Source organism: Cygnus olor, chromosome 5 (assembly GCF_009769625.2).
Source record: "Cygnus olor isolate bCygOlo1 chromosome 5, bCygOlo1.pri.v2, whole genome shotgun sequence".
NCBI lineage: Eukaryota > Metazoa > Chordata > Aves > Anseriformes > Anatidae > Cygnus > Cygnus olor.
Genome location: NC_049173.1, coordinates 40,336,523 through 40,408,611, shown reverse-complemented (window position 1 = coordinate 40,408,611; position 72,089 = coordinate 40,336,523). Strand labels below are relative to the sequence as shown.

Genomic DNA, 72,089 nt, shown 5'->3' with positions numbered 1-72,089 from the left:
GCTTCAGGGCTTCCTTAACGTAAATCTAAATCACAAGATCAAGAGAGTATTTTGTTAGCAAACTATTGCAAAAGTATAAATTCCCAGTAACAGTGTCTTTCCTACTAAATCACAAGATCAAGAGAGTATTTTGTTAGCCAATTATTGCAAAAATATAAATTCCCAGTAACAATGTCTTTCCTGTGATAATGTCTCACGCACAAATGTTCTTTAATTTAGAAAAATATGTTCTCTTTACATTTCGTATACATGTGTGGCTGCCATAACCTAATGCTTCTCCAGTAATACAACTTTGCATTTTCATACAAGGCAAAAATTTGATCCCAATTCTTTTTTAAGCTGTACAAAATACAATAAAATTTCTAAAAGGAAAACTGAAAATTTACAAATAAACATAACCATATTTGGCAGTATGAATGTTTGTACTATTTTTTAGAAAAAAGTAGATACAGAGGAGGGTAGAAATTTCCTGCCAATAGGATTCATACAACATAGCACCTGAAAAGCCAATATAGCAATAAAACATTACACACTTATTGCCTGAAAGTCCAAGTTAGCTGTTACAATCAATGTTAACTACATAAATGCTGAACTAATAAACCCCAGAAAATATACTGCTAGGTATTGCATCCATTGCAAAATGCAGCAGCTAACCTTCGAAAACTTGTAAGTACTAAGAGCTTTAGCACCAGACCAAATAAAATGCCCTTCCTGATTCATTCCACTATGTCTTTGTCCCAGTTTTTCTATTCCTGGACTTTAAAACACTTTTTAACAGATATAATTTATCCTCTGAGACCACTAACACTGTGAAACATACCACAGCAGTATCTTTCTGATGGTTTCAGGAGATCAGGGAACATAAAACAGATGAATGTGCTAAATGACTGTTTTGCTTGACTCCTCCTCATTCCTGAAGATAAATGTACTCTCTTCTGCTGTTTTGAAACCTGAACTGTACTTACAGGAGTGCTGCTGAGATGGTAATCACAATTTGAATAAAGGTTAATTGCTAAGTTTATTCAAGAGGACATATCAGCAAACAAGACCTCAAGACTTCATTGACAGGAATCTAAAAAGACAAGAGTCTGAAAGACAGCCTCAAAATCTGTTTTCCATTGGATGACCTTCTGCAGCTCTCCATGTAGTGTCTGTCATGTAAACAGCATGTTTCTTTCTAGTCAGGTGACTGAAAAAACAAAGGTTATTTTCTTTTACATTAACAATGGCTCTTGCACACTGGGTTGATTGGAGACCTCTATAAAATTTATGCCAATCAGCTGCTGTTTCCATTGACTCCCAAGAAAATCTTGCTCTTTTATTCTCTCTTAGGGCTTTTAAAATTTCTTAATTTCCCCAAATGCTTTACCAATCCACTTTTAGTATTCCTACTCTTATTGTTCTAAATTGATTCATAGCCAGTCAAGACAAATAACAGTTCCCAGCAATCTCAGATATATAGCATTTTCAGGTATGCATTTTCTAGTAACAGCAGGAGAATAATGTGCGGTTAACATATTAGATTGAGATCAAGAGGTCTGGAATCAATTCATGTTCCTACCACAGAGACTCACTACAACCTTGGGCAAATCACAGCAGGAAAAAATATACAACACAAATCTTTAGGCATGTGATCTAGGTACCTCAGTTACAATCTAGTCTCCCTGTGCATTTCCTGTAGGCAATGGATAGATAATAGTTGTAGATGCCTCCCATTTCTCTCTGCAACCACTATTGGACTTCCACTCTTTACTGGATTCCTCTTCTTTATGTGCATATTCAAGGACAAGCTCTATGAGATCTTTGTGCCCTGTAGACACTGACACCAGCAGCATCAAAGACTGCCCAGTAGGTATAATACTGTGGGAGAAAAAGAGCTGAGAAGGTTTATTAATTTATAAATGCTTCCTTTCTTCTGGAACAACTGAGATATGCGTTCATGCATATGTACACATATCTGTGCACTTCCGCGTGCATATGGGCATGGCTACATATGCGTCTGTCTGTGAATGGCTGTGTGTGTATCTGAAAGCCTAAAAACAAGGGCACTTTGCAGACATTTAAGAGAAGACTGATTTAGGGATGGAAGAATCCACCAAAAACACAGAGCACATTTCCCACCATGTGTTCTGCATTTTGCTTGTCTACATTTCCCATTTAGGATGAATAACTGGAAACACTCTGTCAGTATCCCAGATCACAAGAGGAGCAGCATGTTTCTCGACTGCCACACATTCTGTGAAGGAGAATAGGCTGTTTGCTGTAGTGTAAGTCAGATTAAGCTGAAGAGAAGCAATCCTGTCTCTTCCTCCCACACGCAGACAATTTACACCTGCACTGTTCAGCTATGCTGAAGCATTTTAATCAGTCTCAGAAAATCAAGAATATAATTTTAAATCCCCTTGTTCTCTTACACAAATCAGAGATCCAGGAATTTCATAAGTAGATGTCACAGCTTGTGTGTATGATGGAAAGAATTAAAAATAGCTTCTAAAACCTGATTAAATTTATTTATATTTGTGAACTGGATTTGGTCATTATATTAACCATACAGTGGTATTTGTACAGCAAATACATGTACTTTGTTATTTACAGTGTAAGATTTTAAAAAAATATATTTACAGAATATGGACGATAAGAGGAAATATGTAAAACATTAGTATTATCCATGATTCATTGACAACAGGGCAGTTTTTGTCCTTACTTCTTTAGAAACGGTGTTTCCCACAATAGTGCCAGCTAAGAATAAGACCCTATTTTGCTAAGCGCTATGGAAACAGAATAATCTCAAAACTAGCCCTACCTCAAACAGTTTACAATCTAAGAAATGAGAGAAAGCAGATAGTAGGTGTTCGTTTAGTCTTTATGTCTTGCCTTGTATACTGGAACTGTAAAGAATTATATAAATTGTTGCTAGTTCTGATGCAGCTTTGTGATTTGCAGATTAAACTGAAACAGCAAGTATGGTTTCTGCCCTACTGTTCCAAGATGTGTTTGAATCTCTGGATCTGAATGAACCTGACAACCTTTCTCTTCACAAAGGCTTCATTTTGACTTGCAGAGGTTTGATTCAAACTTGGATGGAAGGGGAGAGAAGCTGTAGATTTTCTGATGCCTTCCAAACTGAATTCTAGATCAAATCAAGCCTCAAAATTAGATTCTACTTTATACTTATTCCGAATATTATGTTTTTGTCTTTAAATGTCCTGAAATCATTAAACCACTCCCATATAAACTGGTCAACAGCCAGCAAGCGCTAGCAAGCTGTGGCAGCTGGGGGAACATCGAAGGGCTGAAGTGGCTTTAAGGCCTTCAGGTGAGAGAATCTAGCCTCTGCCTCTAACAAAATGCGTTTTTAAAATCTCATTAAAAAAAATAAAATACGTGCAGGAGCATTGGTCTCCATGTCAGCTTACAAAGCGCACTTGTTTCTCATCAAATGCTGAAAGCAAAGCATGAAGCTGGAGGGAGGGAACCAGCAGTTCCTCCAGCACTGTTCTTGGGACGGGTCTCATTTGCACCTACATGAAAGTACGGGGTCACAGAACACATCTGTGGTTAGGAGAGGTACTGACAGAGGGAAGTGATCACCACGAAGGAGGATATCACATGGGAAGAACTGGATAACTTTGAGGACTGATTTACAGAGATGAAGTGAAATTCAAAGGCCAAAATCAAGTGGTTATGAACTATGAACAAAGCTTTACTATAAAATCTTGAGCTCTTCAGCTAGAAACAACTCAGGAAGAGAACTGCATGTATGCATTAACTGGACACAAAATTATTGTGAGCTACTGGTCTGCTATAACTGAAGAAAAAGAGAAATGCATTCATAGGCTGTATTGGAAGGACTAATACCTTTAGTGCAGATCTCTGGCAATACTTCATATACAATATTCTGCAAAGTTTCTCTGTTTCATGTTCAAGAATTGTGAATTCAAGCTCCAGGAAGGTGCTGAGATGGGCTGTTCAACCAGTCCTGGAAATGGAGAGCCTGTCGTGAGAAGAGACTGGAAGATCGTGGTCTGGTTCATCCAGAAGTATGGTGACTGATATTATGGTCTAGAAATGCCTCAAGGGGGAAAATAACTGTTTAAGCTAGCCAGCAATGTTGTCATGAGAACACATGAGTATAATCTGATCGTGAATAACTTTAGGCTGGAAATTCAGATGTTTCCTCCTAATTAGGGAATGAAGATAGAGATCAGCTTCCCACTGTGAGTATGGAGGGGAAACACGCTAGGCAGTTGTAACATGAAGTTTGGTTAATATAGAAGAAAAATTATATAATGTGGTTGCTCATGTCAGCACAGCACAGCCACTAAAGTCAAATTAATGTCTTGCTCCTCAATGCTCTATAGAATATTTTTCACTTATCTAATGCGAAAATGAATTTCTAAATTAAAGTAGTGTTTCACAGGCTGGACTGAAACATTTTAAAGTTATCTATATACCCAACTCCCTTTTAATTCATGTAATTAAGATATATGGATTAAAACGTTGGGAACTCAAGAATTTTTCCCCAAATTATTGATTGGAGCCATGCTGTGATGTGGAAGATGAGGGGAAAACTTTTTAGTCGGTCATCTGAAAAAGCTGTGATATTATTTCTAATAATATTGCTTTCCAGGCCCCCCCAATGGACAACAGCTTAGTTCTTTCCTACTTGGTATGTTTATCAACCATTGTATAAAGGTCATCTGTGCAACTGTCAGCATATGAAGAAATTTTATAAGTTTTATTGTTTACATTCTGAAGATGTTAAATATTCCTAGACAGCTGGCAAGCAGTCATTTTACTTTCATATTCCTGAAATACATTGAAAGTAACTAAGATTATTTTGTGGCATTTCCCACTAAATCTGTATGCCTGCGATCGTTGTACTATCAGGCACTGCCTTGGCAGCCTGATGAACTCCAGACAGCTTCAAAATCTTTTTTATTTGTAGCTGTCTGTGATGTCTCAAAAGAATTAATTTAACCATTACTGATTAATTTTTTTTTTGATAAAGGAGAGAGAATGGTGCAAAAATACTTTTGAGCCCACCCTTTTTCTCAGACAGATTTAGCGTGTCCTTTTTCTTTAGCATTCAGTGCTCCTTGAGATCCAAGAGTACCTTTTTATGGTTCACAAGTTGTTGTCGTAATCAAGTTGGCTGCAGGCCCAAAGCAAGCTGTGTGACTCAGTGACAGTTGCAATCAGTGCACCAGGAAAAAGACAAAGAACTGATACATTGGGAAGCCACAGCTACGGATGAAAATGTTTGGAGAGCTTTTCACAAAGTCTATTGGTTGGAGAGCTTCAGATTTAATCTGAGGTTTAAAAAATTCAGTACCATTACCAATGAACATATGCAGCATCTAATGCTGTCAAATTTTATATTTAAAAAGCATTGTTTGATTAGATATGATATTGTTAATGTCCCATAGTAAAAAAAATAATAAAATAAAATTAAAAAAAAAGTAGTCAAGGATGTGCTTAACTTGATGGATTTGCTTAGTTCTCAGAAACATCAGTGAGATTTAGACATGGACCAGATAGGAAATAATTTGATTTATACATTGCCATTTACTATCCCAGAGCCTGATAGATTTTCATGAAAATGCGAATTTTCATTTCACAAGTTTCCTACCTGGGATTTGAAGAATGTTTTGAAATCAATGATATTGCTTCAGTAATAAAGGTATCCATCATTTTTCTGCCCATAAAAATTCCCTGATAGAGATCTCCTTTGTAAATTCTTTCAAATGACTAACAAGCATTTTGGTAGTACTTCTGTGATCTACTTCTGAGAGCACTCAGGAATCTACACTAGCTCAACTCTGTAGGGAGGAGTTGAATCAAGGGTGAGATATGGCCAATGTTCAATAGTTACACCTGCTCTGCCCTTTCTTTGAAGAAAGGAAAAATGCACAAAGCATATGAGAACAAGTCAAATATATCCCGGATAGCTCCAGCTTATGTAATAGTACTCCCACCTTCTCTGCCAGCGATTCATTGCTTCTTCATGAACAGCAATGTACTCAGAAGTCACCCACAATCACACATATGAATATAGGCCCACTCGTTTGCACATTTGTACAGCAATTCCTCGAATATTACCTTATATCAAGCAGCTTAAAAATGATCTTTTAAGGCAGAATATACAATATACATTTTAAATAGCCTTAGGAACTCAGCGGATACATCAGTGAGAATGACGACATATACTCATGTCACCAAGAGGCTTCATAAAAAATACATTAAAATTGCTACATTGCCTCAGATTCGTTGTCCATCAAGTCTAGAATTCTGTTGGTGAAGGTGACAAGTACCAGATGCTTCAGAGGCAGGTGCAAGAAACCCCCATATCAAACACTTATGTAACAGAGAGGGTTCTTCCTAAAATCAGGCGGTTAGTGGGTGGCTTATGCTTCACAGCAGGAGAGTTTATAATGCCGTGAAATGTTTATCTTCGTTATGTAACTGTGAATGTGATTACCCATCTATAGTCAGCTTGGGTAAAAAGTGCCACAGGGCTTTTAATAAACACTACTAATCAAGACCTTGTGTCATTTCTCAGCTCAGAGACATCAGAGCAATTGTGGCTCTGAGATACCCTGAAGTATTACATTGATTGCTAGACTGACCATTTTTTAAATTACAGAAAGCACTTGCAAGTAGGGTTCATTCAGCCTTCTCAAAGTTGGATGTCTGTTCTAAGCTAGCCACTAAACCAGAGATCCACCCTAGTCCAAGTGCTGCTAACTCGCAGTGGTGAGATTCAACGGTTACATGTGCTGAGCTCAAATCGGGGAAGTAAGCAAGAGGACTTTTTCCTTCAAAATTTTCTAATTCAAAAGAAAAATCTCTTAGGCAATTGGCATTAAAAGTAGCCCAGATCTGAAGTACATTACAGTTATAAGCTAACATTCATAATCTCTATTATTCAAGAAGAATGAGAGTGATAGTTTAAATAAAAGGATTGTTTTGCATCGTACTAAAGGAAATTTACTCATTTACTTTGTAAGGAGGAATTTAAACATCCAATATAAATACCAAAAACCTTCTATACTGGGTGCTTGATTTTAAAATTATATTGCTGTTTTAAATTGCAAGTCTCCTCCCCAAGTTAAAGCTTTTCTTCAAGAGGCAGCACGCATGCATAACAATTTAATTGAATTTGTTTGATGTTATAATCATGCCATTAGTTAATTTAGCACAACTCTGTGTGGATCCTAGGAATAATGGCACACACAGCTTAGTTGTCACACTGTTCTGCAGCACAAGCAAGAAGGAAGGAAAAGAAATAAACCCCACATGGAAAGACTCAGGCTTTAACATTCATTTAAATTAAACAATTTCATTAAAATGGCAGTAGCAGACATGGTGGGAGAAGGTAGCTAGGTGGTGGCAGTGGTACAAGGCAAGTTCTCTCTTTGCAGTGCCGGTGCTGGGCAGAGTATTTCCTGAAGAGCAGGATACCTGCAGCATCCGTGTGTGCATGAGCTACCATTCCTTTCAGATCCTGCGTATCCATTTCTGATTTCTTTTTGATAGTATTGGAAAGGAAGAGCTCGAGAGAAAGGGCTTCTTCACTGTTATGTATCTGTTTGAATCCCTGAAGCGCCTTTAAAAACAGAGCGGGCATGTCCTGTCTCATTTTTTGAAGTGAGAGAAATTAGGGTGGAGTAAGTATTGTCCTCCCATGATGCTTACAGCTGCATAAATGCTCCTTGGCCATTTCAGCGCGAAAGAAACAGGTTTGCTGCAACTCCCTTCAATGGCAGGTTTAAGCTAATTTCCAGCTGTGCACTGAAATGAATTAAAAGTGTGCATACAATTGACCACAGTGTCTCAGCTGAAATCTCTTCAACCACAACATACAGCATGGATTTCTACATGAATTGACGATGATCGCACAGCCCAGGGGTGGCTGGGCTGGGGAAAGACCCAGAGCTGCTGACCGGGCATTCTGTGCTCAGTGCATCAGATCACAGTTTCCCCTAGATAACACGTTTCTGCGTATGAGACAGAAATCTGCTCCGGTTCCTATTTTATATAGAATGCAAATACTACAGTGAATCTGTCCTCCACTGCTGGCCAACAGACCTTCCATTAATTTCTGAGTATCCTTGGGACTTTCCGTTTTGAGGATCCTGAGGCATGTTTTTTCTGAGTGAGCATTGATAATAATGGCCCCAAAAGGCCAAAAAAGAAATATATGAAATATTATATTAAATTTAGAATGAGATTCTAAATAAGATTTGTGTGTGTTCCTCACAGAATATTTACTTCTTAATACAACCATTAGCAAAGGGAAAAAAAAAAAAAAAAAAAAACTTCAGTAATTTTCCATGTACTTAGATTGTCTGTTTTCTTCCTTTTATTTACCCACATTTTGCAGTATTTTGCCCAGTCTCAAAGCAAAGGGCTGAAACTGTAGACCACTGGGTTTTCCCACTTGGCATTCTTTGTGTATGTGTGCATCCCATGAATCTGGACAGTGTGGCTTAGTCTAATTAAAGTGACAAAATGCATCCACTATTGAAAAACAATAAAATTGTATCCTGCTCTGTAAATGCACCACTCTGGGCTTGTAATCACCCATCTTGACTGGAAATAACTAGGGGAAGAAAAGAGGAAGGTAGGGGAAAGGTTAGAATAGGAGAGGATATTCTTCCATCTGTGCTCTTCTCTAGCATACTCAACCTTAGCGAAGATTTGGAGTATACTCTGAGAGACAAAAAGTATTCTGGCCTGTGCTGTCCTCCTTCTAACTTTAAGCTTCCAAATAATCTAAATTAGAAGTATACTTGCCTTAGGCTTTCTATGGAGTCAATGAAGAGAGCAAAGCATCTCCAGAAGATGACTCAGATATTCCACTGCTTTTGTACTTGGCAGGGACAGATGCACCTCCTCCAGCCGGACAACAGCAGGGAGCCAGGGAAACCCAGGGAGCCCCAGTTGCAAGCAGCAGCTCCTCTGTCTGCTCCCAAACACATGCAAGGGGCGCTCCTGCACATATTGCAATTACAGTCACGGTATTCACAAAGAAATAGATGGAAGGAGAAGTATCTATAGCTGAAGGAAGCAGTGCTATCGACTGGTGTACAAAGGAGACATTTTTGTCTCTGACTCTACCTTTGCCTTGAAGAATTACTTAGAATTAAGTACTACTGCTAGCGTGTAAACACAGCCAGAAACAGGAAACATACATCCTGAATTAAAAGCAAAACATTTTCTTCATCGTATTTTCTGATTGCTTCCCCCAAGCAAGAAAACATCTCTTATTTTTATCCCACCTGATCCTGAATACAGCATTCAGCTGCAGCGCTTGAAACAGCAGCCCAATTCTGAGGCCCCAGTTTGCCTTGTTTGACACTCACAAGTGCTGCACTTCAGGGCAGCACAAATTGGCACAGCCTCCATGAAAAGCAGTTTTGCACTGCCTTCGTTTTCTTGTCCCCCCGTCCATGTTATCCCTTATCTCAGGCGAGCATGGGTGTTTACCCAGTTGCATATTTAACTGGACCTAGTGAAAGACTAATCAGGTTTTATTTCCTACACTGGTATTAGCCTGGATGCATTTACCAGTGTAGTTCATTGCTCAGCACACAAATATTTGGGCCCATAGGTAAGGTGCAAGTTAGGGAAGGGAGCAGAGTAGGAGGAAGGTGAGGCTGCCTCTTCCAGCAGCAATGCTGACCTACACCTTCGGGCCAGCAGGGCTTCAGCAGCACGGAGGAGCCAGGGTAACCTTCAGCCTCCCCTTTCCTGCCATCAGCCTTATCTGAATGTCAACAAAAGAAGAAAGAGGTCTAGTATGATCGCCATACCTAAGCACTCACAAATACAACACATGTTTATCCCCAAACACCCAGCAAGAGAAGATGGAATAAAGTTCCTGAACAAGAGCTATCAAAGATCACCACTGTGATTGGTGTGGAAGCCAGTTCCATCAGAGGCAGACCAGCCGATAAATCCAAAAATGCACAAGATGTCCCCCATCTCCCCAGCTGAGCCTCCATTATCCCAACACGAAGCACCAATTGTTAGCATTTTTCTCTGTACTGTAAATGCTTCTAAGCTATTATAAATCCATAACTGGTATAAGTTATGAAATTTTGATATTCTGTTGATTAAAGCCATCCAAAATACACTAAAATGTATACAAACTGGATTCTAATGTGTTGGTTTTTTAATCTTGCTAGAAAACATCTTGGAGACAGTAGGATCAAACAGAACATGTTTTATCCTGTATGCAGTAGCAGGATTCCCGGTTAGAACTTAACAAAATCTGACTTTGCTGAAATACTAATACAGATTTAATCAGCTCACTTTAGCTAAATCCTTACCGGGATGTGTGCAATGACCACCCAGTGTTTAACTCACACTAGGACTCTGAATGAAAGCTATTACAAAAGAAATTCCCTAATGACCACTAATAATTTTCCCCTAAGTGGCAGGACATCCATACGACTTCCATTTTTTGTAAACTTATCATTAGCATCTGGATGTAAGTAAACGGACCGCTGTTTTGCGGAGGCAGATTTCGCAACTTTTATCCTTAGGAGTTAAAACCTCAAGCAAGAATTGGTCACTTAAGTTCTGCAATGACTAACTAATCTGGACAGCATTACTTCCACTGATCCTATTATGGATTTTAAGATGTGAATGCCATGCTGATCAGAATTATGCAACCTAACCGCCATAATACATCTTCTATATATAATTCTTCTGCCACAGATTTGTGGCCTGCTACATGACATGGCCACTCCTGACCATCTGTTTCATTAGAAATATTCACAAACACAAGTGCAACCGTTTTAAGGAATGGTAAATAAGCATATTGTGCCAGATGTATGCTGTCTACACTTGTTAATATAGGATAAATACCTTAGTCCTGCTTAGTCAAGTAAATGTATTTTCCAACGTTGAATGGACTGCCTAAGTCAAGCACTCCTGGCCACCTGACATTTTGAAGACTAAGAAGGGCAAGAGCAGATGAGCTTTGCATCCTAACGTGTGAAAATTACAAAATAATAAAAATAAAAATCAGCATACTGGTTATTTCATTTCTACATATGAAAAGGCAGCCTTGCACATTACATGACTTCCTAATTAAATACCTTGACTTCATTTTCCCTCAGTGGTAACTACTGCCTCTCCATTTACCGTTTAAAAGGGTCTCTAGAACCAGAGACAGAGAATATTTGCACCTCAGAGGTCCACAGCTATTAAAATGTTCCAGCAGAGCAATGGCTTTGAGGTATAAATTAGTTTTTGTAAGGTGCAGCTGAAGATCTTTTCCAAATCTGAGAAGGCTAGACAGCAACTCAGGACGTTTGAACTGTAAGGTCTGTTAACAAAGACACAGACTGGTCCTGGATCTGTCTGACTTTGTCTGATTACAAAGGAAGACAAACCCCCGAAACATGCGGCACTTGTGACGTGAAGTGGCCATTTGTCTGACGTTTCTGAATGGTGTCACCTGTGCTTAGGGCATTTCTACCTTGTTTGCACGGGCAGGGCTCACACATACTTTTCAAATGTACATGTACACTGAAAATGCCTGATCATTTACTTCTGCTCAAAAAAAAGCCCCAAAACCTGGAAGGCCCTGAAACCAACTGCTGCTCAGCAAAAGGACACTAACACTCCAGGACTGTGTTCTCTGATCTTTCCAACCTGCGCAGAGACCAAGAGGATTTCGGAATCAAGACACAGACCAACACAGATTTTCTGTCTTCTTTGTGACATCCAGATAAAGGGACGGAAACTGCTTGTAAGGCCTCTGCGGCATGAGATTGCCTTCAGAAGCTGAAGAGCTACCCCAGGTGAAGAAGCAGTGGGCCTCTCTCCTCTTACCCCCTCCATGTAGACCACTATAAGCCGTGGGATGACTACTGCATTTTCAGTTCATAACTGAATACATGTTATTCTTAATGTGGACATTCTTGAAAATCGAGGAGACTGACATCATTTGAGGTATATTACAAAACAATTTTATTGAATTGTTATGGTGAAAAGCATTATTACAATAAATACATTTAAGGAATTAAAAAACAGCAACAGATTAATGTTCTTATTGTCATCATGTCTCTTCAGATGGCTCTGCACAGAGCTGTATCACCATCTTACAAACTGAGCTGGTTCCTGCGCATTCTTGTACAGGATAATGCTAATCAAATTATCTTAATAAACTTAGCTTACAGAATGGTAAATATTACAACTTTCAAGCCTGTAGAAAATGAGAAATTAACAGGAAGTCACAGTATCTGCCAGTCACAAGTCAGAATACTCTAAAGGAATTCTCATTGTTAAGTAGAATAATATTGTGTCCCCACAGCTGAGCTTCAAAACACTTTTTTTCAAAGGGGGGAGTGAGGTTCCTAGAATCAAATTGTGTATTTGAATCAGTGAGAACTGTCAAATTGTACAAAATTGGGTTTCTAATGTATTTTTAGTATTTTGCTGAGATTGTGCCATGAATATCTGATCCATTTGAGTGTACCATTTTAGGAAAAAAAAACGTTTTTATAAAACAATTAGAAATTTTCCTCCAAAAGCGGCCCAGATAAGGAAGCAAGCATTATTACTGCGGGTTTGAAATGTGTGCTGTTTGAAACACGTGCTACGGGCCATTTATCAGGGCAGGCGTGATAGCAGTTTACTATAATTGTTCCATTATGCTCATGGTAAGACCCTTCTACAGACACATGGAATTTTGATCCGCGGAAATACTACCAGGAACAGAAACTACCTAGAAATATAGCGTGCCTTTTCGTGCAATGTAAGATAAAAATAGGTTTCTGATTAAAATGCTTCAATGCTTTACATACCCCACCCCCCCCAAAAAAAAAAAAAAAAGTATATGCTTTTTTTCTCACTTCAATATTTTCTTACAGTTTCAATTACAAAGAAAAAGTCCTCGGGAAAAATCTCTAGACACCATTAAGCCAAATTTTACTTTCAGCCTGAAGCAGAAACAAAGTTTTTCCTTAACCCCTGGTAAAGGCGGTGCTGCCCCGCAGCTGGGCAGCCAGATGCTGCCGGTTGGCAGCGTGGCCTGCGATGCTGTGAGCCACCCGGGTGCCCTGGAAGCAGCGACACCTCCTTCCTCTGCCTCCCTAGGGAAAGCAGCCGGGGCGACCCCCGGGGGAGCTCGCCCCGTCATTTCCAAGCAGGAAGGCAGAGCAGGGAAGAAAGCTGGCACTTCCAGGGAAAACTGGCACGGGCCGAGAGCTGACGGGGCAAGCTCCGAGGCAGAGCCGGGCGAACACTCCTGGGAGCCGATCGATGCCTCAAGCCCCAGAGCCCCGCGGCGACCCCTGCCCGCACCCCGCCGTTACCGCGCCCCGCTCCGCCCGCCTCGTCCCCAGCCTCCGCGGCGCCGCCGGCTTCAGCAAGTTTCGTGTTTTTCACCCCAAAACTGGAAGCTCGGGACGGAGCCGCGCCGGGCTCCCCCGGCCCCCCACCGGGAGCCCCCCGGCTCGGGGTGCTGCCACCTCGGGGTGCGCCCGCCCCGGCCCGGGCTCCCCCGAGCCCCCCGCGGCAGGGGGGAGGCGGTGGCTGCGCGGGGCGCGGATCCCTCCGCGGCAGCGGCGGCCCGGGAACGGCGTGAGGAGACCGCCCCGGGGGGGCCGGGGGGTCCCGGGGACTACTTTAGGGAAACTCCGGCGCTGGGCAGCTGCCGGGAGGGAGAGCGGGCGAGGGGGCTGCTTTCTTCCCCTCGCTCGTTCTTCCTCCCCTCCCTTTCCTTTCCTTTGCCTTTCCTCCCCCCTCCCGCCCCTCCCCGCGGGTATTTTGGATCAAGCTGTGGCGGCGGAAGGAGCTTGAAGCCAACGCTTCCGCCCAGTTTTCCTGCGAGGAGGAGGAGGAGGCCGCTAATGGAGTTGCGGCAGGGGAGGGAGCGGCGCTGCTGAACTCGCTGCAGGCCGGCCGCAGCCCCGTCCGGTGGCCGGGGGCTTCCCCTGCCCCGCAGCCCCCCGCTCCCCTCGGCCGGGGGTCGTGACGCAGCCCCTCTCCCCCTGCCCCCCTCCCCCCCCCCCCGGCTGCCTTAAGTCGCCTCCCTCCCCCCGCCGCCAGCCTTCTCCGCGGGGCCGGCTCCGCTCCCTCCCTCCGCAGCGCCCAGCCTCGCTTCCGAGGGGGCGGCAGCGCCGGGCCCCGCCGCTCGGCCCCTTCCCTTCCCTTCCTCCCTTCCCCTCTCTCCTCTCCCCTTCCCCTCCCTTCCCCCGGCCCGCGGCGGCGCCGGCGTCCGGAGGAATTTGTGCCCCGGCTGGGCGCGGGAGGCGGCACCGCCGCCGGGAGGAGGAGGAGGAGGAGGAGGAGGAAGAGGGGGGGCAGCGAAGGCGGCTGCAGCGGGAGATGAGCCGCAGCGGGAGGACGGCGCGGTGCAGCCTCTGGCGGCGGGCAGCCCTGCCTCGGCGCCGCCGCTCCGCGCCCCTCTAGCCGGGGTGGGCTCTACCCAGCGCTGCGTGCACCGGCCCCGGCCCCGGAGAGCAGGGGGGGATCCGCTCCGGCGCCCAACAGCGGGATTTGGGGCTTCTCCCGGATCGAGGTCGCCGTCCTCGCGTCGGGCCGCGGCTCTGGCCCTCGCCGGGGAGGGCGGACCGGGGGGGTAACAATGGTGAAGTTTCTGGTGAGTTCTTGCTGCGCCCTGGCCGCCTCGGTGCTGCTCCGGCTCCGCCTCGGATCACGGTGAGGAGAAAATGAGCGAAGAGACGGCGGCTTCTAACAACGAGTAAGCCCCGCGCCGCGCGTGTCCGGGTGGCCGTGTGTCTGTCCGTATGTCTGTGTGCCTGGCCGTGCGCGTTCACGCGTGGCCGTGTCCACACTGCGCATTTCGCTGGCGGAGGTGGAAGCCCCGGGGCTGCCCTTTGTGAGGGAGCCCGGTGCGCGGGGGTGCCCAAACAGCGGGCTTCGGTGAAGGGGGAGAGGCCGGCGCAGGTAAGGAGGTTGCGGGCGGGGGGCTTGCAGCGCCCGGGGAGGTGCGGGCACGGCCCGGCCCCGCTAGCAGCCCACTGCTCGTAGACATTTCGCATGGAAACTAGTGTGTGGGAGCTTCATCCTGCAGGAAACTGCTCCTGAATTTTAATTGGATGAGTCAGGCAGTGTAAATACAGCTTAAACCTACCCTAAAGCCCTGCTTTTTTCTTTTTTCCTTATTTTTTTTTAATGAGCACTTGGGACTTCTTTTTTTAAAAGAGGAAGGGGACAGTTCAAGGATCTCTTAATATTTTTAACGTGACTGGTCTGGAGGAAATCCAGAGGAGAATGTGTATGCGTGCGGCTGTAGCCCAGTGCATGTAATGGCTTTAAAAAAAAAATAAATATGGGGGTAGGAGGGGGGAAATATTTGTCAGAAAACACGGGAGTTGTTTGTGGCCGTAAAAAACAAGCAGAAGGTATTTTGAAACTTTTGTTTTATGATTATTAAAAGAAAGTTGAGGTGCCTGGCTTCTCGCTGCCCGGCGGAGCTGCGCGGGGCGGCCCTCTTGTTATGAATGGTGCGGGGCAGCGCCCGGCCGCGGGCCGGGGGGAGCCGCTCCCCGCCGCAGGGGTCGGGCCCGAGGGGCGCCCCCCGTCCGCACTCCCCCCCTCCCATTTCCCCCTTCCCACCCGGCGCGGGGGCGGCGATGCCCGCGGGCGCGCCCCGGATCCCGGTAGGGCCGGGGTTGGGGTTGCTTTTGGGGTTGCTTTTGGGGTCGGGGCCGGGTTGGCGAGGCGAGGCGATGCGATGCGGGCCGCGCCGCTGCGGTGTCAGTGGGGCCGGCGCTGGAGCCGCCGCCGCCGCCATGTTTTCTTTTTTGTGAATCGCTCTCATTTGCATACCACAATCTCCATTCATAAAAAAAAAAAAATAATAAAAAATAATGGAAGGAAAAAAAAAAGAGAGCGGCGGCACCGGCGACCTGCAGCCAAGGGCTCCCCGCGAGGCGTGCGGGGCAGGCCCGCCGTGCCGAGGAGCAGCGGGCGGGCGGGCTGCGGGCGGCCGGGGCCGGGGGCTCGCCGGGCCCCGCGGCGCTGCCGCTCGGCGCCCGTTGACGCGGTGCTGTGGGAAAGCGCAGCTCGGGGAGGTGCCGCGAGCACGTGACCCGCTCCATTCATAAAATACCTGGCTGCCCATTCACAGCGCGCCGCAGTGCCGGCGCCCAGCGGGCTCCCGGCCCGGCCCGAGCGGGCGGACGGACGGATGGATGAACGGACGGACGGAAGGACAGCTCGCAGCCGTGAGGGGCTGGGGAGGGCCGCGGGGGGCTGCCCCCTGCCCCTGTTGTCCGAGGGAGGGCTGCCTCGGTAAATGCCCCCGCGGCGCATTCACCTCCCAGGACCGCCCGGCCCCGAGGAGCTCTGCTCGGAAACCCCCGGGCCTCCCCCTCCGGCAGCGCCACCCAAACGTGGAACAGTGAAAATCGACCTCGGTGTAGGGACGGGTTTCCGAGCCGATTTTTGAACCGGTTTTTGGTCGTTTGCTCTTTACTGAGCTCTGCTAACTCGTGTCTGCATGGGAGCAGCGCAGTGTGGAAGGCAGGCGGGCACACCTAACGAGGCGGCTGCAAACGTTGCCTGGAAGAAATGCAGGCGATGCTGGAGACTGCTACGTTGGTGGAGATCGGCAATGCAGCCCGTCCTGTGCTGTTTACTTTGAGAATTTGATGGCAGATCAGGTGTCAGCGCTTCTCCTGAACCTATACCTTCACAGAAAGCGCCTCTAAAATATCAGAATTACAGAGAGATGTTTTTAACGTGGCATAAGCTATCCAGAGGTCAAAATACTAACTTTGGCTTTAAATATTCTGAAATGTTCCTTCAAAAATAGTTGAATGTAATTCAGCGATGAAGGATCACTACGGCAGGCAGTGCAATGGTTTGATGCAACTGTTCTGCGGTTGCCCGTGTTAAAATGGTGATGTTCATCGCTCGTGAACACACTGTTTCATTATCTTAACGAATTATACTGAGGTGATCCTTAATTATACACTTGTGGAGTGGAGGAGGCTTTGTCATTATTGAGAGCTAAAAGAATACCTGAAAGGTTACTGATCACTTACTTAAAATGAGAAAAGAAAGCTCACATGCAGCATTTAGTTTGAGTTAATCCGGCGTTGCTGTATGTATATATGTATATATATATATGCTAAATGTATATAACCTAACAATGCATTATCAATAGCAGGGCGTTTTCTCACAGAACAGATATTTTTACTTCAGTTCTTAGACCATCAAAAGCAGCTCTAACTGGAGAGGAAAAAAAATATTTCTCAGTTTCCTTTGCTGTTTTGACAGCATTTCTGGCAAGGCCAGAGTTGTCGTTCCTCTTTGGTTGATTTTGCACGTAGCACAGACTGCCACTGTAAATGGAGGAGAAATATGACTGAAGCTCTAAATAAATCCTTTGTGGAAATAGGGCAGATCTACAAATTGAAATACAACGTATATTGAAAGTTCACTGTGTTTAATTGTATTGGTATAATTGATATCATCAATGGCCTTGATTTCATTAACAAATCTCTCAGCATGCAAGGGTGAATAGGGGTACTTTGCAACACATTCGTGTCATTGTGGCTACCAGGAATATTCTGGTAATTGAGCATTATTCTTTGTTTATAAAACTTGGCTTCATGGAGCGAGACATAAAGATTTGTGGTGTCTAGAAATTGACCTCAGTTAATAATATTAAATTCTCAATGTCTTTTAAGCTGTAATGTGTGGTGGGAAAGATTAATTAAAAAGCTGCAGTATGGACTATTTGGTTTCTTGTCGGCTGTGAGCACGTGGAAGGCAGCTGTATAAAATTCTGATTGCCATGGCTGAATCTTCTTCGTGGTGATTTTTTGATTGTTCTTGTAAAGATTTCATTGTGTTTGTCAGTTAGGTGTTAGTTAACTGAGAGTACTTCTATACCTTTCCAGATACATACCTGTATTTATTTCTTTTCCCTCGGTGATGTTCTGTGAGCAGTGTGGTCAGTGCGAACAGAATGTGGTGTTCACAGATGCCATTAGTTTTTAAATGAAGGAATTAGTAGGATGTGTGGCCTTGTGGGTCAATCTACTGTTCGTGCAAATTAACATAATAATGTCAAAGTAAGCAGATCAGCAGGCACTGTACACGATTCCTAATTTGATGGCAGATTTTATTGGTGTCTGGAAATGCTGCTGGGTTTCAGTGTTGGGTAAAACAGAAGAAATGTTATGTTATGTAGTGCCTATTCAGTAGGGATGAATGATGACAGGATTAAGATGGAGTCCGAGTTGCTCCATTGAAAAGTAGGAGCGCTGCTTGTTGACTTTCCTCTGGGGTGCAGGTGGCCCCTTCTCTTTCTGAGGGAATGCCTGTGCTCCTGAATTGAACCTTGAGGGGTTTTTATGTACTGATTCAGGCTGTCATATGTGAATCGTTCTGCTCCTCTGGTATAGGTAACCTCATGCTCATTTTCCTAGATAATTTAATTCTGGAGATGATAAATCAAAGAAACGCTGAGTATACACTAATGCTGTGCGCTTAACAACATCTAGATTATGGTGGTCTAAACAGCCTCACGTGTTGATTTGAAATAAAATTCTTGCCCTATTCATATATCTTCCTTGAATATTGATGAAGATACTGTTTATGTTTCATATGGGCTTCAGAATTCCTCGTAGTCCAAGCCCAAATGCTGAAAGATGAGCATGAGATCATATCTGAGACAGAGAAGCCATCTAGCTTGTTTTTATTAGTTCTGAAAGGATTTTAACATGTTTCAGCAGGCTAATTTTATTTCTGCTGCTGAGGGCATATACAGGCTTCAGAATTCTTCATCCCTTAATATAAGGAATTTGTGTTTTTTTAAAAAAAAAAAATGTTTGTTTTGGGGAAAGCATCTTCTAAACCACTCAGTTATATGATGAAATCATTGCAATTCAGATATATTTTCTTTTGTGGGGATGGCTCTTTATTTAGAGTCCCTGGGAGGCTCTTCCAGTTTTGTGAATGGCTTCTTGCTGTCTCTTTGGCTTTATGCTACGCAGTGCTATTCTGAAGGTGAAACTGAATTTACATATTACATAATCTGGAAGCCAAGACTTTATTTTTTTTTAAAAGGTTCAACTTAGCAACATTACTTGATTATTGTGGTACTGCATAAAATATGTTTTCTGTCTGTTTCAGCATAACTGGAGCCTGTGATTTTTGAATTTTGAAATGACAATTTTTTCCTTGTTTGTTTGTTTAAAATCTAATGTGCCTGAGCTGTTAAAATGGCAGTGACGGCATCAGTGTATGCTTCAAAAGTAAAGATATTTCTTGAAAGGAATATATCTTGACAGGATCAGAAGTCACAGGATTAAAGCCGAGGGCATTCCTGATGTTTTTAGGCTAAACACTGGCATTTTTCTTTTTTTGTTTGTTTAGCCATTCTTGTGAATATTTGGGAAAATCATATGCATTGATGATGACTTGATGGGATATGACAAACACCAGAAACAAAAAATACTATTCAGAATACTGATGCAAGTTGAAAAAGGAGACAACGGAAATACTTTTGTCAGTTTGGGTTTTTACCACTCTGATTCTGATATAAAAATGAAACAAAACAAAAAAACTATGATATGGTTTACAGCATACATTGTCTTAAACTGTATTTTCTGATGCTTAAATGTTTGCTTTCTCCATCTTACTGTTCTCCCCTGATTGAATGGTTTGCAGTTTCTTTAAAGGACCCAGAGAGCTTGCTGGGGGTTGCCATGTTGTTGAGGTTCCCTGTTTCTTTATGGGTGTTTTAAAAATGAACCATCTTTGTCTTTTTCCTCTCTGTTCACATGTTCAGTATTTAAGCAAACAGATTTAACTAGCATAGCTTGCACAGCTCCTGAACTGCTGGAATTGGTTGCAAACAAAAACTGAATGGATCTATTGTGGTTCCTCAAAATCTACTCCTCCTTTTCCTTGAAAATACTTGTTACTCTATCTGAAAGCTCTTCTAGTTGCAAAATATTTATTTAATGATTGGTGGCAATGTTTATATCTTTATTAAAGTATTTTATTTTGGAATATTTGTACCACGTATTTGCAAAATTTTTCTGTGCTTTGATATCTTGTTAGGGGTGTTCTCCACCCAGCCTTAGTATTCAGCAGAAATAATCTTCAGCAATACTACTTATTTAAAGGAAGGAAGAGAACCGGGTGCTCTTTTGGTATGTTGTATTAACCAATATTTCTAGACTTAAGGCAATCCATGCTTTTTTTTTTTAATTTACTTTTCCTATTCTTGGTAAGAGAATAGATCTTCTGCTGATGATTAAAATATGATGTCATAAAATCTGTTGGCTGGCACTACTCCATGTGCTTTTTTCATAAATGATGCAGTATCATGTCCTGTATGGTAACATATTTTACGGTATACAGTACCATGGTAAACATGGTATATCTCTCCTCCTCTTTGAATAGTATGTTATAGAACTCAGTCTCTAAGACTATGGTGGTTTTGAACAGCACCTACTTGTAAGAACTGAGCAGACATTTTATGTGCATGTTTGCACATCTTTTCCAGCTTATCTTATTCATTATGCTCATGCTGATATTTCTTGTATGAGTTTGTTGAGAAAGTACTTTCTTTTATATTCTCTGTTATATTCACTGTTCTTCTATTTGTGACAAGAAAGTAATTTTTTAAAAAGCAAAAAAAAAAAAAATTTAGATATGCTGATAGACAGAAAATATGCATTTAAGTGTTTTTTAGTACTGAAACTTATTATAAATGTTCCTCTAATTAAATAATAGCAGACTTGTTGCACACTGCAATCCATAATTCCCACTGCTCCAACTTAAAGCGGGCAAAGAATAAAATCCCAGTGCAGTCATGATAAATACATCTACGTAAGGAGCTCACACGCATTTTTGTCTCCAAGAATTCACTGTCGTGATAGTAAATACTTCAAACAAGGAAAATATGCCATGGATATGAACACAAGTTTGGTAACAGCAATGCAGAACAGAGCATAAGAAAATACTTTTCTAATATGTGCTGCATGAGAATTGCCCAAATGTATGCCACCAAAACATCTAAACCATGTTAAAAACGAGGTGGCAAGTTATTCGCCCCCCCAGATTCTTGTGGTTGAAAAATATGACCAGTGTTGCATGGGATACTTTTGCTGGGTGAGGAAGTCCTGTAATCCATGCTTCTACTACGAGTCAAACACTTCACCTGCTCAGGAGCCTTACAGACATGATGTGAGCCATTTCGCTTGAATGGTTTGTGAGAGCAGGCTTCCTTAAAGTCTATGGAAGGTCTTTTTCTGGACTTTTTAAAATTATTTTTTAAGAAAAAAACTTACATCTTCCCCAAGAAGGTCTGACCACTGTTGCGAAACGCTCTTTTTCTTTGACGTGCAATGACAGGTTGCGACACTGACAGAAGTTTGTCGAAGCAAGAATGAAAGTGAGTTATTTCAGTTTTAGTGAAGTCAAACGCTGTCAATAAATGAGTGTAATGATAAGAAGTATCAGGAATTTCATTAATAAAACAAATACTGAAAACTAGGGTGCAGTTTATTAAAAATTGCCACTGAAACTGATTGTCTAAGCTAATTAAAAGCAGAATTGGCAAGAGAGAGCTCTCGGTGAAGGCTCCTGTCTGCAGTTTTTTTCTTTCAGAAACTGCAGAACTGTTTTGGTGAAGTGGTATAAAGCTTGAGGGCAGAAGTGACTTCTCTCTTTAACCTTTTGAAAAGATTAAATAAGGGTAGTGAAAGGTGGGAGTACAGAGACTGCTCTGATGTAGGAATTTTTATGTAGCTTCCTCGAAACTTGTCAGCCTCTCAGACGTGACAAAGTGCTCAGTGCCCTCAGGTACTTCTCTTCCCGAGCATGGCATGCTTGGTCTGGCTCCCCGTACAGCACGCCATAACGTGAAGCCTGCGATTGAGGCCAATATCTGCTGAGCTTGGAAGAGGAACGTGGTTTTGAAAGGTGTAGAGACTAAATCAGGAGTGAGAGTTGGGTCCCATGCCTCTAAAATAGGAAAATCTGTTTGTTTGTTTCTAGGTGAGTGGCTGACCTTATGTACCAAATTTCTATGTTTTTGAGCTCTAATTCCTGTTGCTAATCCCTGGTCTGTACTCCTTTTAAGAACAAGAAAAATTGGAACTTCCTTTGTAGGGTAAATTTTACAGTAGCACAGTTTGTCCCTCTTCAGGGGCAATTATCTATCTCATTACAAATATCACTTGTAGTTTGAGTGCTGCTGATCTGTGCTGTGGATGTCGTGGAAAAAAAAAATCTGTCTTCAGTCTTGCAAAATTAAAAAAAAAAAAAAGTAGAAGTTCTTTTATTACTGGTTCCAGTATTATATAATGGGTGTGCTAAGAGAATGCAAAGTTGTAAAATGAAATGCTTGAGAATTTCCAAGCTTCCAAACAGAAATTGTGCAATTATAATCCACGTGGCCAAGGGGTATGAATTTGATGATTTTGATAATGAGACAGAGGCAGCACTGTAATCACACGGCCTGGGTTCTGCTCTCAAACCTTCACATTAGGAAACACCCATTTTCCCTTTTTTCAGCTCCTTGCCTCACTTGTTGCTCATCCTGTGTCAGGAATGAGGGCAGCACCTTCTGACTGAGCACAGGTAGTTCTTTGTCATTGAGGACTGCATCCTAATAAGGGTGCAAATTCCATAACTACTAATAATGAGAAGTAAAGCAATGTTCCTCTAATAGGCTTGTTAGATTTTTTTGTTTGGTTGTTTCTCCAGTTTCGTCTGGTTTTAGTCTTTAATCTTCACATTTCAGCAATGGGAGTATTTCAGATGTTGGTAATATTACTGTAATTCTATCCAGATTCGTTGCATGTTTCTTGTATCCCTTCTGCTAGCGTGATTTTCTTAATCCTTATCTGAAAGATGGGTTTCTCTTGGTTTTGTTGGTTTGGTTTGTTTTTTCCCCTGTTTGGAAACTCTCTCTATGAGAAGTTATTTGAGAGAGTAATATATTATGTTGAACTTGCCTTCTGCTTTGCTTCTTCCAAGGCAGTAACGACATCTGTTAGCAGAAGTCATGACACCGGCAGCTATGTATGCCTTGCGTGTTAGCCATGGTGCCAGTTAGGCTGCTGACACGTATGGGCACATGTGCTGCAGGGGCACCCACAGCCACTACCATCGGCGTTGGGCTGATCCCTAGCACGCTACCCGTGTGCTCTCTGTATCTGTGCAAACGGGCAGCTCCAGCTCAAAATATCTCCCGTTGTCTTAGCTGCGTGCAGCTTGAAGCATCCTTTCCCAGAGCCCCCGTAGCACCTTAAAACGCACTTTGTTTCCATGGCAATGGGGAAGCATCTTGCATGTCGGCAGCCCTGCGTCAGGTAATGGAGGGCCTGCAGAAGGCGACCCAGCGTCTCCCAGGGGCCTGCTATGGGAGCCACCCAGGTCTCACAGGGAGAGCAGGTGCTGCTCGGCCTACAGGGCCTCCGTGGGGCGGAGGGGACCGCTTCAAAACGAGGTCAGAAGCTCAAGCCGTGTTGCCTTACTGCATGCTTTTAAGCACCTTGTGTCATGGGCTTAGGGCGCTCTGGAGGGGTTACAGTGCCAACAGGCTTGTGCACGCGTGTTGCTGGTGTGTTTGTCACCAGTGCGTGAGCAGGTTTGGTTTTTGGTGAGCTCCTTTGGTTTCCAGAGCAGGAGTTTGCTACCTTGATTTCTCTCTTATAGCTGCCTAGTCCGGCAAAGGAAGAATGTGTCCACATTTATCCCCCTGAAGCAAGGCAGAAAATGTGAACTCTTCATTTATTACTCCAAATCTGGATGAAGAACAGGTCTAGTAAAGGAAGATCTTCCAGAATAAGACATGAATTTAGTAGTAGTTTAGTACAGTGTTATTTCCTGTTGGTGTGCTTTCATTCTCCTTCTGAAGTAAGTTGTGGTTAACTAGGGGAAAGCTGATATGCTCTTTTACCTGAGGAGAGGAGCTTTTCAGGTTCTTCTCTTCAGGCCTTTCCTTCTATGCTATGCCTATTCAAGCTCTAGTTCGGGTGGTTTTCTTATTTTGTTTTTGTTTTGCCTTAGACATCTTGTTATTTGCGGGTGTGGGGTTGTTGTTGTTGTTGTTCCTTGGGTTTTGTTTTCATTTCCTCCTAAAAGTGGCATATCTTTCTGGGTTTTGAAGTGGTGAGGTCGTTTTGGTTTTTGTTTTTTCTTGGACACTCTGGGACAGCACAAACAGAACCCAAATAAAAACATGTGTTTCCTTTGTTGTAGAAAGACAAAATGCTTCCCACAGGCTGTGAGTGATGTGTATAGAATTGTGTGTAGCCTCGCTTCTGAACAAAATCTATAGATTAAACTCTTGGAATAACTAGAAAGAAGCTTATTGAATCTGTTACTGTTTCAGCTGTTTTTTTAGGCGAGAGCAATTGCTGGGAGGTACAGGATTGGCTTTTCTGTCTTTTGGCATATCTGTGCTGCATGAGCTTGATCCTCACCACTGAAGATAAAAGGGAAGTAAAAGCTTTAAAGTAATGTTTGGTCTTCGTGCTTCTTCCAACTTGTGGGCGTGAACAATGAGCTTTGATCGACATACCATCCCACATAAGGCACGATGATCCAAATCTCTGCCATGTGCCTCAGGAAGAGATTATTTCAGTAGAGAAGTTACAAGAGAGATTCTGTGTAACCTTTACGTGTCAAAGGAAGGAAGGAGTGTCATTTCTCAAGGGCCAGAGTAATTTTGACCAACTATTTTCTAAGGTTGCTTCCCTGTTTGTTTCTCAGGCAGTGAGAGCAATATTTGGGGGTGGGAGCTGAGTACTCTTAAAACATTCTGAAGAAATATTTAATTGTTTATAGAAGTGAAAGATTGCTCTAAATCGTTATGCTCTTTATTATCTTGCATTTGCTGAAGTGTAGAAATTGCCAGATAAGATGCACAAAACCACAGTCTGAGTGTTAAACCAAGTTTTCTTAGTGGTTGTCTCCTTAGGAAGTGTTGGTTTTGTTTTAGATAATTCAAAGCTGAGAAACGTCACTGGTCTGGGATAACAAGAACATAATCCTAATAATAATAACACACATCTGTGATTCAAGTTAGTTTAACTTAATTCTCAAGCTTCAGTGTCCAGGATACAAAACAGTAATTCACTGTTTTCCACCCTAAAGTAAAAAAATTAAGAATGTAAATATTCTGTACAATAGCACAAAAACACAAGGAGGCAATATGCCTCCTTTCGTAAACATTACTTAAAAAAAAAAAATAAAATATTGCAAGGTTACATCCTGGGGCAGATTGGTATATTTAGGTTACCAATCTTGCTACCAAATGGTTACCAAACAGTGCTAGTAAGCCTTTCATTAGGAAAATAGAGTATATGTGTCAAGGAAGATTATAATCTTCTTGTTTGCTAATTTAAAGGAGGATTGAAATAATAGTGAAAGTCACTACAGCTTAAATCAATCACATTTTTCAGCTACTGGTAACTTCAAGAGTTAGTTATCTTCACCTTCTGAAGCCCATATATTGTCTTGGACACCAAAGCCAGAAAAGAAACCAGCAAGGAGCTGAGATGCCAGTCAGTGCCTCCAGTGGTATCTGAGCATTTTAGGGGAGGGTTGTTTATACATGCCTTTACTTTTTGTGAAGTTGAAGGTTTACTTTTTTGGCAGTGTACAAAATATTTGAAATTTATCAGAGGTAAATGTAGCATCTTTGGCAGAGCGCAGATTTCATGCTATCTGCACTGAGTGTAACCCTGTAGTAACATGACCTGTTTTCTGCTTTTTTTTTCCTTGTCTCAATTATAGTTAGACATATTTACAGTGGAGAAAGCATAACTGTCATTTCCCAGTTTTAGCATAAGCATCTATGATCTAGGGTGTATTTGAGAGGACTTCTTTTTGTATGCTCCCTTATTTTCCTGTATTATCAAAAAGGTATATTTTATTCTAAAGAAATGTTGTCTTAACAGTTAAATTGAAAGGTGCCATTCAAGCTTTTATCATTGACTAGGAAAATCAGTTTGTATCATATTTTCAGTTAGGATGCAAATTTTGTTGTCTTTATTTACACGGGAAAATTGTTCTTTAGAAGACTTTCTGCTTTCCTCTGCCATGAGTTTTGTCAGAGAATGCTTCTTTGGAATATATCCTTTGGCAATAACAGTGTTGGTCTAAAAGTAGCAAGTTCTCTTAGTCTAACCTTTTCTTGGTGCATTACTTCAGTACATCTCAGGAAGTTCAGATTGATACTTCTCAAGGTTAATGTTGGCAGGTAGTATTTGTATGCCTTCAACCTCCACAGAGAGCATGATCAGAAATTGTTCTAATGTGTCAGTGGAAGTAGGCAGGATTATATATTACCTCTGTATCTTTTTTGTTTTTTTCCTAATGACAAAACTTCTGTTCATTAATCTCCAGTTTTGTGAACTCCATTACATACCATGTTCTTAACAAATGAAAATGTTCTGGGTGTGGTTTATTAATTTCAATCCATAGCCTTGCAGTGGCACTTCACAAATCTAGTTGTTGAGGCTGCTACCAAGTGAGGTTCCAAGATCCACAGGAGATGAGCCGAATTTAATGTTCATGGTAGCATTTGAGAGTGCATGAATTTATCTGTCTGTAATTCTGAAGGTCTGGAAGTTGATATTCCTCTGTAAAGCTATGCAGAACAGGGGTATTCACAAGCAAATCTGCATAATTATGATGTGTAGTTTTTTGTTTTTGTGTTAAGAGGTGTTAATCTGAACTTCTTTTTAAAAGCCTTTCCCAAATAGTATGAAGTTTTGTAGTTGTATGACTGATAGGTGCTAGAGGTGGGTTTGTTTTATTGGGTTTTGATAGACTATTTACATAATTTGAAATACTTAACTCTTCAGAATGCTGTTTTTTTTTTAATCCTTTCTGTCAACCTGGGAAGTATTTCAATATAAGGTAAAGTTACGTAAGTACACAAGCCCTTTAAAATAGAAATAAAAAGAATTCCATTAATACCCAGCATTTCACCAATGCTGACAAATCGTTTTCACTGAATAAACAGCACTGGTGCTGTCATTTTGACACACAAAATAACTTTGCCTCTATGTAGTTAATAGCCACCTCTTAAAGCATCTAAAGCAAATTTACAGTTGAGATTAGTTAATGAGGGAGAGTGGGAGTAGATTTATTTGAAATCCACTGAACTTAACTGCTCACTTGTTTGCTTTTTAATGGTAAAGCAGATCTATGGTTTGAAACAGTTTGGGGAAGTTTTTGTGACAAAGAAGGCGATGGTCAGAACTACCTTAAAGCTGGAAAGGGGTCAGCTAAAACTTTTCCTCTCTGGGTTTTAACATTGCTTAGAAATGACACTGGAAATCTCCCTTTGAAAATGTTCGAGAAACTTGATACCCGAGATATTGAAGCCACTCAGAGAGAGACTATGTGCCTGAAGCATTCAAAGGACATTACAAAACAGTAAAATATAGCACTAAATCATTGTTATTTTAAGATGTTAATGCTTTACATAAAAATATAAGAATTGCTGTAAAGGATCTGACAAAAATTCTTGTTGACATCCTTTCTCTGACTTTTCCCACTTGCTATATGTGGTTAAATTCCATGCATATCTGTTTCCTCATCAGGATGGATTATATTATTTGTTCCTTGATTCCTTGTTGGAAAATTTTACCTTGTGGTTGTCTGGTGGTACTTCATTTTTGCTTTAGTAGCAGTCTAGCTTTAGATGGCTTATCTGTTCTCAGAGTAAATGTTGTGTTCTCAGGCATTTGGAAGTTGAAGTAAGCTGAAATTGCTATGCCGGATCATTCAGTTTCAGTCTCTTGGTACACTTAGTTTGCTGTTCATGTTTGTGTATTAGAACTTCAAATTAGATTTGTATCTAAACGGATTGTTTCAGAGCATTGTGTATTGCATGGGTATTTCTTTTCTTGTGAAACAGTTTGTTTCACAAGAACCACGTGAATCAGGTGATGAGATGAAACAGCAGTGTTTCCAGTAGCTACACAAGGTTCAAGGGGAAAACTTATCAATTCAGGTTTTGTTAGGAAATGCGTTGCATTTATGTTCATGTCAGTGTCAACAGCTTGCTTTCTGATGTAAAGTAATATCCTACTAGGAGAAGAAAGGGAATTGACAGTACTGGCGCTCTTGGGCTTTGGCCTTGAACGAGCACCTCCTGAAGTGGGAAGGGGACTTCAGTGCCCTCTCCTTCAGTCTCCAGGGCAGTCAGGGCTGGCTCATGAGTACTTCCAAGCTGCTTTGTTTCTACCTCAGCTATCAGAAGGGCAGTTTCATTATGTTTCCAAGACTGTACGTGCTTATCATCAGATCTAATCTACTTTCTGAGATGCAGCTTCACACTAGATATGTAGTCGGAGGTGTAACGAAAAGGCTTCTAGATTCTAAAAGTTAAATATTATCCGTATTTATTTCTGTGTTCCATAGGTCAGTCTGTCATTTTTGTACCTGAAACAAAATGTATTTAATAGAAATTGATTGAATGCAAGGAATTTCTGTTTGTTTGGGCCAAAGCAGTACAAACTGTAAATGTGAAATTGTATTTGTTTATGATAGCTGCCAAGTATTTTAAATTACTTTTTTCCCCTTGTTGCTGTTAGTGTTGTTGAACTTCTTATAGGCAGTTTCTCAGAAGTAAATTATACCACTGCTGTTCTTGCTGCACACAATGCTTTCTCAGCTGTAAAATCTCAAAGATGTATCGTTAGCAAAACTGTCTCATTTTTATCAAGGTGGGATTAAAGAAAGGAAGGTATCTTATGGAAAAAAAATGGAGTGAAGCAGGGGAAAAATGGCAGGACGAGTAAATGTGCTGTAAGAGCTACCTGTGTCTACAAAGCATATTAATTCCTCTCCCTTTCTTAGAGCTGGGCCCCCTGCCAGAGAGGTCTCAGCCCCAGCTGGGGCTGGTGGGAGCGGTGCTGCCTGCGGGAGGTGATGGATGCCCCGCGCGCAATTCTCGGTGGCATTGGCAGTCACCAAAGCTCCCTTTCTTTGCTCGAGTTTATCCCTACTGGAAGTTAAAATGAAAGGCAAAAGAGACAGGAAGACAATGCTGAAAAGATGAAAAAGACTGACAAGTAAGGAGAGAAATCTAAGGCCTAGCTTTAGGTATGCATTTAAAAGTCAATTAGGCAAACTACCAGCATTAGGTTTCTAAAATTATTTCGGATGCCTGTCTCGCTATTTGAAAGCTCTTCTTGTAGCAGATTTTTAAGCTTTTTCATTGAAGTATAGTACAGCGAACATTAGAGTCCTTTATTAAGACTGTTTCTCGTATTGAGTTATTGCCCTGTCACCCAGTGCATTAGGTTCTAGAGAAATACCTAGTAAACCCCACTGCTTAATTGATGTGCTGTTTGGAAGCTATAGATAGTTTGTCTAAGAACTGCTTCCAGTCCTACCGGTAGTATCCATGGCACTCGTAAGAAGGCATTTCTAGGCATTTTTTATAGGCTTTATTCATTAGCTTTCTTGCTACTTTAAAAGAATGCCCATACGCTATTCTGAGATTTTAAAGAAAATGCAAAGAGAAGTTTAAATGTCTCTGTGGGCTCTGCAGCTGCCATTCTGTATATGACGAGTGACAGGCTTCACCAGAGCTCCTGTTTCTGAAGGCAGGAGACCACGATTCTGAAACACGTTATAGCGGTGTTATTTATATCCTGCCAAAAGCAATTATCCTGCAAGGCTTATAAATATGTGTTAGCATTTGTGTGTGTGATAAACTCTGTAGACTTCCACAGAGATCTGTAGGTCTACTCAGACTGATATATTTAAATTTTTGCAGGACTGAAGCCCAAATACTTGCATAAAAAGATGTTTCTAGTGCAGGCATATGCTGATTATTCAATAGAGAGTGTGGCAGAAGTCTTTCTTTGGGACGGGTCTTTCATGATTAGGCTTATTATTATACCAAGGTAAAGAGTTTTTACATTTAACAGCATTTGATAAAAGTTGTTTTTAAGAAATATGGTTTGATCCACGAGGATCTTTCCAACAACTTCTAAGCTTTAAGAGCCCTTATCTGTCCAAGAACCCTATTTTTAATTCCTGTGAATCCTGTACGTCCCCACGAAGATTTTTATTTTTTTACTCCTTAAAAGTGCCTTCAGTAGGCTACTTTAAGCCCTAAAAGTGGTCTTGTTCTGCACTGTGTCTTTTCGTCACCCTGTGACAGAAAATGAGCTCCACTGTTGGAGGAAAAGGCCTGTGCTTCGGATCTCGGCTACCAAATAGAGCAGCATTCCTGTTCACCCCACAGCTGCTGTTACTGTTTCATTCTGCAACTGCTAGAGGATGGGCAAGTAACCATCCTCATATGAGACAAAAATATAACTCCATTAGTCAGCTGGCGTGGGTTGTTGAAGCAGAAATGCAGGCAGTATTTTCTCCTGGTGGAGAAAAATCCATCACATCCTATTAAAGTTGCCATTAGCTGACTATGGGGGAATGTACATTTCCTGAATCCGTGATTGCCTGTTCTCCTTACTTTGATGGCTGTCTACTTTAAAACTTGTAATTTAGTCATAACTATTATAAGATCATGTTACATCTCTGGGGTTAAATCTATTTGACATATAATCTGTCTGAGAAAAGCCCTTAAGAAATAATGGTGCTTGACACTAACTGAACCTTAAATTATTGTGGCGTGAATTAGAGAAACTTGTTTCTAAAGAGGTTTGAGCTTTCTGAATTCTATATCACCCTGTTGGACTTCTGCATTTTTAACACTTTAATTTTAACTTTTAGACTACTTAATATTTTAACTCATTGCTGTTAAACATCAATTTCAAGCTTTCTTTTGGAGTTTTTTTTAACAGTTGTCTTCTGAACATTGGAAATTTAACAGGCTAGTGACATCTTCAATGTCTACTTGCCAGTGTTAAATTTAAGGCTTAAGTGAGGGAGAGTTAACACCCTTAAGCTTTTTCACAGTAGCATTTGAACCTTTTAAGTTTTTGGATTTAATCTTTGTAATTCACAACTATAACAAAAAGCAAAACCAAGAAAATAAAAAGGTTCCTTCTTTTCATTGCTGCTTATCATCTACAAGAAAATTATTTTTCTTTGTTATTCTGGAAGTAGCAATCTTTAGTCATGGCTACAGGAGTGTTACAGTAAATCATTTGCATCTTTAGGGCAAGTACAGCTGTGGTTAGGTTTCCTCTTAGTTTGGGGTTCAATTTTGTTAAAATCTTAGCCACATGATTTCTTATCTCTCTGTCCTTTTTTTTATGAACTGTGCACAGACAGAAATGTTTGAATTTCTTAATTTCCAGAGGGATAAATATTTAACCTTAATGTAGAGTGGATGGTATTAATATAACAAGTGTCACGGATCTGTGATTGCACTTTACAGATGTACTAACACCTGTAAATTAAAGGCAGAACAGTGTCAGTCGTACCGTGTAAGGCCCGTGTCTGTCTCTATATTGTGTACAACATTAAAGCTGAAGAAGAAATGAAGCAATGGCAAGCTATAGTCAAGCTTCAATTCTTATTGTAGTTATATTTTATTTTAGACAGACCCCAGGTGTATATCCAGCTAGTTGGCAGTCACCTGTCTCGGTGTGGGTTTTTTGCCCATTACCCTTAGGCTGCTTTTGGTTTGCTCACCTCTCCCCATGATAAATTTGCTTCTTGTTCTCAATAAGCTATCTATATGATATTAAAGAAGTTCAGAACATGATACTGAACAGTAAAGTCAAAGTAAGAAAATTAGATTATTGTGTTATGCAAATATAATTTAATTACTTAATGACTCTACAAGTTTAATTCAACTCTTCATTAAAAAGTAAAAATTGTGCAGTTCCAGCTGAGGGAGCTATTTTCTGGCAAGTCAGCTTCCTGCATGTTCATTTAAGTAATGCTTGCTAAAACTTGATATGGCAAGGTAGACAAAGTTTTGTACCATTTTACTCAAAATAGTTGGTTGCCACACTAAAAACTGTTGTAAAATTTAATTATTACTTTGTAAGATTGAAAATCAAGTCTCCATAACAGTCTTTTTAACTTTAAAGAAAAGGAAATGAGCAAGATCCTATTCCATTGTATTTGATCCCATAACCCTGTTTTACGAAAGAGCTAAATACAACTTCACATATGCAAAAGTTGTGCCCTTGTGAGATGCCTACCTGTTCTTGTTGAGCACGGGTAATGGGATTTCTCCTGAGGTCCTGTGACTGAGGGTTGGTTTTTATTGGATTTTTGCACGTTGGTGTTCAATAAAATGTTTAAAATCCATCCTGATGTGTTTCTGGTTAGCCTGTCTCAGTCTATCAGGTTCCAGGCAGCGACAGATTACTCTTCTCAGCTTTCAACCTTTCCCTTCAGCTTTACTTTCTTGTGAGTAGGATCGTCCTCTGCATGTGTTGCTCATTAAACAGGCACTGGTTTTCATTTAATACAGTAATTTTCCTCAAGTCAGAGCCTTCCTGTGTGCTGAATTATGCATCCTAGTCTTCGTTTTTTCTCTAGCTACTCCAAGTTGCATATAGGTAGCTGGCTAGTTTTGTGTACAAGGGAGAGAAAACCTGGAGCGTGCTGTAAATGTCAGTAATGTCAGCTGTAAATGTAGAAGTGTGAAGGTGTGTGTGTGGATATGGGCAAGTGTCTTGCTGTCCTAAAGAATTCTGGAAGCAAAACATTACCTTGATCAATGGGCAGAATTTAGGAACTGGTCTGTGTGGATGCAGAAATGTGAGCGCTTGGTATCTGTAGCTCTCTCTTATCTGGATCTCTTTGGATTGGGCTGCTAGGGAGCTTGTTTTGCCTAGTACAAATTGAAAGAGATTGCCATATGGTCTGGTATAGTTCATGTACACAACTGTGATCCAGTAGAGGAAAGGCAAACTCCCTACCCCCCTACTGCTGTTTCAGAGAGGAACAGACAGGAGGAAGTAGGAGTGAGAACAGATTTCTGGATAGATTGGTAGGCAGCGGGGTGAATTCTTAGCACTTCCCACCAGAAGTTTATTCTAATAGCGTCGGTTCTTAACTGTGTAGCTGCTGATCAGGAAGCTGGAATGTAAGGATCAAGAACAAATGAATAAACAGGCTTGTAGGGCTTGTTTCAAGTCAGAATGGTAAAAGAATTTACTTCATATTCTGAAGCAATGCTGCGGTGCTTTCAGCCTTTAGCTTGACTTTTTTTTTAAAGTGCAACTGAACGTTAGCACTAATAGATATATCTGGAAAACGCTGTTGTAGCAGTGTACTGGCTGAATGAGATTTGGCTAAGATGCACACCTGATGGTGGAAGTGTGTGCATAGTACAGCCACATTGATTGAAATAGGTCACATGTAAGAGGAAATTTTTCTTGTTTTCTGGGCCTTTTAAAGGAAAGGGGTAATTTTGAGCAGCTTTCCAGTACTATATAGGAGGAACAGATGGATTTTTGTTAGACACCGTGCTACTCCATTGGTCATCAGCTTCAGATTGATTTAAACCAGAGTTAAAGCAGTTTAAAGGAAAGGGCGCTGCGCGAGAACCATTTAGAATTAAAATTTATATATGGAATAGAGAACAACTTTTATGTCTTTCCTCTGGATTAAAGGTGAATTTATATAAATGCAAAAATAATAACAATAACATAAGCTTTTAAATCTGTAAATCTGCATTTCTCATGATGAAACTTTGGGCTTCATTTTGGGCTGCCTCTGAAAGGGAGAGTTACCTTTGTTTGCATTCGCCAACACTGCCTTTGCCTTAGATCTGAGGAGAATGACTGCAGGTGATTTGGGGCACTGATCTGTCAAAGCAATGTTTTTGGGTTGTTGGATTTTCTGCTTAGGTTGCGCAACCAGCTCTCTTCACCGTTGCATAATAGTTTGAGCTAACACAAAGGAAGTAGCAGAATTGTGCCCTGAGACTGAGGGAGGAGAAAGGGTAGGGATTCGTTCAGGCTGGATTTAGGTGAGCAGGTTTAGTTGCCTTCCTATTATCCCACAAGATCAGATAATTTTTGCTGCAAACCTACAAATGCTGAATCACTGGTAGAACTCTGTGTATATGACTGTTTAGACAACTCCTATGAATAAAATCTTACAATTAATCGGGAGGTCTGAAAATGAGAGTTGTATATATCATTTATGTGCTCTGCATGGTCTTCTGTACTCCTACTGTATGACTATTCAATGGAGCATCGCCCTTTAATTTGTCTCATGGAGATGCATCGTCTGTCTGTGTCAAAATGCTTGCATCAGTATAATCTGGAAGCTGTTTTTCTTCTGAGTGCCAGTGTACTGGAACTCAGTGTTAAAAGCTTGAAATTCATGAGGTTTGTATTTCCTTGCATTCTCAACAAATACTGAATAACCTTCTGTAAATAATGATCCTTATTAAAGGATGAATACATGAAAACCCTTCAAGTTTTGCAGCTACTTTTTTCCTCTTTTGAGGAGAGGAGATTTGTATTTCCTCTCCCTTATGTGCCTGGCATAATAATGCAGGAGCACAAACTAAAGAAGTGGTAACAAGCAGCAGTAGTTCATGATGCCAATAACACTGCAGTTTGGAAAATATGTTGTACCACTGAATTAACCAGTCTCAATTAAAATGTAAAGAATCTCCACTACAAATTGTTCATTACTGGTATAGTCATCTTTATCTTTTTTTATCCCTTAAAATGAATAAATGTTTTCTAGCAAAAAGGTCAGTTGTCAAATCAAATTTTCTAGGTTGTTCTTAAAGGCTACTTTTCTATTTTAAAACTTTTTTTGTTGTTTTAAAGGATATTAAAGGATATTTCCTCTAATGATCATGATTGTAAAATGCATCAGTGAAGATGAGCTGGTGAATCACTTCAAACAAATCATATTTGTATGTTAAACTTTATTCAAAATGCTGGTTGCCATAATTCCTTTCCATTAAAAAGATCCAGACTTGGTATTCTTAAGCTTTGCTAAGCCATTACAGTTTGGATCCAGACTTCTGAATTTGTACAGTAAGGCTACAAACTTTAGTATTAATTTACTGTAACATTATTAAGAGTATAATTTTGGTTTTAATCTGCAGCAAGATAGTGCTTATTTCTTTTATCACCTTGTTGAAAATACTGTTTTAGGTGGATCAGTTATATCAAAATTTAAAGTTACAAGCATGTTAGATGTGCTTGTAATTGATTCTCATATTGTGATGTATTTTCAGTTGTATTTCTCAAAAATTGTGGTTTGTTTGCCTCTCAGTTTTCACCACATTGTGGGATAAACTTTTTGCAGTGTTCAGAAGATCCGTTTTCTGTGCTACCAGAGCTAATCCCCTTGCATCATCTGGAATCAAGAGGGCTTTCCTTTGTGTATTCAGTCCTTACATAAAGGAAACTCAGTCTGTTTTGTTAGCGTGTAAACTGGGATTTACTAAATACCAAAAAACTTCTGGCAGTAAGAATTTAGAGAAAGAAAATGTATGTTTCTTGGGAGGAAGAAAACTATTCATAACTGCCTTACACATTTGGTGCTCATCATTCCACATGCATGAAGCCAGAAAAGGGAACATTTAAGATTTAAGTTATGTTGATACTGCAGAAAGAGATCGAATGTGCCAAAATTTATGACTTAAATCTTAAATATCCATATTGCTAGTTGTGGATTAATCTCAAAATCCGTACATAATGCAGAGAAACAGCCAAGCTCTGACTGGGCTGTAATGGGACTGCCCCATCCTTTCCTGATCCAAACAGGTTTATGTGAATGAGCTTGGCAGCAGTTGCTAAATGTGAAGCAAGCTCTCATACACGTTTAGGCTCTGCCATGGAACTCGTGTGGACTATATCTTCTGTTTTCAGAACCATTTTGAGCAGTTACAAGACAGCCTTGAGACCAGAAATCAGTCACTTACTGATTAAGATTGGATAATTGTTCTGGACTGAAGTTATCCTTTCGATTCACATCAGCATGCTGGTGTTGATCACTGCCTACTTGCAGAAGCAGTGAAGAAAGTGCATGGCAAGAATAAACTATCAGGACAGGAGAAGAGTATAGAGAGGCTGCTACTTCTGGCAACAGTACTAAATCATTTTACTTTAAGTGCTTGTGATAACAGCAGTTTTAGTGCAGGTATGAAGGGGGCCCTGGACCTGTTGGTAGAAGATAGTGGAGAACTATCAGCAATATTGAAACACTTTCTGAAATCAGGCTGCAGAAAGTGGTTACAAGAGATAATTCTGACTGCTGTCATTTTCATCATTATGTTTACTTGCTGTATAAATGCATCTTAACCTTTCTTCCCATTCAGTCATTATTCCTAGCAGTTTTCCACCTATGTTATTTAAAAAGATTAACATGATACAGCTCTAGATTGTAATAGGACAGCTTGTATTTTCTGGAAAGGATTTAATCCATATGCACTTAAAAATTTAAATTTCAGTGCTTCACTTTTTCCCCTTTTTTCTGGAATCAATTTAAAACAATTTTTACTGGTTTAGATTTAGCTACAAATTTTATACTTCCCTTTTAATGCAGAAGATATCAGTACATCATAGAAAGCCACTGCACACAAATTGCATGCTGAACAAGGATATGGTTTGTGATTATGTTTCTCCCACACATGGGAGGGATATAGGTACCACATACATATATACACAGACGCACGATTAGTGTTTGTGCTGCATACATTGAAGAAGGGCATCCAGTTTTTCCTCATTTCTCTGCTTCTTGTTTGGGAAAAAGGGATGCTGTTTGTGTTTGTTTTTTAATTTACTTGGAAGGGAAGAATTTACGCAAGCAGTATTCCCTACCACCACCCCCAACCCCGATCTCTTCATGTAACTGACTTTTGAAACATCTATTACTTCATTTTTGTTACTTGAGTTCTGGCATTTTTAGCTCCCCTTTCTTCCCCTTAAATAACTCTTGGGCAATTTTTTCTTTTTTGCGCTTCCTAAAGAAACAACTGTGTCAGCTGTTTTTCTTTAAACATCAGCTTTTCATGTGGAATAGTCAATACTGGTTTTTACTAAGTCTTCTGTGAAAATGCCTCAAATAGATGGTTGCATTGAGTACAAGTCGCACAACACTTCCCAGTCAACATACAGACAAAGAAAATAAGTAGGAGCTACTTTAGTCATAGGTAGTTAACAATGCGGAGTGGTGGTTCTAGAACCCTTAAACACAAACCAGCATTTCTCTCTTGATTTTTCTTTCAGTCAATAAGCTTAAAGATAATAACAATAAAAAACAAGTCTTTAATAAGACTTGCAGGAGGGGTTAAAAATTACAGCCAAATGAATTCTGTCTAGGAATTACTGTATGACTAGGGAGTATTCTTTTATCCATTCAAACACAATAATTTTTTCGTCATTTGTGCAACCAAATTCAAGAAGCAGACTCCTCAAAAACCCACATCCACCATGACAAGCTCAGATGAGATGAATGCATTCTTACTCTTGGGTTGTGAACAAACTCTAGGGAGTTCTCAGATGAACTTTTATAATACAGTCGGTCATTTAAGCTCAAATCCCTAGATAGGGAATTCTGTGTAGCTTTAAATATATATATATATATATATATATATATATATATATATATATATTTCTTAACATCACTGAAAAAGTACTTGTTATGTGTTATTGGTTGTTTGACCTCATTTTTTCAGGTTGCTTAATAAAATGCTGATTACTTTTCTTTAGCTAGTAAAGCAGTTAATGACTTCTGGCTTATTGGGATTATTCAGACAGTCTCATTGCAGATAAAAGTACTCAGTCTAATTTTTTAATAAGAGAAAATTATTTGTAATTCATACTGTTTTTCCTATTAGATCTTGTGCTTGGCATATAAGCAGAGAAGGCCCTTTTCTTGCTAGAAGAGCAGAAGTTTGTAGCAAAAAATAAAGATGAAATTGGTAGTTTACCAAATTCAGATTTCTGTTCCTTGAATTTCAGCTTCACCATCCATGTTTGTCCATTCTGCCAGTCTGTTTTCTCCTTATATTTATTGAATACATATTCTTTTCTTCTGTCTCTCTAAGCAGGAGTCTTTAATTCTCTGTTCGTATTTCTTCAGATATGCAGTCAGGATTCACTGTTAGCAGTTCTGTTAAATACAAGCCCACAAATATTTGTGGAATGGCTCAGTATATATCTCACTACATTGACTTAGTAATTTTTTTCAGATTTATGCTTTATACTACTTTGCTATTTAATCATACTGTATTTTATGTAACAGAAATGGCAGATAGTTGTACTTAAAACATTTTTAGGGTGGATTGCCATCTGTATTGTCCAGTAAAACTGTGCAACACAGATGTCAGCTGCACAAAAATCTGCCTAATTGTTCTGATGTGCCATTTTTGTCTCTTAAATCGACTGGAGCAGAAGGACTTCTTCTTTATTCCTCCTTTGGATTCTGCTGTCTAACAATTGTTTTGAGCTTTCATTATGGCCTGCTGCACTTGCCTCCTTGATACACCAATCATAGATTTTGTGCAGCTTCCGTTAACTATGTCCAGCACCCTTTTCACCACTTCCTCCTTATGGTGAAGTCCTACCCCAGGCCCATAACTTCTAATGGCATTAATGGTTGTGAAAAGTTCAAAGAGGAAGCAACAAGATGTTATCACAACACTAAATCATCTCATGATCTCAGTGTTGTAACCTTTTGTTTAGGACCTTGTTGTTGCCAAAACAAGGAAAATCTAGCTTAGGGACCCATTTTCAGTTGCTGAGTAGACTTTGAGAGATTCAGTGATTATTGTAGGAGTTCTCAGGACTAGATATTATTTATGAAGTGTGAATGTATTCTTATTTTGATATGTTATATATTTTCAGGGGAAAACACATGCATGACTTGTAACCAATGACCCAGAAAAAGAATACAAGCTTTTAAACCTCTGGAACAGCAGCAAATAATACAACTTAAATAGTCTTCCTTTTGAACTGAGAGGCCTTTAGTTATTTTGCTGCTTGTTGTGTTCATGCATGAACTATGTATTCATTATGTATTGCTTTCTGTAGAAACTCATGAACACTGTAGTTGGAGTAGGGAATGCAGTTACAACAGGATTTGATTTTTTTTTTTTTTCCAATGCTCTGTTAACATTCCGATGTTCTCTGACCTTAGGACTTGTGAATCACTTCTGTGCTTGAGACTGCTGGCTAAGGATACTAATTATTACTGAGATTATCAAACGTAGATCATACAGTTACATATTGGCTAAGTAAATCACAGTGTTCATTCTGAAGTATTGCAAATATGAAGGGGCACATTGTTAAAACATTTTGTATAATCTTGTTAAACTCGTTTCCTCTCCTTTGATGGATTATTGTAACAGAAGTCTTCGCGTTTGTCTTTCACTTATTTGTCTCAGTTCGTCTCTCCCTCTTGTGTGTCTTTGGAGGGGGGAAAATACAAAAAAAAAAAAAAAAGACTGATTCAGACTGCAAAGTGTGGCGCTGCATAGCAGGGGCGTGGTAGCTTGCTTTCAATCGCTGAACAGAAACTCTTAAAATAGAGCTGGAAGTTCACAAGTTATCACCCTTTAAACTGTGTTGGTATTTTCTTATTTACTCTGGTTATGGTGCTATTTGTTAAACATTTTGCAGTTTGGCTTCTATTCTTTCTGATTTGTTAGTGTGGATATTTATGATTTGTCCACTTGTTTCTGTTTGAAACATAATTTTGGAAGCCTATTTTTTTGTCATCTTACATTTAAAAAAAAAAAGCTTTAGTGATTTTTTTGCAAAGTAAATTGTGTTCCAGGATCATTTTCCTATGGACAAGTTAAAGTCCCTGAAAAGTCACTTCAATGTAAATGTTGAGACAAGCTTTAGATTTAACAATATCAACTACAGTTTTAATGCACATAGTTTTAAAACATTTTTTTCCATATGTAACATTCATTAGTAATGTCAAAGCTCAGCAAGACACTTAAAGGAAGATTATTTTTTTATAGGCAGATATGCTTTATTTGATTTTTGGTTCTGAACATTTTCTGTGCAGGCTAAGTGGGAAATGCATGTCAGGAATGATCTAGGTAGGCCTTTTACAAATTTGTTTTAACATTGCAAGATTTAAATTTAAATTTGTGGTTGCCTTCCCTATGAAGTTTTGCTTGAGGAGAATAAACTGAGTTGGACAGATGTTTTTTTTTTCCTTCACTAAATATCTTGGCAAAAGACGTATGTAGCAGTTCAGCAGCTAAACTATATACTGAATATCATCATGCATTCAGGGCTTTATTGAATTAAATTTATTACAGGCGGTTGCTGTCCCATAGTCCAGGATAAGCTGCAATAAATTCAGATATAGTGAACATAAAATAGGAGACTGTTCTCCAGTGTGTTAGAGAAAGTATAGCAGCGTATAGTTTGTCTCTTTGTACTTACTTTTGCAGAATAAATTCTTAGATGTGTTAGGTGGCAAGTAAGAGTTTTTTGGACCTTTGTGGAGTACTATTTTTAAATGCAAGAAGCATAAAAATTACATAGATGCTTGTTTGAAAATAACATATATGCAGTACAGGCAGTCATACCTTCTTAGGGTAGCTGAAACTGCTCATAAAAAATTCCGATGGTTTTATTTCAGTGTATTAGTTACCTTCATCTTATTTTACTGGTCAAGAACATTATTACAAAGTGACTTGTTGATTAATGCATTCATATTTCCTGTTAACAGGGATTCCGGAGTCTTGTCATCCTTAATCTTGATGGCTAGATGACTAATAGCTTTGACTATGAGCATAATCTAATTGTACTCGCATATCTGAGTGAAGCTCAGGGGCTTTGTGTGTAAGAGTGGAGGAAAATGGTCCCGAGAAGAGAGAATTCTGACTTGTTTTTCAGATACTCATTGTCTCTGAACTTTATTTTTTATCAACTGTAGTAAGCATTGCTGTTCCAAGGAAAATAAGTCACAACTGAATATGTAAGCTTTATTTAAAAAAAATAAACAAAAATCTTGACTGGATGGATGTTGTCTGAGGACATTTACTAAAAGTGTCAAGCTGTGTTAGTTTTGGTGGAATCTGCCTCAGGCTACAACCTTGTCCTTAAGTTTACTGAAGTGCCAGAGCTCGTCTTCCATCTTTTCTGTAGACATTCCTCTGCTTTTGCAAGGATGAGAAGAAATGGAAACTTTTCTTAAATTACTCTTTTGTTTTGTTTTTATGGAATTTTTCTTCTCTACATTTCAATAGTAAGCAAGTTGCAATTAATACATGGCCTCGGTACCTCAATTGCTATGTGGTAAGAAACAAGTAGTGATTCTGTGGATTTTGAAGAGTCATTGGCAGTTCTGTGCTATAAAAGCAGTGAAGATATTTCTCTGGATCTCTGAATTCCAGGATAAGGTGGAGGAAGAAACTATGAGAACATAGAGTAGAAGCAGGACTGGGATGAAGAGACTGGATATTTCTGGAGTTCATGGCTGTCAGTGTGTAAAGAGGAGGAGAAATTAGGGTTTTCTGGAGGAAGTCTGTTAGGCCTGGGGAAGCATATGATTAGCAGGATCTAACCACTTAAATTCTGTTATCCCACCTGCCTAAAATTGGAAGGAATTTAGTCCAGGAGCACCTAGTATCAACACTCTTCTGTTAAACAGGTAGCTATGGAAGTCCTACTCATTTCACTCGCCCCTCCAAGGGGAACTCCTTACTGTATCTGCTGCTTCTCTTAGTTCTGCTCTTTGTCCAAAACATGTTAACCCATGTTTGAATGTTACTTCGGTTCTTTTTAACTACTTTGAGAAAGTTTTTATTTGCTTGTGTATTTGATATCAGATGCAATTTTCCAAGTAATATGCCATTGTCATACTGTGTTACAAAAGCCATACCATTACAAAAACTTCAGCCTACAGAAGGCAGTTTCTTTGAAAGAGGTGCAACCCAGGTATGTGATGTGACCTCCTTCATTCTACTTAAAGGTTACTTCATGTAATGTATCATCATGGATGACATACAGTTATATATAGTTATAGAGACTATCTACAATTATTAAACAATAAGAGCTGAGAAGCAGGGTTAAATATTATTCACACAAATGTCAAATTTCTACTTGGTAATTTTCATGGTTTTCAAAATTTTTAGCAGCTTCTCAGTTCGTCATGCGTTCTTGCTTTTTGTAAAAACTCTTGCAACAATAGCCATTCTTCCTTGCAGCCTCAGTTATTTCGCACTGTCACAAATCTTAAGTTTTTTGTATTCAAAAAGGAATGTGATTCTAGTGCTACCGTTTTTTAGTTTGTTTTTTCATCGTGTTACATCCAAGAGAACACTTAACAGCAATATACTGTTTTGACAATTTCCCATTTTGGACACTTTTTCATCTGTGTCTCATTTTTCCCTTTTGACTTGTAGATGCACTCTCAAACACATTGTTTTACAAGTTACATTGCCTCTCCTACTAAATAACCACTGTGTATTTTTTTTGTCTCTTTCAGGATACCAATTTTCCCTCCTTAGGTGATATCGTTTCCCATGTAGCCTCTTCTATCTGCCATATTGGGTTCAGGCTAGGTTGCTTGGTAGCTCAGGCTTCTGTAGGTATCTTTTTGCTCAAGCAGGAACGTCCAATTCATTTTTTTATGCGAAGTCCAAAGTATGATGGGAACCCAACTATTCATTTGTAAGTCAGTGTGAGTACCAACATCCTAAGTATACCAACACTTGTCTATGGTTCCTCCTGAAAATCCACGTCTTTTCTTACTAAGATTCTCAAAAAAAAAAAAAAAAAAAATTCCTAGGCATTGTTGCTGTAACTACTGTCCTTATAGCGTACCTTTTACCTCTCATTTTAAAGGAGAAAATCTACAAAGTTTTGCCTTTTAAGAGCACGACAGCTTGGTATGTGTTCTGGTATAATGTTGAGGAGAATGGTAACAGACATGTCAGGCAAAGCCTCGTGTATAATTATTATGGCAAAAAATACATAGCAGTTTCCTTTACATGCAAAATAATAGGATATGCTGTGATTTATTTTCTTGATGTAAATTATGTTTTGCTTAGCGCTATACTAGTGCTATATTTGCATCTTCTGTTGCAGATAATTCATTAATGTTTCATGCTGGTGGCATTCTCTAAACCTTTTGTAACAAAGGGCTTTTTATCATCAGTAGGTTACCAATATGGTCAAGTGATACTGATGAAATTACTTTCTTCTAAATGGAATTGATACTCAACAAATGTTATCTGCAAGTCAAATAGACTTTAGTATGGTGGTTTGGTATTACCTTTTGGTATTCCTGGCATGCACTTACTCATTGAACACTTCACTAGTTGGGAATAGTAAAATCATCTGCAAAGCTGCTTGGATAATAAGAACCATAAAAAGCCAAGCTCTTTGGGTGAGGCTACAAACATACAAGCACCAGAAGCTGGAGGGGTTAAAGTACGTGTGTAAAGTGCCAGCCAAAGGTAAGGAGCCTTGATCCATGACAGGTTCACACAGAGATCAGCCTGGAGCTGTTCCTTGCATGCCAGCAAATACAGTGTATTTTCATAGCGAAGTGTGTCAAGATTTTTCAGAATTCAAAATGACTTTCTTTCCTTAGCCTTGTCAGAAGTGTTTATCTAGTAGTTCTGTGCAATAACAACTCTTACTTCAAAATATGTGAATTTATGATAAATTAACCTATAATAGTTAGGTTTTTAAGCTGTGTTTTATTGAAGTTGTTGTGCTTTGAAATATTACAGTAAATAAGCAAACGAATTGCAGAATGGTTGAGGTTAGAAGAGACCTCCGGAGGCCACCTGGTCCAACGCCCTGCTCAGGCAGGGCCACCTGGAGCAGGGTGCCCAGGACCACGTCCAGGTAGCTTTTGAAGATCTTTGAGGAGGAGAGTCCACCTCTCTGGGCAACCTATGCCAGTGCTCAGCAGAGTTTTTGTTGTTGTTTTTTATTAAGTGTTTCCTGATGTTCAGTTAGACCCTTCGTGTGTTTCAGTTTGTGCCCACAGCCTCTTGTGTTGCATGAGGGTGCTCCAGGCCCTGAATTATCTTAGTAGCCCTTTGTAGGCCTCCTTCCAGTAGCTCCATGTCTCTTGAACTGGGGAGCCCAGCGCTACAGGTGCAGCCTCACCAGTGCTGAGCAGAAGTGAGCACCTCCCTCAGCCTGCGGACAGCTCTCCTCCAGGATACTGTTGGTCTTCTTTGCAACAAGGCCACGTTCACGGTTTGTGTTCAACTTCGGTGTCTACCAGGACCCTGAGGTCCTTTTCTGCAAAGCTGCTTTCCAGATTGGAAAGAAACCATAACACTAAATATTTTTCCTTAAGCTAGAGAGTCAGTTTCTTGTACGGTTCAGTTTTTAACTTGCAGAACCATTTTTTTGATGGTGATTGTAGTAGTTTCATAGCACTGAAAAAAAATGCAATTGCAGTTCGGTTGCCTTTACAAACATTTTTGGGACCACTTATTTTTCAGTCCTACATTAAAATAGAACTGTGCAAGATGCAATATAAATAAAAAGATATGTAATGCTTAATATAAATCAACAGCATGGAAACCTTCCCTTTCCTAGAAAGTGGGTTAAAATGGAATGCAACAAGATAGCTGCCTTTTTGGTTTTGTTCCTCCTCTTCAACATCTCTTCATCTTTTTCTCTGGGAAAAACACTTTGGCAGAAAATTCTTAACCTTCATTCTCTTTTGGATCGCTAATGGAAGAAAGGACAAATGTTGTAATAATGCTTTGGTATCTTTAATTGGCTTGATATTACAAGTAAGAAATACCCTGAACTAACAAAATAACTTTATTATACAAAAAAAAAAAAAAAGGGAGGGGGGGGGAATGGGAGGGTGTGTCCTTTCCCCTAACATCACCCGATCCCCTGTCAAAGGCGTTATTCATGAGTTGCTAGGCTGAAAATCTCTGCTGGTCAGGGTCAGCGGAGTGCTTCCCAGGCTGGAGCAGCAGTTTGTTCATTCAGGTCATAAGTCACTTTGGACCCAAGAGCATTACAACAATGTACAGTACAGATTTTGGAGGGAGCTGAGAGCCCTTAAAACCTGTGGTCAGATCTTAATGCTTGATGTTCTTGAAGTTGTTAGCAAGCAAGGACTGTGACTTCGGTATCTTCCTGGTCCACTTATGGTTTGTAGTTCTTTGCTTCTGCACTCCCAATACGTTCTCAGGCTTCTTAGTTCACCCCTTTCCATCATTTGGTTTTAATCCAAGAATCATCTTCAATAATTGTCTTATGCTAGTATTTCTTAAAATCAAACTTTGCAGATCTAATATCTGAGCTCTGAGTACAAAGTATACTATGTTGTCTTAAAATGACTTTCTTTCAAGTTTAATAAGTATACAGCTCAGATGTGGTACTTTTAGTGGTACTTAACTATGAGGAGAAAATCAGTGTGATCACAATTTATAATTCGTTGTAATCACATAAGAATGCAATACTCATCTCCTTACCTGAGGCACTCCTCTGTTAGAGAGAAGTGCCATTTCCGTAACTGTGAATTGGTGTTGGGTTTTCATGTGGTGTTGGGTTTCCCCAGTCTTCACTGCTGTTCAGGGTTTATTCTTGAGGAGCAGCTGTCTTCTGTGGGCAAAATCCTGTTTTGCTTTTCCCATAAAGCTTGCCCTTGACTCAACAGTTTCTAGTGACCACAACCAAAATCAGAGCCTCTCAGGAAACATTGAATGTGATACAATAGGTTTGGGCCTGCCGTTGCAGTGCTGCTCTTCATGCTGCATTTCACAGTTGTGGTAGTTCTAATAAAAGGTTTAATCAGAGCAGTGCTCAACTGATTTCCGTGTTTGGCTGGTTTTCTTTTGTTTAGCTGCTCTATCAGCAATATCTGAACATGCAAGAGCAGGTAAACATATCAGGCTCTCAGGTTTTAAAAATACTGTAGGGTTGGTGCTGAAAAATATGGGAGCACTGTCTGTCCTCTTTCCCCCAGCTAAACCATCCCAGCGTTTTAGCAATTTGTTATAGACGTTCCGAAATGTAGATAGGGCTCTCAGTTATGAAGGCACGGGAGAGCTGGGTGGCTTCAGTAGCAGCAGTGGTGTGCTTTGGTTCAGCATCTTCAGTTCATTTGTAGGGGATTCTAGAAATTTAAATCACTCTTAAGACCTGCTGCTGCTTTGCCAGCTTGTATCATTACTAAAAATAACTATCATTAACGTCAGTTCCTTTAAAATAAAATAACTGAATAAAGCAGTCTCTTCATTGTTTTGGGAATTGTTAAACAAGTACAGTAATGAATCTGTCTCGTTAATTTATAAGGTAGTTGTCTGAAAAAAAAAAAAACTTTTTGATTTAAGAGGTTATTCATTAAATATTACAGATTTACCTGCTGGGCACTTTTATTTTTGTTCTTGCATTAATGGAGTGGATTTGACAGTTTCTAATATATTTGAAAAGATAAATATTGTTTCAAATAGTCTAAAGAATAGAAAATATGGAAGCAAAACACAAGATTGTTAACTAGACACAGGCATCTCGCTATAGGGAAGGGGGAAAAATTTCAGAAGACTTCTGGGAAATGGAAGTAGCTAAACTATTGAAGTTATATGTATCTTCTACCTTTTGCTTCTCTTTCAATTCTTGAAAAGAAAATGGACGTGGAGTGTAAACTACCATTTAAAAGTAGTGTTTTAATTTTTCTCATTTAGTCCAAGTGAAGTTCTGTGACTGTCCCTGAAAGATATGAAACTGAACTCTTACTGCATGTTAAATACCATCTTTATAGTTCTGGTATGCAAAAGAAAACTTATTCAGATAAATTGACAGCCAGATTTATAGAACGAATAACTTTTAAGCTAAATTTGTAGTTAGCTTGAAGGGAGAATAGTGGAAATACAGTTCAACCAGTTAGTGCATCCTATTTTTTACTGTTTCATAGAAAAGTCCTGTTGTCTTCAGTTTCTGTCAGGGGAGGCTCTTCACCTGAGACAATAAGAGACAAATGATTACTTGTGCCTTAAGTGCACAATTGCAATTTGAAATTATCTCTGAGTTAAGTAGTGATAGAGAACAATGAACAATTCAACTTTCAGTAATACTATTAAGCATCAAAATATAGCAATTTTTATTTTCAGACATTAGAATTGATAGATGCATACAATAAAAGATTGTTTTTTTCTTGGTTATATTTATGTGCTGTATGGGAGAAGTTACTAAGGGATACTGGTATAGAAATGCTGTAAAATGTTGACTGAACCGTCATTTTAACTGAATTTAGGAGGAGGAGGTTAGTTTGTGGGCTAAACAAAATCACTACAAACAATTTCACTTGTCTATAAGCTAAAATTAGATAGTCTTGTTTTTTCACCATTTTGCAGACCTTTACGTATTTAAGCAGCAAAATTATATTTATATACACATTTATACACATATATGTGAATCATGAGTGTGTCTGCAAACGTAATATATTTATTATGCAAAAAACTTACCTTCTGTTACTCTGGGAAAAGACCTTAGTCTTTTTCAAACACAACAGTTTGGTAATGGCTGTATTGCATATTTTTGTACAGAAGGAATAGCTTGGTTCCCTTTTAAGGACTGAACAGGAAATACTAAATTCTACATAACTAATGCTGACTGGTGTAAGTACTCAAGCAAGGTATCATGAAGCTTATTTTTCTTGAAGTGGTGGGATACTCATTCATGCAGTAAACCGTATGTAGAATGTAGGATAGGATCGTATAAATTCCGTGACAAACCACAGGGTTTTCCAACACATGTAGTAGCAAATTCCTACTCAAAGCTAAAATGTGTCATTGAATTAAATAGAAATAAATAAAAGGTGAGAGAGAAGATTACCACAAACTATTTTTCTGGGACTCTGCAAAAGAAATCGGGCTTTTAAGAAACGAAGTGATAACTATTTTTTTTATTTCAGAAAAATGCTAGATGATGGAAAAAGCCATTAAATTGTAAAATTCAAGTAACTCTCCACACGCTGCAAGCACTGGAGAGATCCAGCTAATAGAAATATTAGTTTTTAAGTAGTCATAACCAATTCTGCTGTCAAACCCCACAGCACCTGTGTTCTGACTTACCCCTTCCAAAGGAGGGGCTCTCTATGTGGGAGGGAGGAAGGAGGGAGGAGGGAGCAGCATTTCTGGCTAGAAGCCTGTCCTTGTTTAGATTTCAGTGGCAGAAGGCCTGACCTCTTTCTGCTTTCTTGTTCTCTTTTCTGTGTGATTTCATGGTGGCTGACTCGCTTCATGATTAGTCTAAAATAAATCAAGAGCTGATTCGTACTCTTTTCCTGCCCCTGGCCCTCTCTAGCTAGATCACTGACTGCAAAGTTTCTGGAAGAATATAAATCTTGACTCTGAGGAACTGCACTGTCTGGTTAAGTTTCTTTACAAGGAATGCACATGTATGCTCCAAGTAAAAGAGGATGCTTGTGAAGTAGTCCTAATGAGGGCATAAAACTAGGGAGGAATGTTTATTAGAGTCTTAGACTGGTTTCTCCTAGGTGACAGTTATGAAAGCAGTGAACCTCCACTGCATGAATTATTGTGATCTTGGTTGTGGGTTTGTTATGATGTTTGTTTTGTTTTGCCTCTTTATTTGTTTTGTCTTGTTTCTTAACTAGACTTAGCTGTTTTGCATTTATGTAAAACTAATTTTTTTTTTTGCATCTCTTCCAGTAATAGTTATGCACGAGTGCGAGCTGTGGTGATGACCCGGGATGACTCAAGTGGTGGATGGTTACCACTTGGAGGGGGTGGACTAAGCTGTGTCACAGTCTTCAAAGTCATTCCCCAGGAAGAGAATAGCTGTGCTGATTTTCTTATCCATGGAGAACGACTCAGGGATAAAACGGTAACAATTTACATCTGTTTACTGTTCGACAAAGAACCCAATGCTTGCATGTGGTTGCTTGTAGACTGAAAAGTAAACTTACAGTCTCAATCTAATACTGTTGCTGAGCTTGTATTCATATGATTATATACTGAGACAGCCAACTATTTATTTTAGGTAACACCAAACATTTCTAGAATTAAAGATTTTGATCTTTCAGCAACTTTAAAACATATTTTTTCACTGTAGATTTTCATCCATTTGCAAAAACATTTTGCTATTCATTTTTTTCCAATAGAGGGTCAAAGTAAAATCTGTTTGTTGACCTGTTTATACACTGATGATACTGTGTTTATTAGCAGTGTTGTCAGTATTTAGAAAATGAGAACTTGTTAAGAACGCAAAATCGGAAGGAATTTCTCAGTTATGATTCAGTTAGATGTGGAATTTGATTATGGTAATTAAAAGGTAGCTGTTTTACATGAAACCCACTTCTCTATTGGAAGAAATCATGAAGTTAGCAGGTCCAAAAATTCATCTGGTTTGACAAATACATAGACAGTATTAATTTATCAGCTACATTAAATAGCTGTAACAATCTTGTCTTAAATAGCACCATGAAAGTGAGCCTCACAAAAGGAAAACTGGTGTAGAGTATCAGCTGTTGCTACCTGCAGACCTATGGAAGATGGAATTGGCTTACTAACATTTGCTGGGTTACTTGTATGCCAATACATTTTTGAAGGGAATGTCTTACTGTGGAAACAAAGTGAGGAAAGCACAAAATCTCTATCTTAGTGACTTCTATCAAAGGCATACTGTTTTCTGCCAATAATTTACAACTCCCTAAACTTAAGCTGTGTAAGCCTAAAAGGTAGAATTACTTCTCTACGCCATGCTGTTGATTCTTCTCAAGCATACCAATTTTTCCCTTGAGGCAGGACTGCTGAGTTTTCTGCCTTGACTGTGACTACTGTAGGAAGAGAGCATATAAATAGAAATTCTGCTGACTCAGTTGTTTCAGCGAGGCGTAGTGCTATTAGCAGAGTACCCTGTGTTCCCGCACAGCTATGTGCACCTGCAGTTCCTTCCTCACTTTGCAGTAGTTCCCTTTAGAACTTTTTTTAGCCGTATTGAAGCCGTTTTTGAGCAGCTTAATTGCATTTAGAAGTACTTGACAATTTTCTCTTAATTCCTAATACTTTCAACATTCACTGCTTGCCTTCAGAATCTAAGGTAATAAAATACTCAGAACTGAAGGCTGATTTAAAGTTTCTCCAGCATGCATATGAAAATGTTGTAGCCATCAGTGTCCTGATCTGTTTGTGTTCTCTCTCCCAATTCCCCTGGGCAAGCCTTGTTTCGTTTCCGCTTCTGGCAGAAGGCTTAAATGTGTCTGCTCATCTTCCTGTCCAAAATCCAGTCCATATTAGTATAAATATGTTTGCAGATTCCTCCCCCATAGCAGGGACAGGAAGAGAAATTTTGTTAGATAAGGATCAGGTCATCGATTCTAAAAAAAAACGTTCTGCTCTTTATTTTCTGTGTAGATAATGGTCCTACATTTGTTCTTAGTGATATTCCTGTGGATTCACTTTTAAAGCACAGCTTATAACCTTTTCTTAATGAAGCCAAACAACTGGTTTTCTAGTCCAAATAGGTTTGACAGTAGACAATTATGTTATGCAATACAAGGAAAACACCAAGAATATGAAATGTAATTGTTTGTTCAATATGTCTTTTTAAAGATACACACAGGCATTTCTGAAAATACTTCAATGGATTAACACCAAAAAAAAAGGAAAAAAGCTAATCCTTACAGATGGTCTTTTTTCTCCTCTTCAGTCACATTATACACTGTTAAAATACCTTTTTAAGTGGATTACATTTTGATTTCCTCTGACCAGCAGGTCTTTCTTTTGTGAGCAGCCCCAGCTTCCAGAAAAGGTGTAGAAATTCCCTTATCCTGGAAAAAATAATAAAAAAATAAACCACAAAACTACTGTAGCATGGAAATGTGGGCACTTTTTCTGTGAGATGGGGAAACATGGGTTTTGAAATATCTCAGCAAATACAGTTAGATCTATGGCTTTTACCTAAGATACATGGACAATATATAAACAGTATAACATGAACAGTAATACAAACAATATTACTGTTCAAGCCTACATGTTGAAGAAAGAATTTATTCCAAAGCAAAAAAATCCATATGTAAGGTAATAGATTAAGGTATTGTTGTGGTTTAGCCCGGCTGGCAGTCAAACACCACACAGCTGTTCGCTCACCCTCCCCCCTCCCTCTCCGGGATGGGGGAGAGAAACGGGAAAGTGAAGTCTGTGAGTTGAGATAAAGACAGTTTATTAAGACAGGGAAAAGAATAACAACAACAATAATAATAATAATAGTATTAATAGTAATAATGTGTACGAAATAAGTGATGCACAATGCAATTGCTCACCACCCGTTGACCGATGCCCAGCTGGTGTCAGAAGTGGGATTTTTTTCACCCCTATATATTGTTCAGCATGACGTCAGATGGTATGGAATACCCCTTTGGCCAGTTTGGGTCAGCTGTCCTGGGTCTGTCCCCTCCCAGCTCCTGCTGCATCCCTAGCCTGCTCGCTAGCAGGACAGAGAGAGGCTGAAAAGTCCTTGGCTTGGTGTAAGCACTGCTCTGCAACAATTAAAACATCAGCATGTTATCAGCGCTCTTCTCATTCTAATCCAAAACATGCCAGCTACTAGGAGGAAAATTAACTCTGTCCTAACTGAAACCAGGACAGGTATCTAGCTACTTCAATGGATATATTCAAAAAGAATGAGAGAGTTTTTCTCTTACTTTTTCTTGTAAACTGGCCTTAGTTGCTTCCTCTCTAAGTACTGCATCTGATGCTACTGAAAATTGCAATTCCATTCTAAAGTGCCAAATCTCTTCATATATGTTTTAGCATATGTGGGCATCTAATTAAGACTGTAGATCTTAGTCATCGTTATATAAATCATATACTTTGGGACTGAACATCAAAATACTAAAGTACCTCATCACAGTTGCCCTGGGGTTTTTCTCATCATTTCTTTATATACCTGAGAGTTAGGTTACTATCAGCACTGTTATGAACAAACTTCAGATTGCATGCAGAACATAAAAAAAAATAAAATAAAAAAAAAAAAATTGTGCAGTATGTAGCTATTTAAAACATCTCCTAGGTTGACAAAAAGCATTCTTATCAACCGAGAAGGAAATCAAAGTGGTGGCACCACTGAATTAATTTAGAAGAGGGAGAAGAGGGAATGCTCCCTGCTGGTTTACCCAGGTTGTTTAGATCTGTGTTGGAATGCAAAGTCTTCACAAAATACCCTTGACATAATTACACGTTTCCTCCTTTATTATACCCACCTTCCTAGATCTGGCTCCAGCCAGTCTGCTGGGAACAATTGCACTCCCTTCTAACCTGGTCACTCTGCTGCTCTGTTTTACTGTGTTTACAGTAGCTCACTTCTGTCTTAATGGCAGCAATGTTAAACATACATTACACTTACAGGTTTTTAGACTTTGGGAATCTTACGTTCTGAAACAAAAAGTCTAACAGAGTTTCTTGTTGTACCTTATGTTCTTCTTCAGTCCTTTCCTATGCAAGCTTTTACTGAAAAATGTGGCTAGTACATTCTGGATCACCAGTCAGGGTGGCAAGTCTAAGTTTAAAATCTTTCTTTTGAACAGCAAGTAATTGTGTAAATTGAAAGATGCAAAGCTGAAACTGAATATAAATGCTATTCTGTTCTAAAAATCTGCTTGTTGAATTACTTCATTTCAAACTTCAACACCAATTAAAAAAAAGTAAAAGATTGATAGCTGTAGTACAGTCCTCACATCTTTCTGAATTGGGGGAAAAAAGCATGCATAGAAAAATAATTGTCATGGGGTCATGGTGGCACTGAGGGCATATGCTTTGTAACAGTAATATGGTCAGGTCATGCTGCTTGGTCCCAAGACAGGAGAAAAGTCTTTGATTCTATGAAGCAGTAAAAGTATTCAAAAATATGATCAAAAACGATATGCTTATGTGTTTCTAGGTTTGGTCTGTAAATGAGAAACTGTGAAACTATCTGGATGTAATGTTGTAAGCTGTGTAGAACACTAGAAACCAGTAAAATAGTAACTGGCTCCAGTTTATAGAGATGCTCAGTTATAGGGTCTGTTACCAGAATAGAAATTTCAATCAAATATAAGTTTTTCTCATATTTGTTTCCAAAACAAGATAACGATGCCAATATCTTGAATATTCATCTCAAATTTGTTTGAAAACACTTGTCTTGGAATTGTAAGATTTCTGATTTTTGAGAAATTTGTCTATACAAGTCAAGTAGATTTAATACCTTTGAAGAATGTGGCTTGTAGAGGTGAGGAAAGAAGCAGGCAAGTGTGTTTGAATAATTATGAACTCATTAGTGTTGCACTTAATGAGATCTGGATGCTATATTGGCAAAGGATTTTCATATTAAATAGTAGTAAATAGGTACACAGTACTACATATGCTCTGGGAATTGAGTGGGTTTTTTTTTTTTGCAGTTGTGTGCTTCTGGAGTTTGCAATAATGAGTTTGAGAATTCTACATCTCCCAATGAATGCTGAGATGCCTGCTTCATACTGGCATGGAAGTCTTTATATTAACTCTCCAAGTGAAGAGAACTGTCAGAACAGTAGCCCTTGTTTATTAAGAAATGCAATTATTTTTAGTCATATTCATTTACTTCACAATTTCATAGATCTTCCTTGTGGCTATCACTGAAAATCTTAGGGGTGGTCTACTTAAAAAGGTTTAGGAAAACAGATTTTAGTAGCCACGCGGGAAATCATGATACTGTCTGTATGATACTCTCTGCACGTACAGTCTGGAGAGATCACAACCATAAATAAAAAAAGTGTAGTAAAAAATAAGTGGTGTTTGGGATATTCGAGAACTCAGAAAATTGCAACTTTTGATGCAAGTGTTTTTTCCCCTTTCAACATACGTCTACTGTATTAACTGGTATGTTTTCATACATCTCTAGTGCTGTAAAATCAGTGTTGTCCTGTCCTGTCAAATTCATTGTTTCATTAAATCAGGCTGAAAATAATTATGCTGGTGTATAGGATGCTTGCTTGTTTTGTTAATGATTGTTTCCTACAATGTTGTGTAGGTTGAGTTTTTGTTTGGGGGGTGGCGGGGATTGTTTGGTTTGGTTTGCAAATCATACCCTCTAAAGTTCTACTTCATTAGTTTATCTTCAGTGCTAGTATCTTGTAAAAATATTTATCTTCCAGATAAGTATTTTCAGTGTAAAGAAATCTGTATTAACTCCTGCAGGAGCAGGTGTTCACTGAGATACTAAAAAATCAGCCTTATAGTACTGTTTACTGATTTTTGGATGAAACTGCCTGCAAAATACAGTGTGAAAATAGTTGGTGTCTAATATAGCAGAGATCTCCCCAAAGTGATCACAGATCAAGAAAATGTGATGGTGTGAGAAGTCTTCATTTTGAACTGCTTTTCTTTTTGGAGGAGGCAAGATTAAAATCATCAAAAAATAACAAAGAATGATCAGTTAGTACACCGTAGAACTGCAGAATGATTTTTGTTGCTGCAGTACCTTGTAGGGAATTTTTAGGCAGTAAATATATATATATGTATAGTACTCAGAGTTGAGAAAAAAAGACTTTAATGCTGAAAGCGTTTGTATGTGTGGAAAGAATGCCATCCTTCTAGAGACAGGGTTAAGAGGCAGTAAAACTTGAGAGGAGATGATTAGCAGTGGGCTGCAGTTTAGGGGGAATAACTAATGAAGAGCAGGAGGAAAAAAAAATACTTGCCTATGTAATAAATAGACAAGGAAAGGAGAGGAAGAATGCAAAGGATATGTAAGAATAAGTACAGACAGATTTTTTTTTTTTAACTTAGAGATTTTTCTATTATGTTTTTAATTAATTTAATTTTCCCACGTCGTAAGAAATCTTGCATTTTTCTGTCCAAAAGAAAGCTGCACACATAGCAAAATTAACTGTATTTTCAGAATATTAATTTTTAATGTAGAAATGATAAAATGTTAAAATTCCTTGCTCCACTCTGAGTGTAGGTTTTCAGAACCTAATAGAATGTAGAGATACAGGTTATCTTGCAGTGCATTTAACTACACCTGGTGATACAGGAACAGATCAATGCACGTCCCTTCAGACTTTCTTGTTTATCTCAGATTATGTATCAAGAAACATTCAATGCATCAATATTACATTTAATAATTTTTGAAGTAAATTGAATATGCAAATATATGTAAAAACTCAGCTAACTTAGTAGGGAAAAGATATGAAGCCTGTGACTTAGCCTGATAACATTGTGTATGTATACCTGTAATGGTTTTGTAGCCAAATAATTCTGTGTGTTGTTATTAATAACTATTTCCCTTATAGTTGAAAATGAACCATAAACACATTTATTTAAGTACAGACAGTAATACGGACAAGAAGCTTGTAGTTTGATTAATTTCAGTTTTAAAACGATTCTCCTGTATTTTCTTTCTGCCTTTCTTTAAGAAAACTGCCTTGAAACCAGCATAAAGTTAGTTCAGCGCTCAAAAAATGCGTAGAATAAGTATACACATAAAACTACCAGTAGTACTAGATATTAGCACACTAATGTTTTTTTCAAGGTGAGGTTTATTTCGTTTGCTGAGCTTCTAGTAAGCGTGTACTGACACAAGTGCTTGTTGCAGGTATGAGAAGCCTCAGAGGCTGGGAAGATTTGCTCAGTACACAGTGTCCCTAATCCATACTGCCCTATCAGTAGCTGTTAGTGCATAATTTGGCCATAATGGCAACTAAGTTAAAATTACATCCTTGTAATAGGAAGAAATTTAAACAGAGGCTTTTATCTGCTCTTTTGATGCATGTTTTCAGGTAATTCATGAAGGCTACATTTTGTTCTCAAATTTGCTGTATTAGTCAGTGATACCTTTTCCTTCTGTCTTATTTCTGGAAGGTGGTCTTGGAATGCACGTTGAAGAAGGACCTCGTTTACAACAAAGTTACTCCAACTTTTTACCACTGGAAGATTGATGACAAAAAGTTTGGCCTCACATTTCAGAGTCCTGCTGATGCAAGAGCATTTGATAGAGGTATTCGGAGAGCAGTAGAGGATATTTCTCAAGGCATGTATTCAGATGAAGGAGCATTGATGGTTTTTCTTGTGTTAAATAATGGAGATGATACTATGCAAAGTCCTTTGATTCAGTGCCAACAGTATTTAAAGATGTGGATTGATCAATAACATATTGAGATTGTAACAGTTTTTAAATAGTATTTCTGGCATTTTGAAAGTACCATTCATCCAAGCATCTTAAATCGTTTCACAAGAAATACTGAGGTAATTCCCAAAACATCTCTACATAAAAAAGGATTGCCTTATTTTTTTTTAGAGGTGATGAAATGGAGGAAGCTGGAGTGTTAGTGTCTTACTTGCGTCTTCTCAGAAGCTTGTTACAGCTTCAGTGTTCTTAAACTATAAAATCGAATGACTTGAGACCTTTTGAAATCTCTTTTTATCTACTGATAATTTCAGTTCATAGTTGAATTGGTGTACTAACAGTTGACACAGTAGCTCTGAGAACAGATTTAGATGGGACCGTAGAAAAATTTTCTCTAATAATGATATGCCTAATTGGCTCTAGAGCTTCACTGACCTCATGGAAGCTAGTGAACAAATTGAAGCTTTTAATGCCTCGATTTTGAGATATATGAAAAATATATTTTGAAAATACGATATATATAGTGTTAGGTGGGGGGAGAGAGGAATGGCAGAGAACAGGTATCCACTGAGTGGACAAAGCATATCTTTCAGGCTTGTGTAAAAAAAAAAAAAAAAATTGTGCTGTGAATTTAGGGGGGCTTTAATGTATGTTACCATATTAGCAAAGGGTGAAATGTGTTTTTGAAGGAAAATGCTTTTTGTCATATTAGAATGACTTTGAATTGTGCTGATCCCTGCAAGAGAAATAACGAGACACTGACTCCTTTTCTGTCTTAGGGTCTCACAGTTGCTATTTCTGCTGATTTATAGCAAAAGAACATAGCACGACATGTATTCATGCTAACCAAATATATCTGCCTTTAATTTTCATATGCTGCATTAACAAGGATATATTCCCTTCCTTCAGACTTACAATGACTCTTTGAAAATCCTTCGTAAGAATGGTGTGAAGAAGATAGGAGTGTGGCTAGGAATATTTAGTAATAAAATCACAGAAAATAGTAATTAATAATACTTAGTAAAATCAACTTGAAATAGGATGATCTTCTGGTTAAAAAAGTAAACAAGCCTATTTATCATAGTTAGATATTGAAGAATGGTGTCAATTCTGAAAGCAGTATACAGTAAATAAAATAATAACTTTTTCCATTTTATTTTTAACCTTTTTTGTAGGCTATCCACCTTCCCAAAATGATGGTGAAGTGGCAGAAGACTGCTTTCAAGTGAGTATTTTAGTTTTTATATTAATTATGCAGTTATTTTTTGAATAAAATGTTTGAATGATTTGTTTAATTAGTGTGAATAAGCAAATAAGAGCAACAGCAAAACTAAATTTAATGAAATAAGTTCCAGAACAGTGATCTAGAAGATTCGTGTTATTATCTGTCCTAAACTAAGAAGTCAATATTTAATCAATAGAATGATTAACGATCGTGAGTTTCAGTTTAAAATGCATCTTCTAGGTTATGTCATCTTTGGAGTAAAGAGAAAATCGTTTTTATTCACACTAGCTTGAGGGATCAGTATCTTCTTTTTCTTTTACAGGCACATCCTGTTTGTTTTCCTAGGTTACACTCTGCAGCGATATACACTTCCAACACTGAATGATTGGGGTTGAAAAGATGCTGAGATAATGGTAGAGGAATCTAGTCTAAACAAGGGCAGAAGTTCAGATAATTTAAAAAAAAAAAATCACTGAAGATAAAGTAGTCACTTGCTGAGATTCAGATTTTTTACAGATCCTTATTTGCACTATTTGATTTCTAGAGGTTATAATAGCAGGAGAGTTGATAACTTACCACCTATTATGCTTTAGAGTTACGATACTTTACACAAATACCATATCAAATACTGGAGCACTGCCTGGTAACGTGCAAGAATCTGTGTAACTAAAAAGCTAGTAATATAAACAAATATTGTAGACATATATATATACAGTAAATAGCTGTAACGCAACTGAGTAAAAGCTACTTGTTTGTGTGTGCCTGTAATCTTGTCTTCCCTGTTCATAGTTTCAGAGAAAGCCTTTTCTTTATTTACACAAACATTGACTTCTTAGACTGAAGATACTTAAATTAATGTGAAGCTGATGGAGAAACAAGTGGGCTCAGGGGTCTTAGTGAATTTTCAGAAAACTGATAATATTCCCAAGAGGTTTCTTCAGGAAAGGAGTTTTGTCATTTATGTAATATTAAATTCTTTATCAGTATGGATAGATGCAGTGTAGAACCTCTGCAACACAAAATCAAGAAAATTAGCAGCCTATTTTGAAGAATCAAATTGTTACACGAGGCAGTGGAGTATTTTGAAAGGATGCTGCAATGCAGTAGCAATGCAGAAGTGTCTCCTGATTTCCTTCTGTTTTATGGTGGAAGAAATTTCTTTGTGTAAGAGTTGGCCACTCAACCACCTGTTGTTCCTCTTTATTTGCAGTGCTTTATCTTACGGCATTTAAAATTGCTTTAAAATTGGATATTTTGGATTTACAGTAAGAATGAGTTCTTGACAGGGTGGAGGAATGTGGGCCAAAGTTAATGCTATCCTTAATAAGCTTTAAAAGACTTGTTTAAACATGCTTTATTGCCAAGATTAATCATTGAGCAATTTCTACAGGCCTAATGAGATTAGAGGCAACTAATTACCTCTTGATTATGCTGCCTAGTTACAATGTTTCTATATAAGGATGCCAAAATTGAAGCAAATATCTGTGATTTCATATGTTTACAAAGTTTGGTTTCAGAAAAGTGGAAAAAAGTTAATTTACAACATCTATTATATGTACTTATGCTTACAGTCCAGTTTGGTGCAAAGTGCTGGTAAAACTATCTCTGTCACATTCTATACAGGAAAACATATTTCAAGACTTTACCACAACATGTGTTGCCTAATTGTGGATTCATGCTCTGGGTAGATAAGAATTACCTGTTTTCTAGAGGCAAGAAAGCTAGCCAATTTCTTTAACCATATCTCTGCATACCAAAGTGAAACAAACAATACTAGAATTGCTTTCCTACTACAGTACCAGAAGGGAAGGGGGAGAGAAAGGGGAGAAGTACAAGGGAGGCTGAATCATCCCTGGTCTAGCTATGCTTCATCTAAATAAAGTTTATGTATCGATAACTAATCCATAATTACGGAGTTATGAATGTCAGCATAGAATTTTAGTTACAAAATACAGGTCTAGTCATCAAGAACAAAATCCTGGGAAATACTAAATAGTGGACATATTCTGCTCAGTGATTAATTACCTTCTTCTTCCAAGAATGATTCTCTTGCAAGTGGAACTTACTCCACTATATGTGTGTATGTGTGCATGTGTATAAATTTGTGTGTGTATATATATGTGTGTGTGTGTGTGTCTATATAAATTTGTTTACTTGAAAGACTGGTAAGACCATTTGGTTTAACTTATGTATTGGGGAGCCTGACTTGGTCCATCCCCACATATATACATATGTATATACACACACAAATAGTTTAAAGGCATAATGATTTCTTTTTTTCCCTTTTATTCCATAAGCTGTTCTCCCAAGTATCTAATAGTAGTTTTGATTAAAAGTCCTACTAAAAGTTTTGAAGTATATTTATGGAAGGACGTTTTAGAGTGTGGGCAGAAGGTTAGAGGTTTACACCTGCATGTAAGCATCCCAGCTGCCCTCATGTACACTAATGTTTCATCAGTACAATATTCCATAACTGCCATTTGTTACCTCTGAGGAATGAAGTACGAAAGATCAAACAGTGGAGCTTATGACTACTTAACGTTTTTAAAACATCAGAATATATTTTTCTCAGAAAGAGAAAAGGGTTATTTCATGCTTACTTTTCATAGCATCTTGGTTTATGGATTTATTTCAGTTTACTCCCTGTAGTAACTGTCGTATCTATTGGTATTCTTCAGTTTCATTTGTACATCATTAGTTAGCGTGGTAAATAAAGTCCCCAGTATGTCATTGAGATATGTATGAAAACTTTATTTTTAATTGGTCCTTAATCAGTTAGATCATCTGCTGTCAAGGTGTTTTGCCTATGCTGTTCTAGGAATCCTATATTTAGCGCATACATTTGAAATATGGATATAGTATTAACTCTGTACATAAATTTCATTAGCAGTGGTTTGTGTTTTTTGTTTTTTTTTTGTTGGTTTTGTTTTTTAAAAATCAAAACGATTAGTGATGAATAAAGCAAAACAGACTTCATTAATTATTTTACTGGCCAGTTATAACCTGTGCTACAGAAAGGAAAGGAAATGATCCAAAAAAGATCAAAACGCATAGTTTTCTGATCTAGTCAGGCAAATTGCTGTTACCTCAATACCTACCTGTAGTAGGTATTATCACATCTTGTAGATATAGCAGGTAGAAATAAGGGTTGATCAAAACTTGTATGTGCAACTCTTAAATGTATATCAAAAGATTGAACTCCTGTCTTGCGCTTTCTAGGCTAGTGTTTTGCTCATGCTGTTGGACCTCGGCTTACTAGACTTCATGTACTTGAAATACAGTCTCACAGAGAAAGCATCCTTTTTAATGAAGATCAAATCTGTCTTTTAAGAAGACATAGTTTCATTGTAGCTTCATAGATATATTAACAAATAATGTTAAAAGCTTAGTATTAAAAAAAAAAATCATTTAAGGTGTTCATGCTTGCTTTTAAAGATTGCTTAAATGATGAAAATTACTTTTAGTTATTTAATGAACATACTATGTAAGAATTGTTCATATCATTAAATAAGTCTCATTCATAGTTCTACTAGATTAATTTGAAATAGAAACATACAAGTAAGCTAATGCAGAGCTGTCTGACTTCCTGCAGTGTTTGTAAATAAATACTGCAAATGTATATGTATTTATATGGAAACATACACTGGGAATTTGTTTTGGTAGGAGGCTTGGATTTTTTTGGTATAAAACTAGCTATTTCGAATGCAGTAGACAAGCAGCTTGTTTAAGTCAGTTTGCTTGTTTGCTTAGAGATTGGCTCAGATTCTTGTCCTCTACCAAATACAAACTTCTCACTCTAAATCTGATCTAGCTTATCAAAAAAAAAAATCAGGATTGGTGTTTTTTTCTTAGAAGTAAATCTAACTAAATGAAATCTAGAGTTCGTGTATTTAAAAATATTTTTATGTAGGTTTTGGAAACTAGAATGCAGAAGTCTTACTTTTGAGAACTGATAAATACAGCAGTTGAGTCTTGTCAGTTATAAGTTTGTGGGTTATTTAAAAAAAAAAAAAAAAGAAAAAGATTGGCTTTCAGAAATAGGTACACTGATGTTTTTGTCAATACAAATGGGAAAAGTCCTGTAAATTAAACACAACTTCAGTGGTTTGGGTGCAGGCGAGAAAGACCTAAATGGTTCGTGTGCCTCTTTGCAAATAAACTTATTTTAGTGAGCATTTGATTTATTCTGTCTGTAAGCAAAGGTTTGAACAAGTTTTATTTTACAAATATAATTTGACATTATAATTTGTAAGGAAATCTGAAATAACTTACACTTGACATTATTGTTTGTATGGAGAAAAACATACTACATGATTGAGCACTAAAGATTAGCAATATTCAGTGTACATTATTTTACTAGGTGTAATTCCTGGAAGTAAAAGTAATATTAACTTATTATCAACTTAATATAGGAGCTAAATACCTAATAATATAGGAGCTAAAATTATTTAGGTTTATTAGACCTCTTTGTGGTGTAGTATTCAAAAAAGAGGTATTTCTTTTTTTTCTTGCCAGTATCTATAACAGCCTGTTTACATCTCCATCCCTCTGTTATTTCCTCAGAGTTACACTTTGTGTCTTAATTTATTAGCTTCTTCCTTGGAATCACTAATAGTATGCTTTATATGTTCAGGTAGGAGAGCCTTGGAAGAAATATGTCAAATGCCATATTTTTATTTTTTTTAACTTTAAACTGCATAAAACATTCAGATTAATCTATGTAATATCTCAGTCCGTGTCAGAAATACATACCTGCTTGTAATAGAATTTCTTTGCCAACTATGGAAGTAATTGCTCCATCTTAGAAGTAGCTAAAGCAGAAAGACATTATTCAAATGTCTTTGAAACCTGTATCATTTATTCACAATTAAAAGTTACAGACAAAAATGTAAACTCTTCTTGTGTTGGTTAGCATCAAACAGCAGATTTTCAAGCCTCATGGGAAGTAAAAACAAGAGCTGGGATGCAGCGGAAATGTGGTCTCTCATACATCCTTCTGTGTAATCATTAAACTTACTTAGAGCAGAACATTTTTAACAATGTTTGCAGAACAATGTTGAATTCTCTCCCAGACTTAACTCTGGCAAACTGGGAGAAGTAAGGAGAGAGAACTTGAAGAAGAAGAGAAGCTCAGTCTGGTTTTCATTTTCTCTACAGCTGTCATCTGGCTTTGAATTCTGCTGGAGAGCTACAGCTGGAGTCATTTTATTGCTTTACCCAGCATCCTTTTGCCTGTGTGCACAGAAATGTTTTAGTAGTCTTGGAAAAAAATTCAGAGTATCTCTTAGCAACCATAGGACAGTAATTATTATACCAGCAGCTGGGAGCAAACCAGATTTCCGTTGTGCATTAAAAACTGGCGTAGGTTACTTTACAGATGATACTGAATAACCTATGCCAGTACTGTACTTTGCAGGCTGTGGTTAAAGGATATTGAATGTGGGCGGTGTAATTGCTTTGGACAGTAGAAAAAGGGAATGCGTGCATCTGTGTTTGTGTGTAATACTCTGTATATTTAATATACCAAGTTTAGTTCTTGTGAAAAACTTCACATTTGCTTTTCACTTGAATGCATTTCCAATACAATAGCATTTTTGTTTCTAGGGCCTCTTCTGTCAGGTCATCAATATTTCCATTATAAATACAGGTTTTCAGGTGTTTATAACCTGGTCATAAAACATCATATTGGAGCAGAAAGTGTCTGTCCAAAGAAAGCCTTTTTGATACTAGTAAATGTGCTTTAGCTGTGTCTAAACTATCACTTTGATTAAAAACACAGAGTTCGGGATATTCATCTAGCATTTCTGTAGTTCTGCATAATGAATATTTATAGGCTAAAGATGGTCAATAACCTACTCACTTTTCATTTTTGTTAAAGATCGGAAGTTAGGCCATATCCACTTACCTGCAGTGTCCAGGTTGGTAAGCTGAGTATTGTTCTTTTTGAACAATGAATTGAATTGTTCATTGCACAGCTCACCCAGGGATAATGATTGGCATGTGGGCGAGTATCTGTTTTTTCCCTGGGAAGGAAGGAGTAGCAGTTTTTGCACCTCCTTCATCCTTCACGCTAGACCACTCAAACTGATAATAGCTCTAAGGGAACTCAACTTGTAGGTTAGGTAGTGCTTTTTACTGTGGTTTCTGTAAAATGCCTTCTAGCTGTAAAGTGTGTTTCTAGCTTAAATAGTTTCTGCTTGTAAGCATTTAATAACATTGCTCAAACCAAAAATAGTTGTAGGCATTTCTTCTTCATTGTGAATGCAGGTCTCCTGTGGTTCGAAACAATGTTTTGGAAGCTTTTTATGTCGTTGGGCAATGTACCTGCAGGAGTACATCCTGCTGGCAAGATGTTTGATATTGCACTAATATTTGATGCTTTTTTGCTCTTAAAATAAGCATACTTCCTTGAAATCTAACTCTTGCCAGTCATTTTAACATTGTTTTGTACTCCTTTCTCAGCAGTATTTGACCAGAAAATACAGGGTTGATTGCTTAGTAGTGTTGTCATGCTCAAGGACCTGCAAAAAGTGCTTCTTTTTGGAGTTTTCAGTCTTCATTTTTCTGCTGAACTTTGACCTCATTGAACTACTGTCTTTCCTTTCATGGGCTAGATGTTCACTGGTATTAATTAAAGCTGATCATTAATTAAGTACTCAATTTTATTTTTTTCCGCTCAGTGCTTCTGAACATTATATAAATTCTTAGTGATGAGATGATTTTCTTCTAAGTGTTAGCAGCAGAGCAGCTGCTTCAACTTAATCCAGATGTATTATTTGATGCATAGGGCTTTTATATATATCAGGTGCTAATGCGATCTCAGAATAAGTTCCTTAAAGATTTTGATAAACAAAGACTAAAAATTCAGTATTAGTATTTAACCTGCCAAAATTTCAGGTTTGCCTCTTCCTCAGTAGTTTTCTGCAGTATTTTTCTGTTGTTTGCACAATTCATGTTTTCTTGATGTGTACAAATCCTTATTAAGAAATCCTTATACTAAAACTGAAACACTCTTATTGCTGGAAGTGGGATGATGCCAGAGTTTTCTCAATGCTATCAGATGATGACAGCCAGTTAACTTTACAGTGTCTTTCAATGCAAACAACATTGTACAACAAAACATTTTTGGCAACCTAATGGGGTTTATATCAACATGTTCCACTGTATCCTAAGTATATCCCAGTCAGTTAGCTTAAAGAATGAAGTGTTTGTTTTTCTGTTCTTTTCAGAAAATTGGATCATCTTACAAGCCCATGTTCCACCCAAACATACTTCCTCTTCCTCATTCTGAGTGGCATACGTCCTATAGACATCTCATTATACACTGCCACATGGTCTCATGTTTGTATCAAACTGCCTGATATAACCTTAATTTCAAAAAGACAGCCATTAGTTGTTTAATACACACTTGCTGTAATTAGATATTTTAATTGAGCCAGTATATGCTAAAATTGACTTTCTGTTCCTTTCCAGCTGATCTGTTAAGCAGTATTGCTTTTTAATTTATTAAAAGGTCTGACTAGCTTTAGCCTTATTAGTCTCAGAATTGTTTTCCTCCAGTTCTGTATTTGTAAATACTGTCAGCCTGGTGGGTAGCTAGAGAAAGCATCGTCTCAGGGCCTGGGCTTAACCCCTCCTACCTTAAAGACGTTTCTCATGTCTGATTTGGCAAGCGAGTTAAAGGCCTGTGTCTTTAACCCCCAAGCTGTGTATGCTCTGCAGAGAGTCAACTCCCAGCTTCCAAGGCTGACTCATTGTTAAGAAAGTACTTGCGCATTTATATGTACTTAAAAATGTATTAAAAAACTGTTAAATGCTTCTAACAAACTGTGTAGAATGTTAATGCTTTTATACATGAACTTGGTGGGTTTGGTACAGTTTTTGTGTAAATGCTAAATCATTTCAGGAGTGTTCTTTTGTATTCTAGAGTACTCAAGAAAACACATCAGGTTCATTAATAAAAGATCACCTTTTCCAACACGAAACTGTAGTAACCAGTGAACCTTACAACAGTTCAAATTTAAGGCCTTCAGCTTTTGAGGATTTCAACACCAGGAGAGCCTGTTTTCCTAACCAGCCTAACCAGGTAAGACCATCAACAGAAGCAATTCTTACTTTGCTTGCTGTACTACTGGCAGAGGATGCAGTTTCTGACAAGAAAGCATTCTCATTCTAAATCCCTGTTTGTAGTATTATAGTCTGGACTTCTTGAAGTGATCAATATAAGCTTTGCAGCTGAAACTTGACAGCATTATTATGGCAGAGGTAATGCTTTGTGAAGGTATTTACCTGTGGCAGACTACATGAAAAAGTCCTCCACTTTATTCAAAGTCAAATTTCTGTATTACAGACTTCTGTATTTGCAGCTTTGAACAGTTATTTAAATTTGTTTAGAAAATGTAAACTGGCCATGGACTCAATTTCAGTTATGTCTATACTAATGATAGTGTTTTGGTTAGAAATATTTTAAAGTATCTTGAAAGTAGGTATTTAGGGTGCATTACACAGTGGGGCGCTTCTGCTGCATATTTTTAGTGAAACTTTGTTTATGCTCTCTAACTGCCTATTAAACTAAAATATTCAGCATTGGTACAGAAAGAAAAAGTGTAGATTGGTTATGCATGAAAGGTATTAAGCAGTTAGCAGACGTTCTTAAAAGAGGAAAGACCACTAACTTGAAGAAGGCTGATGTACTGACATTTTTGAAAAGATGTCATGTTTATATGACATGAGATCGGAAAGTCAATGTTGCAGCTTTTTCTTTAATGATATACCTTTTGCTTTCTTCTCACAGAACTGATCATTTTGGTAGAGTGTAGAGGTAGACTTACTAGTGAGAGAGATAACAAGTAATTTGAGGGTCTAATGCTTAGAAGCAAACAGATTGGGAAGCTTTTAGAAGAAGCTTAATATCACATGTCAAAGCAGAATGAAAGTTCAAGTAGTTGTGAGCACTTCATCAGAAAATATTTCTGCACAAAAACACTTTTTTGTGTGCTGGGTCATTCTTGCAAAGAAAGATAGGATTGGAATAAAGTCTTGTATCAGCTGCTTTCTAACTGCCTTATTATGCAGAAGAAACTGTCTAATCTGGAGAACTAATGAAAGTTTAAAATTACGAATTTTTATTGTTGATCTGTGCCAATTATCTTCTTGTATGTCACTTCATATGTCTGCTTGTTCTGTTTGTCAAGATAAGTATTCCTCCCTCTTCCCGTTTACTTGTAAAGAGAATTTAAGAATTTCTTTGAGCAAGATGGATGATGAGGTTATCATAACTAATACATATTGGCTGCGCTAACTAGTGATGTATATGCTGTTAGTCTTCATTGCATTGTAAAGAAAAGTGCATTAGCTTAAACAGCATGTATGTTCTAAGAGCACATATAGAATAAGCTAGTGAGGAAATAATTTAAGCTGTGATATAAAACATACCATGCTTTTTGCATAGCCCTGTAGTGCACATTAGAACATAGGCAAGTCAACAGAACCTCACAGTCTGTACATGCACACACTGCGCTCTCTGCTGAGCTCCGTGCATGTGACCATGTGGCACAGCAGATTTTGAGGTAAATACCAATATTTGTTTCAATTAGCTGTAAATAGATCTGAACACTTACTGTGCTTGTAAGTCAAATAGTACATGCTGAAACTAAAGAAGTGATTAATGACCGTTAATCCAACCTAAACCTCCCCTGGCACAACCTGAGGCCATTTCCCCTCATCTTATCACTTGGTGCTTGGGAGAAGAGCCTGCTTTCCCCACCTCGTCACAACTGCCTTTAAGGTAATTGTAAAGTACAATAAGGTCTCCCTTGAGCCTTCTCTTCTCCAAGCTGAACAACCCCAGCTTCCTCAGCTGCTTCCTCATAAAACTTGTTCCCTAGACCTTTCACCAGCTTCACTGCCCTTCTTTGGACACGCTCCAGTACTTCAATGTCCTTCTTGTAGTGATGTTATTTAAAAAAAAAAAAAAACAATACTTAAGTCCTTCAGCTCCTCATCTTTGGGTGTGTGTTTCGGTTAATTTTTGTGCTTTGCTATGTTATATTCAGCTGCTGTTGTCCTTGTATCGTAGAGTTTCAACTAGAGCAGTCAGGTGCATCCATTTGTTTGAGGGAACTCAGTGAAGGCTGCAGTGCTGAGAAAGTGTCCGTGCCTTGTGTAAAGGTGAAACCTTTCAAGTAGGGTGTAGTACTAGTAAGTTCAGCCATGTCAACAACAATTTTCTCCCTGATTTCCAGTTGTCTAATTATGTTCATAATGAGCTTCTCTGTGGAATTTGGCTGTAATATTCTTCCTCACTTCCTGCTTCAGCTGTTACACAGTTTGCACCTGTACTGAGATATTATTGTGAACATCTAGAGGACTAGGTTTGTTATTTTCATTGAATTTTGCTGGTAGTTGTGCCAAAAGAAATCTGGGCTTCATATAGTTTGTAAGTTTATGTATCTTATGCTTTCAGATAGATCCCAGTAAATACCCAATATGTAAGTATTTTATAAATAAAGCTCTTCCAAAATTTTTCCTGCATTTATCACAAGTTTTCTAGCATTTATCACTTCCTTTCTTAATTAATGATTTCTAGTTATCAGTTGCCTACATACAGTTGTAATATGTCAAACCTTAAGCATTTTAGTAGGTGTTTGGCTGGAGATTTAAAAGAAATAAGTTCTGGTTATGTGTTATGCTCAAACAAAGATTGAGGAGAGATCAGATTTTAGAGTTGTTGGTATTTGTAGTGATCTTTAACGGCTATTTAATGTCTGGGAAATGGGAGGTCTAGGGTGGATTTCTTTTTTTATTTATTTTTTCATTTAAACAATTCATTTACTATCTTGCATGCATGCTTAGTGCTCTGTTTGAGTAGTGGGGTAAGGATCCTTTGTGCTTGTAACATATGCAGCGATGTTTTTGATACTTTTTTCCCCTTAAATTTTTGCTGTTCATGGTTCAAAAAAGGCAATTATTCATAGATAGCCTATTGTTTTAGCATCAGTAACTCTTTCTCATTTTTGAAAACAAAGTAGAGTTTGGAAGCAGTCTGCTTTTATAAGTAAAGGGTTGTCCAGCTTGCATAAGAGCCTGGGAAAATAAGGACAAGCAGTGATGTCAGCTGAATAGGATATGGCCTTTCTTCACACCGTATCCTCTAGATCTCATGGAAATCCAACTAAGTGGCTTGGAGCCAAGACAAAAATTGTTCTTGTTAGCATACTGCAGTTGAAGCTCATAGGGCAAAGCAGCTCTAATCACAGTTCTGTAATTGATGTATATCACACAAGGATTACCAAGCAGGGAAGTGGTGGTTAGAGCAGGCTACAGATATGCCAACTTCTGATTATGTAAGAGTATTTTAAGAAGCTATTCTGTCCTCTTCTGCAGTCTACTGCAACATTGAGACATGCAGACTTCCATGCAGTAGGAGCATGGACACATGCAAAGTGAAACTGAAGTGTAAACTTAAAACATCATCTTCAGTAACACTTTGTTTCACACTGAAGCAGATTAGGGACATGCTAATTCTCATTAAGTTCATCAGTACTAATAAAGCTATGATATGGATGCCAAAGATGTGTTCCCAAGTAATTCCTGAATCTGGGAGAATTTTTCAGGCCAATGGGTTAGGGAGTGCTTTTCAGTCTTTTCCGTGAGATGTTTTGCAGACTGTGCACTTGACAGGAGGAAAAAAAAAAGGCAGAATTAGACTTAAAGCTCAGTTATATTCTGGCTCTGATTATAATAGCCCTACAGTGTAGGAAAATAATTGCCTGTCTGTAAGGCAGGCATACTGGGACATACTGAGACTTTTGCTGTTTTGCTGGACTATCTGCTGTTTTCAGAAGCTCCTTCCATACATGTGCTAAATTTTTATCCTATTTGTTGTTGTTTGCACATTTTCTTAGAAGTTACTTGTAATGTGATTTCAGTGACATTCCATGGCAGTCTGCTATCTTACATTTGTATCTAAGATCTGCAGTATTCCAATTCTGATGTTTCAAATTTATCACCTTCAAAAACTTTTTCATACCCCCTTGCCCTTTCATTGTGAGACAGAATAAACAAGAACTCTCTTATCTCTGTTGTTTGCTTTGTATATGTTTAGCGCATTCCTTGTTACTTGTCCATTAAGGTAAAAAGTCTTAAATTATCGTCAGTTCCTTACAAGTTGAGAATTTTAAAAGTACTTACTCCTTTGTCCACTGGTGTCCTAAACTAACCAATCTCAGTAAAGTATTGTATGTGTTTGTATGTAAGGGTGAGATGCATTTAGAAGCCACTTGTTGTGGACAAGAAACTTGTCTGATCGTACTACTGAACCTTACAGAATATTATTCTTCATATAGCAAAATCTAGACTACAGCTATAGTAACCTATATTCAGTACTATAGTAGCAAAACTGGGGGAAGTTTGAAAATTCAGAGTAGGAATAAAGGCTAAGGAAAGCTTCTCCTTAGATAGCATGAGCAACTCAACATGAATGTATCAGGGAGTTAATCCTAAAGATTGTCACTGACACATGAAACCAGCAAAGCCACATAAGGCACCATTGATCTGTGGAATTAATTGCTACTGTAAGATGTTAAAACCCAAATTTTGAGCTTAATAAAAAGAACAGCATCAAATTTTATGTGGATGCCAAAATATCCAGAGTAAAAAGTCAGGAAGGAATATGAAACCTCATGGTGCCAATATCATGGGGAAGTCTGTAAATTGTACTGGCAAGAAAATAAACTGAAAAACTTATCTTCGTGAGGCAAGGAAAAAGTCCTGCACTCCAATTTTTACATCGTAGGTGGACATGAATCTAGAACTTCGCTATAGTAAACTAATCTTGTCTTTGCTGTTTCAGGTCCCACCAAAGTCCATCAGACACGTTAGCTTTCAGGATGAAGATGAAATCGTAAGAATAAACCCTCGTGATATTTTGATACGTCGTTATGCAGACTACAGGCATCCTGACATGTGGAAAAACGACCTGGAGAGGGATGATGCAGACTCAAATATACCATTTTCTAAATCAGACAGTAAAAAATCTGACTATTTATACCCATGTGGGGATGGAACTAAGCTGAATTCCCTGAAAGACTCAAAGAGTTCTGTGGTATTTAAAACTCAGCCTTCCTCATCAAAATTTAAAAACTCGAAAAGAAGAAAAGAGGATGGTGAGCGCTCCCGCTGTATATACTGCCAGGAAAGGTTTAATCATGAAGATAACGGCAGAGGAAAATGTCAAGATGCTCCAGATCCTATTAAAAGATGTATCTACCAAGTTAGTTGCATGCTTTGCGCAGAGAGCATGCTGTATCACTGCATGTCAGACTCTGAAGGAGATTTCTCTGATCCTTGCTCATGTGACACTAGTGATGACAAGTTCTGCTTACGCTGGTTAGCACTGGTAGCGCTGTCATTCATTGCTCCGTGTATGTGCTGCTACCTCCCCTTGAGAGCATGCCATCACTGCGGTGAGGTATGTGGGTGCTGTGGAGGGAAGCATAAAGCTGCAGGATGAATCAGTCTTGTGCCAAACAGAGCTGAAAATCTTTGTTTCCAGGAAGCATCTAACTTGGATTTGTAGAAGCTTTTTGGCAAGCTGAAGGGAATCTTCTTTCATGTAAGAGATGCTTGATGTGGAAGAAGCAAGGAGACTTGTCAGACCTTGGCATTTTACAAGTGCTAGCCATGCCTATTTCCTTTAAGCGCGTGGCATTTGTTGCAAGTTGTGAAGGAGATTTTGCAAAGGAAAGCCTGTTCTTATTATTGGCTATAAAATGAGTATATAAACTATGATTATACTAAAAGGGATTAACTTTTGCCACTTTGTACATTCATGGTTTAGGTGAGGGGGCTCTTTTAAAAGGATTAAAACTTACCTGAGGGGAAATTTTAACTAAAAGTGCACTAGTGACAGTTGATTTAAGATTAAGAAAAGTTAATACTCAGCAAATGAGAAATGAAACCGATTTTAAGTGCAACTAAATCACTTATTAATAGTTTTTTGGAAGCGACTTTATGTATAAATAACAAATGTTTATATTTAACTAAATGTGTAAGGTACGAATTATTACATGTTATACTTCCCTTCCCTCTGATCTAGTAGGTATGGACCATATCTACTGTCACATTCCATGGTAGTATTTTAAATATTTAATTAGTTAATTTAGTTGCATTTTTATTCCAGATGGACAAATCAATATTTTCAGTCCTGTTTCCCTTCAGCTACAGTTTGTGTTGAGTTGTATCCATACATTCTGATAATCTAAAAACCTCTAAAATATTAATTATTCTAGTCTTGAGTGACCAATATTTTTTGTTAAGCACAGATGTAATTGTCTAAAATGTTCTTGTTAGAACATAACATTTATTTTTATATATAAATGACTTTGATTTCAACATAATAGCAAAAAGGAAGTTGTTTCTGTTGCTCAACCAGCAAGTTGTTTTCTTTTGGGGTGTCCTCCAAAAATACTTTTATTACATATACAGATGTTCATTAAGCAAAAGGTACATTAAGACAGTTGTAACGAGTTGTCATCAGTGTTCTTGTTTATCCTTCTGTTAAACTAGGATCCTGTTCAGCTGTTTATCAAGTACTATGATTAAAACAAGATTAATAACAAAATTGAAATTGTTTTCATTATTTTGAACGGCAACTTTTTCTTACTTGAACAAAACTACCGTTTATTTGAACAACAAAAGACACCAGAAGACTTGAGAAATAAATCACAGCCCAGGCAAAATTGGAGTGAACTTAATTGAGTGAATTTGGAGGGAGGCTGGGGAGTGGGAAGGGGGTGAGAGAGTGGGTGTGTGCGTGCACGTGTGTGTATGCACATGTGATATTGTGCACGACATTTGTTATGGCTTTGTATTTACTGTTTAATGTATTTACTGTTTAACTTTCAAAT

The 72,089-nt window shown here is 38.6% G+C and overlaps 1 protein-coding gene across 5 annotated transcripts; it reads left to right on the top strand.

Moving 5' to 3' along the window:
* Positions 1–14,280: 14,280 nt before the first annotated feature.
* Positions 14,281–71,803, top strand: SPRED1 (sprouty related EVH1 domain containing 1). Of its 5 annotated transcripts, none has more exons than XM_040557847.1 (6): positions 14,281–14,725; positions 48,524–48,698; positions 55,691–55,859; positions 57,131–57,180; positions 65,108–65,266; positions 70,034–71,803. In XM_040557847.1, exons 1-6 carry the CDS (start codon positions 14,694–14,696, stop codon positions 70,691–70,693), a joined length of 1,245 nt encoding a protein of 414 aa, XP_040413781.1. In that variant the 5' UTR covers positions 14,281–14,693; the 3' UTR covers positions 70,694–71,803. The 5 variants fall into 5 exon arrangements, with proteins under 5 accessions (XP_040413781.1, XP_040413780.1, XP_040413784.1 ...); XM_040557846.1 differs by lacking the exon at positions 14,281–14,725 and adding an exon at positions 16,163–16,281; XM_040557850.1 differs by lacking the exon at positions 14,281–14,725 and adding an exon at positions 16,303–16,652.
* The last annotated feature ends 286 nt before the right edge of the window (positions 71,804–72,089 follow it).

Excerpts from the sequence above, each read along its gene's own strand:
- SPRED1 (XM_040557846.1), top strand. The coding sequence starts at position 16,178 with ATGGATGAACGGACGGACGGAAGGACAGCTCGCAGCCGTGAGGGGCTG. Across the intron at positions 16,282-48,523 it reads TCCGAGGGAGGGCTGCCTCG|TAATAGTTATGCACGAGTGC; the intron begins GTAAATGCCCCC and ends CATCTCTTCCAG. Across the intron at positions 55,860-57,130 it reads AGTAGAGGATATTTCTCAAG|GCTATCCACCTTCCCAAAAT; the intron begins GCATGTATTCAG and ends CCTTTTTTGTAG.